General features: G+C 46.1%; 1 protein-coding gene across 2 annotated transcripts; it reads right to left on the bottom strand.

The window, feature by feature from the left end:
* Window positions 1-18,731: 18,731 nt before the first annotated feature.
* On the bottom strand, window positions 18,732-57,922 carry DRG2 (developmentally regulated GTP binding protein 2). Of its 2 annotated transcripts, none has more exons than XM_068127260.2 (14): window positions 57,863-57,922; window positions 57,400-57,497; window positions 54,216-54,376; window positions 54,009-54,098; window positions 50,801-50,861; window positions 50,512-50,602; window positions 48,862-48,934; window positions 48,685-48,775; window positions 44,637-44,734; window positions 43,827-43,903; window positions 23,953-24,041; window positions 23,587-23,645; window positions 23,016-23,069; window positions 18,732-20,002 (listed from the first exon to the last, which is right to left on the bottom strand). In XM_068127260.2, exons 2-14 carry the CDS (start codon window positions 57,461-57,463, stop codon window positions 19,916-19,918), a joined length of 1,095 nt encoding a protein of 364 aa, XP_067983361.2. In that variant the 5' UTR covers window positions 57,464-57,497; window positions 57,863-57,922; the 3' UTR covers window positions 18,732-19,915. The 2 variants fall into 2 exon arrangements, with proteins under 2 accessions (XP_067983361.2, XP_078641561.1); XM_078785435.1 differs by having other exon boundaries at window positions 57,606-57,869.
* Window positions 57,923-72,089: the final 14,167 nt, after the last annotated feature.

The following is a 72,089-nucleotide window of genomic DNA, read 5'->3' as shown; positions in this document are numbered from 1 at the left end:
GGGCCAGAATGCTGAGAGAAGAGAGGGGCCGAGATGCTGGGAGGGAAGCGGGATGCTGGGAGGGAAGTGTTGGGCCAGAATGCTGAGAGAAGAGAGGGGCCGGGATGCTGGGAGGGAAGCGGGATGCTGGGAGGGAAGTGTTGGGCCAGAATGCTGAGAGAATAGAGGGGCCGGGATGCTGGGAGGGAAGCGGGATGCTGGGAGGGAAGTGTTGGGCCAGAATGCTGAGAGAAGAGAGGAGCCGGGATGCTGGGAGGGAAGCGGGATGCTGGGAGGGAAGCGTTGGGTCAGAATGCTGAGAGAAGAGAGGGGCCGGGATGCTGGGAGGGAAGCGTTGGGCCAGAATGCTGAGAGAAGAGAGGGGCCGAGATGCTGGGAGGGAAGCGGGATGCTGGGAGGGAAGTGTTGGGCCAGAATGCTGAGAGAAGAGAGGAGCCGGGATGCTGGGAGGGAAGCGGGATACTGGGAGGGAAGCGTTGGGTCAGAATGCTGAGAGAAGAGAGGAGCCGGGATGCTGGGAGGGAAGCGTTGGGCCAGAATGCTGAGAGAAGAGAGGGGCCGAGATGCTGGGAGGGAAGCGGGATGCTGGGAGGGAAGTGTTGGGCCAGAATGCTGAGAGAAGAGAGGGGCCGGGATGCTGGGAGGGAAGCGGGATGCTGGGAGGGAAGCGTTGGGTCAGAATGCTGAGAGAAGAGAGGGGCAGGGATGCTGGGAGGGAAGCGAGATGCTGGGAGGGAAGTGTTGGCCAGAATGCTGAGAGAAGAGAGGGAAGCGGGATACTGGGAGGGAAGCGGGATGCTGGGAGGGAAGCATTGGGTCAGAATGCTGAGAGAAGAGAGGGGCCGGGATGCTGGGAGGGAAGCGTTGGGTCAGAATGCTGAGAGAAGAGAGGGGCCGGGATGCTGGGAGGGAAGCGGGATGCTGGGAGGGAAGCATTGGGTCAGAATGCTGAGAGAAGAGGGGGGCCGGGATGCTGGGAGGGAAGCGTTGGGTCAGATGCTGAGAGAAGAGAGGGGCCGGGATGCTGGGAGGGAAGCGGGATGCTGGGAGGGAAGTGTTGGGCCAGAATGCTGAGAGAAGAGAGGGGCCGGGATGCTGGGAGGGAAGCGTTGGGCCAGAATGCTGAGAGAAGAGAGGGGCCGGGATGCTGGGAGGGAAGCGGGATGCTGGGAGGGAAGCATTGGGCCAGAATGCTGAGAAGAGAGGGGCCGAGATGCTGGGAGGGAAGCGGGATGCTGGGAGGGAAGCGTTGGGCCAGAATGCTGAGAGAAGAGAGGGGCCGGGATGCTGGGAGGGAAGCGTTGGGCCGGGATGCTGAGAGAAGAGAGGGGTCGGGATGCTGGGAGGGAGGCGTTGGGCCAGAATGCTGAGAGAAGAGAGGGGCCGGGATGCTGGGAGGGAAGCGGGATGCTGGGAGGGAAGCGTTGGGCCAGAATGCTGAGAGAAGAGAGGGGCCGGGATGTTGGGAGGGAAGCGGGATGCTGGGAGGGAAGCGTTGGGCCGGGATGCTGAGAGAAGAGAGGGGCCGGGATGCTGGGAGGGAAGCGTTGGGCCGGGATGCTGAGAGAAGAGTAGGGTTCTGATGCATGGGGGAAGAGAGGGAAGAAAAATAAAAATCATTTTGTCTTGTAAAAAAAAAAAAAACTAGAAGGCATAAAAAAGGAATTAAACGAGGTTGGTGGATAGTCTGTGGGCTAATGTAAAAAAAGCAAAATTTTGGGTAGATTCTTGCCATTCATGTTTAAACACAGCTAGAAACCACTGATTAAGAAAAAAATGGGTGCCAGTTTTCCCATTAACATTTCGGGCCTCCATTTTGAATTTCAAAATGGCCGCCCTTTTTTAGCCGATCTGTATGATTTTTTGGTATTCAACATTATTTTAAACATGTATTTGAAATGTGTGCGGCATTTTATTCGTTTTACTAATTTGCTCTTTCATTAAGCAAACTTGTTTTTTCATTTGGTGAATGGGATTGAGATTTATGGCAACTTGTCATTCTAACTTATGCTTTTTATTCCAGGTTAACCATGGCGTCCAGTGAAGATCCACCACGGAATAAGTGTGAAACTGAATCTTCCATCAACTTTCGACTCTGCTTGTTATGTCAAGGAGACAAGTTGACGGAGATTAAAGGTGTTCATCAGTTGGAGCATCCGCGACAACCAGAATTGGAATCGTACCAACCATTGGTGAACTGTATAAACAATAGAGCTCAATACCAAAACCCCGAGTATGTTCGTTTGCATCAACAACTGATTGGCATATCTGGAGAAGAACTGAACAACCAACATGCAGTGTGGCACAAATCATGTCACGGAAAAGCAACACACAAACAACACATTGAGAGAGACAAAGCCAGATATGACAAAGCGATTTCATCCCAAGAGTCAAGTGTATTGTCATACAGAAAAGTTGGTGGTCGTCCTCACGGTCCCAAACATCTAACACCCCAAACCTGGGAAGCTCTGCATCTAGCAGCACACTAACAAGATCTCGTTATCCTCCGATCGAAAACAAACACTGTTTCTACTGTCAAATCGAGAAGATTCGTGGTGGTAAGACAGAACGCCTTGTTACTTGTCGAAGTTGCAATGTTGGAGTGTCAATGCAAGACATAGTTGATGTTAGCGGGACTGAACAGTGGACAGTGAACCTAGCGAACCTCATAACTGGTGGCGACTTTATTTCAAGAGATGTTAAATATCACAAAAGTTGCCATGCCACTAACTGGCGCAAGTACAAACAAGACAAAGAAAGAGTCAGCAACCGAGAACCGTCAGCTGAGGCAGAAAATACAGTGGAATTTATTTCTGCAGAGATCGAGTTCAGTGCCGAATTGCAGGACTCTCTAGATCAAGGAAGCATCCTTACCTTGAGTGAGGTAGCAACACGATGCAACCGTATGATGCGCGATCATGGCATTCCATAAGTCATGACGGATTGTGAATGTGAAACAATGACTGGTGTCTGCACACAGGAAGAGGCGGACACTCTTCTGATTTATCATGCGGTAGAAGTTGCGAGAAACGGGATGAATGTCCACATACATTCACAAGACACAGATGAGCTACTTTTGGCTCTACGAAGAACACCACCACTTGGCAACCATTCTGCGCTAATCATGGGCACAAGAGAAAGACGACGCAAAGTCTTCCTGCAGCCTATATATGACGAGCTTGGCCCGGAGAAATCAGCAGCTTTGATCAACTGGCATGCTCTCACAGGCTGTGATACGACAGGACATATCCATGGAAAGGGAAAGAAGGGATGCTTTGCAACTTTCCTGACGGCAAGCCCCGCAATTCTGATAGCACTAGCTGGTCTTGGCGAAGGAGATGAACCGTCCGCAGAAGTTCTGTGTGCCTGTGAAGAGTTTCTTTGCTCTCTTTTCTGTCCACGTGGAGTCCACATTGGGCAAGAAAAGATGCTCAGATGGTTTTTTTGTTCAAGCAACTCAAAGATGAAGAAGCAGTTGACAAACTGCCACCGACTCAGGGAGCATGGATTGAACATATACGCCGTTCCCATGTGCAGGCTAATATCTGGCGCCAGGATATGCTATTGAACCCAACTTGTCTTGACCCTCTGACCTTGGGGTGGCGAAACCGAGACAAAAAGCTTCGGTTCTTTTTCGGGTTGCAACAGCTCCGGTCTCAGTGTTGCAGCTCGTCAGGTGTAACTGTGAGAAATCAAGGTGTTCGAGAAGATGCTCATGCAGAGGAAACAATGTGGTCTGTACCGAACTTTGCAAATGTGGTGGGGAAAGCGACATATGTACGAACATCACACCACCAATGATTGGCGAAGATCTAGAAGATGATTGAAACAATGACAATTAGGAACATTTAATCCGTAACGGTGACACTCCTGATTCATACATGTTGTGCCTTTTAAAAAAGATTCCATCTTCAAGTTCTATCACCGCCCAAGTAAATTTATATTGAATCACATGTTCTACGTTATTTCTATTAAATGTTTTGGAGGATTGGTGAAGAGTGTTCGAATCATAAATATGTTGTCATTATTGGAATCCTCATATGCCAAAACATATGGTTAGACACCAAAAACATCTTCCTATGTCCATTGGTTCAAAAGTTATGGCATTTTACGTTGAAAAAAAAGTCTGAAATTTGGTGGCCATCTTTGATTTTTGCTAATTTAGAGTATTTCTACTGCTCTCACTTTGTTTTCAATGAATTGTTGACCCCTATGTATGAGTTCAGATAAAATGGAAAAAATATTGTATTGTAGTGGTTACCTTATTCACGTGTCGCGGTTAACTTATCCGCATGTGACGGTTACCATTACGATGGGTTTGTTCTAACCCACGCACATGGGCGTTTGGTTGTGTCGTCGTGACGCGCGCGCGGCTGTTGGAGCCACGCCCTCCGAAGAGGGTGCTTGTTTTATATAAGCCGTTACGACTTCCGTTCGTTAGCAGTTGCTGGAGATTTCTGTACAATAAACTACCTTTTGTACCCAACGAAATGGCCTCTTCTTATCGTCTTCGGCAACCGCTAAACTAGTGACCCCGTTGCCCCCGAACGTATTCGGGGGCCACATGAACATGGCAGGATTGCGACCGCAATGTCTTCCACAAGACCTAAACTCGAACTGCCGGAGTTTTAGCACCGACGAGCGGCCATGTGGTTCGCGCATCGCGCTCGGTTCCTCCTCTACGACTGGAGGGGCGAACCAGCTCTGGGGCCCTCTGAAGGAACGTCGTTACGGGGCGTTGGTGGCACGGCTACTTCGTCGCCTTCGCGCACACAGGCCGAGTACTGCTAGTTCGTCGCCTCCGCGCACACAGGCTGGGCACGGCTACTTCGTCGCCTTTGCGCACACAGGCCGAGCACCGCTGCTCGTCGCCTCCGCGCACACAGGCCGAGTACTGCTGCCCGTCGCCTTCGCGCACACAGGCCGAGTACTGCTACTTCGTCGCCTCCGCGCACGCAGGCCGAGTACTGCTGCTCGCCACTCCTACTACTGCTCCTACGGCGGATCCCGAGGCTGATGCTCCTGCAACTACAGCTACTGCCGCTGCTCATCTCTTGCGCACGCACGGCTGCTTTGTTACCTTCGCGCGCACTGGAGCCTCGTTGTCTTCGCACGCACCGCTGCTCGCCACTCCCGCAATTCCTACTGCTGCAACTACAACTGCTACCGCTGCTCAGCACCCGCGGCCTGGCTCTGTTCCACCCGCGGCCCGGCTCTGTTCCACCCGCGGCCCGGCTCTGTTCCACCTGCGGCCCGGCTCTGTTCCACCTGCGGCCCGGCTCTGTTCCACCCGCGGCCCGGCTCTGTTCCACCCGCGGCCCGGCTCTGTTCACCCGCGGCCCGGCTCTGTTCCACCCGCGGCCCGGCTCTGTTCCACCCGCGGCCCGGCTCTGTTCCACCCGCGGCCCGGCTCTGTTCCACCCGCGGCCCGGCTCTGTTCCACCCGCGGCCCGGCTCTGTTCCACCTGCGGCCCGGCTCTGTTCCACCCGCGGCCTGGCTCTGTTCCACCCGCGGCCCGGCTCTGTTCCACCGGCGGCCCGGCTCTGTTCCACCCGCGGCCCGGCTCTGTTCCACCCGCGAACTATGTACACGCCCGTGGCGTGCCTTCTGGGGGGTCGCATGTAGTGGTTACCTTATTCACGTGTCGCGGTTAACTTATCCGCATGTGACGGTTACCATTACAATGGGTTTGTTCTAACCCACGCACACGGGCGTTTGGTTGTGTCGTCGTGACGCGCGCGCGGCTGTTGGAGCCATGCCCTCCGAAGAGGGTGCTTGTTTTATATAAGCCGTTACGACTTCCGTTCGTTAGCAGTTGCTGGAGATTTCTGTACAATAAACTACCTTTTGTACCCAACGAAATGGCCTCTTCTTATCGTCTTCGGCAACCGCTAAAGTATAACATTTGAATGAATAGTAGGCCTATAGTTAATTGGCAAATGTTTTTTAAGAAACTGAGTTTCGGTGGCGGCCATTTTGAAATTCAATGTTAATGGAAAAACTGACACCTTTTTTTCTTAATAAGTGAAGTTTCTAGATGTGTTTAGACATGAGTGCCAAGAATCTACCCCAAAAAAATGACAAACCTGGAAAATGTTACATATGGCTATAGACTAATAATGGGACAGAGATTATGATTATTGGACACGTCACGGGTATGGGAAACGGCTGGGGGAAGGGGGGGGGGAGGGGTGAGGAGGGGGAAATAGTAGCCCGAAAACCTATCTGAGCCTGTGAAGGAGGATCAAACAAAATAAGTCGAACGAGCATGAAAGAATACACAGGAATGAGCACTCAATACGAGGAACAATCGACACAAACGGAGAATACAAAAACGATGGCAGCACAGACGAATCCGGAACGATTACTCGGCTTTTTGGAACCAGATCTCTCAGAGGACCAAGAGAAGCGGCCACTAACAGAAAAACGTAAACTAGAGTATGTATCCACAACGAGAGTAATAGCAAACATCGAAAAACACAATCTTTAACTCAACTGGACTATATCCAGCTGAGTTTTTGTCGAAACCCAGTGTCCGTCGTCCGTCAGTCGTCTGTCTGTCGTCTGTTAACAATTCGACGTCTACGCTCTAAAAGTCACAAATATTGATGAAATTTGATGAAACTAGTTATGCAGCATCTTTAAGACATAAACTAGTTTGGGATTGCATTTGGGCGTTGCACACCCAAAAATGGGCGCGGCAGGGCGGCCATATTGAAAAGTCAATTTTTGTCAATCTGGTACTTCCTAATGTAGCTAGAAGGCTGAAACTTGGTGTGTAGACAGTATGTAACAAACCTCAACACATTTATTACGGGTTTTTACGATGTCCGAAAAATGACCTCGTCGTGACCTATGACATGAGTTGACCCATAAACATCAGTTTGGACGACGTCCAAGCTCTAAAGGTCACAAATACTGATCAAATTTGATGAAACATGTGCCTTTTGCCACTTAAAGATATTTGAAAACACATATATAAACCCACATATAAACGCACATATAAACTATATAGTTTGTGGTTCTATTATGCATATTCTAATCATATTGATATAGACCAGTTGAGTTCAGGTTCCCTGGAACCTTTAGTTTTATTATTGCCTGCATCTTTGTCTTGCCCTAGTGAGGAATTACACCGCCCAGGGAGGCCGCCGAGGAAAAGGGGAGGGAAACACTCAGCTGGGCGAAAATCGCTTGGACTAACCCCCTTGGAACAGTCAAGGGAAGAAGTCCTAAACGGCATATCTAACTTGAGTTGTCATCATGTTAAGTTAGTAAGAACTAACTTGAGGTGAGATCTAAGTTAGTCGTTGGCTCAGATAGATTGGAGATTAAGGAGGTCGTGCTCATGCACAACGGTGGCGCAGAGACCCCACAAGTAGGTAACGTGGCATTATAGGCCTGGGACCCTTCTCGGGATTTCTGATCCATTTGGCCAGCATGGTAGCGGCTTACGGGATGACGGTTTATAGCTAGCTGGGTAGGGATTTGAACCTAAGCTAGACTGCCTAGAGGTGAGTGTACATGTATGTATGTCTCAGCTATCCTGCCGCCATATATATATATATATATATATATATATATATATATATATATATATATATATATATATATATATATATATATATATATATATATGTATATATATATATATATATATATATATATATACACACACACACACACACACATACATACACACACAGTATCTACACATTAATGTCCAAGTGTGTCAATATCGTGCTCCATGTTATCTCATTTATTACTCACGTGATGCTGATGATCACGATCACGATAGGCAAAACCATCAGGGCGACAATGATGCATTGAGTTTTCTTGTCCATTTCCTGGATCTTCTTGATGAAATTTCGATCGTCTTGTATTAAATGTTCCATCGCTTCCTCCATGTTTTCCACCTCATCCATTAAGGAATTCTCTATCTCTCCTCCATCGTCTTCCTCTTGTGCTTCATCCGAGTCGGACATGGAAGCTGCAAGTTCACAGATTATAACAGCTTGCTTCTTCCCACTTACAGATACAGCAGATAATTTGTGGAACTTATTATGATAATAAAATAGAGAAGCTAATTAACACACAAAGTTATCACCTTAGTATGTGTTCACCTGTTAGTGCGACAGGTCGATCACCAGATCCGACATGTTGTTTTAAGTCGAGTTTTAAGCCATCGGGAAAGAAATTGTCAAGCAGCAAATGTTTTTCCGATTTAACTTTACCAGTACACCCACTCCCCAGGTAGGGTCGTGTTATTATCCTCCCTGGGGTATATAGATTACAGTAGATCTCGGCGTGGGTCTGTTAGTCTGTGGTGGATGCGATAAGCATATAATGCCTCAAGAACGTCGGGTTTCCTGCTTTTCAGTTTTGTGTTAAACAACAGTAGCGACTGTTTAAAAAGGTAATCATACGTGCTTGTACTTTATAATATTTTTTACTTCCGGTAGGGGGTATCCTCACGAAACACCACGACGAGCTATTTTATACACGTTAAGACGACGTCTGTCCAGGGAGGAAAAACCCCCTTGGGGATGGAGAATATTATTAGGATTAATATTGTTTTGTAATAATATTAATATTATGCTATTACTAAAGCGCGATGCTGCGCGCGCTAATGCTTACGCAAGGAGCAAGCGGACAATGCGGTTCATAAAAGTCTTTATTCAAAGTACTCAAACTGCAGCACTGAGCTGCTCAGGGCTGCGCGCCCCGTGTATCATGAGGCCACGCCTCTCTCCCTGGCGTGGCCCATCCCCACTTGGTGTGCGGGGTGATGTCACCACGTCAGTGCTTTCGTGTCCGCCACACGCGCCCCCCCAGAATCCCCGCACACCTGAAGGGTCAGTTTGCGGGGCAAACGGATGACCCGGCCGAAGCGCCCCCTGGCGACTGGCGGCGTCTGGGATGCAGGGATGCCATCTGGGATGCCTCCGGCTGCAGGACTGGTGAGGCGCCGAAGCTGAAATTGGGCTTCGGCTTGAACGAACCAGACTTCGGCCTGGGCCTCCCAAAATTCGGGAAGTTTAATCGCCATTGCCTTGTCGTTTGCCATTGCAATGGCGTCGTGTTCGGAAGGATCGCTACGGCAGATCCAACGTCGAGGTCACCATATAAAGCGCGATGCTGCGCGCGCTAATGCTTACGCAAAGAGCAAGCGGACAACGCGGTTCATAAAAGAGTCTTTATTCAAAGTACTCAAACTGCAGCACTAAGCTGCTCAGGGCTGCGCGCCCCGTGTATCATGAGGCCACGCCTCTCTCCCTGGCGTGGCCCATCCCCACTTGGTGTGCGGGGTGATGTCACCACGTCAGTGCTTTCGTGTCCGCCACATTACCATGAATGTTGTTATTACTTTTTTGTTTATTATTAGAAGCGGCTTTGTTAAAATGCCACGATAAGCTATCTATGTGGGTGGTTCTTAGCTACATCCTGCTATGTATCGTTTTTGGCCCAATCTCCCAATGGCGAAGAATCACTTCCAAAATTAAATAATTCTCATATCCGAATCCATATTCAGATCTTCACCAAAATTGAATCGATTCTTCCTTGTCACACAGTCGACTTCTCCACCAAGTTTCGTCCAAATCCGTCCATACCTTTTTTGAGATATCCTGCTATGTATCGTTTTTGGCTCCGTCTCTCAATGGTGAAGAATCGCTCAAAAATTCTAGTAGCCGAATCCGGATCTTCACCAAAATCTAATCATTTCGTCCTTGTCACATACGCTACATCTCTGCCAAATTTCGTCCGAATCCGTCTACAACTTTTTGAGTTATTTTGTTCACAAACGGACAAACGGACAGGGGTGAAAACATAACCTCCGTCCACCTTTTGTGGCGGAGGTAACGAGCAGTGGTTTTACAAACAACTGTAATTCCCTTAAAGTATAAAGAATCACGTGATATCACTGTGCCCTTGTCCTGCCGTTGGTCGTGCACTCACCTGTAAGCTGTCTCGTCTCGGTTCGATTCCCGAGCCGAATATAAATTGTCCGAGTGGTGCTTCCCAAGACAAAGCGTTTCAATCCTCGGATGGACGTTAAGCCGGTTGTCCCGAAGGAAGATTCAACAAGCGCTGTTTGAATCTCGTCCGCTGTTGTTATTAATATTAATTTCATAATTAACGCTTTAAAGGCAAAAGGTGGGAGTGCTGAGGTCAGGATATGGCACGGGCATGATGGGCCAAATTGCCTTCCATTTGATGTTTATCATCATCATCATCATCATCATCATCATACTAAGATACGCAATTTGGCGTCTGTCTGTCTGGACGCGATACATTTAGTCGTTACTTATCCAATGTCAACCAAACTTGACAAGAGGACTAAGGGTCACATGACGGAGGTTGTAAAGCGACTATGTGACTAGGAAGAAATGATTAGATATTGGTGAAGATCCGGATCCGGATCCGGCTACTAGAGTTTTTAAAACTGATTCTTCACCATTGGGAGATGGGGCCAAAAATCGATACATAGCAGGATATCTCAAAAAGTTGTGGACGGATTCGGACGAAACTTGGTGGACCGGTTGGGTGTCTGACGAGGACGATACGATTCAATTTTGGTGAAGATCTGAATATGGATTCGGATATGATAATTATTTAATTTTTTAAGTGATTCTTCACCATTGGGAGATGGGGCCAAAAACGATACATAGCAGGATATCAAAATATTGTGGACAGATTCGGACGAAACTTGGTGGACCGGTTGGGTGTCTGACAAGAACTAATATATTCGATTTTGGTTAAGATCCGGATCCGGATAGTATAATTTTTTAAAAACGATTATTCACCATTGAGTGTTATGGTCAACCAGGTGGAGGTATGCTCTCCTGAGTGCCGTTCTAATTTGATTATTTCTTTATAAAGTTACAGATTTCTCACTAAGTATACTACTGGTGTATCACGTCATCTTTAACCGGTCACTTGCCGGTTAATTAATTAATTCCCAAGGCCAAGGTGAGACTTGCTTCATCAGTTGACGAGGTAACACTTACAGCATGTCGGCAAGGAGGCTCCCAGGAGGAGCAAGAAGAGCGCGAAGAAGCGGTAAGTCTTCATCGCTCTTCATAAAAAACTCATCAATTCGACGATGAAGTTCGTTCCGGTTTAAACACACAGGACGGTGAGATCGAAATGAACGGTTTGAAAATTGGTCGTTGGCGCCTGTCGCGAGCGCGTTGCCATGGGGACCCAGGACGCTCACAACTCCGTGGCAATGGAATACTGTACACTGTACTGTACACCAGTACAGATCTTAATTTGGCACGATGAATCAGGACAGCAAGGTCTCATGGGGTTGTGCCCCCCCCCCCCCCCCCTGCAGTAGTTAGGGAAGGAATTGGTAATCTGTTCAGGGTGCCGGCGATGGCTCGCCTACTCTTTGCGAGGGGCACCGTGGGATCTTTAATGTCCACCAAATAATGCCGGAAGACCAGTAAAACGTCCATCGGGGGGACGGTACAAACATTGCTGAATCACTTACCTGTGAAACACCAGGATGGCAGTTTATACCTTTCGGCCATCTTGCCAGCCCGTTTAGGGTTATGCCGATAACTCACCTATTATTCGGCGAAAGCAGGATTTTAAACATCTATCAACTATTGCTAGCAGAAGGGATAACCGGCTTAACGTCCATCTGATGGGCAGTGCACTGTGATGTAACTCGCACTTGCGGTTCGGGGATTTTCCACGTGTTGGTCGAATCTGCAGGCACCACTTCCCCCTCGTGAAAACAAAGTTTTCCGAATCAGATCCGTGTGTTGTTCTGTTGTATCTTCTTCTTCATTCCATATGTTGCTGTTTGTCTTTCCATTCAATTTTCCGTGTTAAATCGTACCTTGTACTGTATTTGTCGGATTCATTTTGGTGTTTGGCAAGGCCTACTACTGTGATAGTCGCTGTGAAAATTGTCCCTTTTGTCGCCGTGTTCCTCGTTTTGCCTTTCTTCCCAAATATTGTACTTTCTTCCTCCTCAACATTATTTTCCCCTCCTCACTTCCAAAAAAAAAAAAATCCCAATATATTCTTCTTCTTCACACACATTATTTTCCAAAACTGTCAGCACCACCACCTTTCTCTTTGCCTTAAACAAAAATTATTTCCACCCATCCCATGATCTTTATCTCCGTTTATCCAATTTGGGAATTGGGGATCAGCATCCCTCCACTTCATGTCCCCTCTTTCCACATCTCACCCCCCACTTCTCCCTCAAAGCTGCATGTCCCACCTTTCTGCATCCCTTCTCACCCCATCCTCTCAAAGCATCCCCAACTGCACACTACCTACACCTCCTCCCCTTATCCCTAACTGTGTGGACCTCAAACATCCGAGGTCTATGGTTCAACTTGGGAGGGAGAGGGGACGGGGAAGGGTAAGAGGGGGAGAGGGCGGAACTGGGAGGGGTGGGGAGGACAGGAAGCGCATATCTTGCCCCCCACCCTTCTCAGTTACCCAATCCCTCCCCTCATTCCAAGCAATGCCGGGTAACCCTGCTAGTTACCAATACGATTGCACAGCGCTCACCAAGTAGCTCAAACACGCAAGCACGCACTCCAACAAAACGGTTGATAAGGAGCGGTTGGCTTGACGAGCGATTAACGATTCGTACTTATGAAGATCAGGTATTCGATAATCGTTGTAATCCTCCCAATTATTTTGCCTTCATAACTCGGAGATTTCCCCACGGAGTACCCAGTCTCGGCTGCGGGCGCCTTCACGTCGATCCTGCTGGTTAATTTATTGCGGTAATATATACATACATGAATAAAATACATCAAAACTACAATCCCAAAGGTTTACCTTTAAACAGAAGCCTTTCAAAGAGGAATTCAATTGGGAATTGTCGTAATGAAATTTTTAAAATGTCAGTTGATCCTCTTCAAAGCTCAAACCAACATAACATGGCGAATCTCCAACACAAGGTCGATGAACGTTTATTTTTTGCTCATCTGGTACATAATTCCGGGAAGCTTATGGGATGGCGCATCGTCCATCAGTCAGTCCGTAAACACTTGCAACTTCTCTGAAACTGCTTATGGGATTGTGACCAAACTTGGCACTAATGATATTTGGCATGTTGCAACTCAAGTTTGTTCACAGCATTAAAAAAAAAAAGGGGGGGGGGGGATCAAACTGGATCCAGGTTTGCCCTCCCCACCCCCCAAAAAATAGGAATTTGTTTTTTCCTCCAAAACTACACTATTTTGATGAAACTTGACAACAACCTTCATCACCCGTGATGTACCGAAGTTTGTTCACAGCATTAAGGAAATCGGGGTGCAGGGGGGTTTTAGGGGGAGGGGAGTTTTCCACCCCCCCAAAATAGGTATTTGCTTTCCTCTCAGGAAATGCACATACAATTCCGATGAAACATGACAACAACGTTCCGCTCATCACCAGTGATGTACCAATGTTTGATCAGACATTGAGGGGAGGTGAAGGAGGGGGGGGGGGGGATTTTCCCCCTAAAATAGGTATAATTATAATAACCCCCTAAAGTAGGTAAAAAGACCAATTTATCATAAGGAGATTGTTTCTCCGTAATGTCTTCCGAGTTTGAATAGGTTTTTGAGAGTTTGAAGAAGATCTGGGTAGTGTTTGTTGCCAAAAACGTAGGAAATAATAAAAAGTGTTGTTTTTTGATTTTCCTGTTTTGGCAATCTCATGACTGAGTTTCTCCATCATTCTTCATGCGTTGAAGAAGAAGAACGGCTAATGATTTGTTCACGCTGTTTCTCTGAAAGAAGAATTATTATAGCTGAATTTCTCTGTAATGCTTTTCGAGTTTGAAGAATTATCAGAAGCAGGTAAAATGTCTACTTGGTGCTTCACAGACTTCGTGTCGCATCACCAGGTGGCCATCCCTCAGACGTTAAACTACAGGAACTATTGCATCAGTATCACTCCCAACTATGACGTAACCGGCAACTACGTGCTCCATATGAATGAATGAAGAAATGAAGGTTCAACTCCCACAAGATCGAGACTAAACCCAACGTATAGCAATTCAATCTTTAGAAAGAACATTTTGTGGAAGCCATTTCTTTTTTAACACAACCGCCATCTTGGATTTAGCAAACACGTCCAGCGAATGTACATTTGGTAGAGATTTCATGATGAAGGCATTGGTTGCATCATTAACAAAGTGTACGTGTAATACAATACACTCTTGTTGAATGTTCCTTGGGTGGCAGCACACGATGGCCTTCCCTTTTCAATGATAACATGGCATTTCAAGAACCACAAGCAAATGTAACATATTCCTCCCCCCAAGCCCTCTCCCTCCCACAGATCTCCTGATGTCCCTGCTCTCAAATGTTATACTTGTGTGCTTCACCCTCTATCCCCAACTTGTCTCCTGCTCCCTTTATCTTATGTTTTATGTGACCGTTTGTTTTTTTGTGATTAATGTTAGCTCTTACACGAGCCTCGATCTTGTATATTAAAAAAAAAAAGCAGGTATGGCAGCTGGATCCTCACCATTTCTGAAAAACAAGTTGTATTCATTGATGCCGATACCACAATGCTATTTATAGGTGGGCCAGGAATCTAACCTCGACCCGACCGACACCTTAAACTTCCGACAACTTCGATATCCTATCATTATTAAAGAACAAATCTATCTATGGGATCCCAAACTCCAATATGGCCGAGAAACAGGCCTGCACTATTATCGTAACTGGGCGTGCCTCCTGTCGCTTCTCTGATTGGTTTAATCAAAATAGAGCAGGTTGGACGACACAAAAATTTTTGCACGTCTGTCATTGGGGGTGTAAAATGATGTAAAAACACGTGAAAAAGGATCTTTTGTAACACGTAAAAGTTGTCGCATATGTGTTCCTTCCGTGTCCTTTCATATATTTGTCTGTCACTTCCAGAAGTATTACATTTCCTTGTGTGCTCGTCGTGTGTCCTTGTAAAGGATACTGCTGTCCGAGGACAACAAATCTTACCGTTTGAGCCGTGGCATGAAAGCTCGAGATCGTGCTTCTTCTTCCTCAAATTATGAAACAGGCTTAAATTAAACGAATGAATTTTTGTTCCAAGTAAACTCGTTCGTTTTGCAACCAAGTAAATGGATCATTGTCTTTCCAACGGTCCAATTTGTATTACTGAATGACAGCAGAAACTTTATTTTTTAATGGAAATTGCCCCAAACAAGGCATAAAGCCACTATAGGTAAGGGGCTAAGGGAAGGTTAGAAAAAGATAAGCATAAAGCAAAACAAAATAAAAATAAAGAAAAACTAACAGACATCCACAATCTAATTGGCCTATTTTTCTTACCTAACTATTACCTTCCGACAATAGTCGGAAGGTAATATATACCTATTGATCTATATACCAACATAATATATACCGACAATAGGTCTTACCTATTGATCAATACACTTTTTTGAAATTCCAACTTCTTTCCTGGAAGTCCTTGCAGTGTCCATATGTTTTATACCTCTCCCACCTCCCCACAAGCCCTCTCCCTCCCACAGTTTTCTCGATGTCCCTGCTCTCAAATGTTGTTTGTGTCCTTCGTTCCCCCTCTCTCCCCATCTTGTCTACTGCTCCCCTTATTGTGTTTCGGTTTGACTTTTCATGTGATTAATGTTAGCTCGTTCACGAGCCTCGATCTTGTATACAAAAAAAAAAAAACGAATAAAAAAAAATAACCAACTCTCCCACCTAGTTTTGTCAAAATCCCTCCACAACTTTTTGAAATATGTTACATATCGTTTTTGGCCTTAACACTCGATGGTAAAGAATCACGAAAAACTATCGCATCCGGATCTTCACCAAAATCTAATCAATTTGTCGTCCTTGGCCATTGGCTCAGGGTGCGGCTGTGCCACTGATGCAATGCCCTCTGCCGGTTTGGGCAGGAATTTGTAATTTGGTCATGCCGGTGCCAGCTCGCCTACTCTTTGCGAAGGACACCATGGGATCTTTAATGTCCACCAACGAGTGCTGACAGACGGGACTCCCGTTTAATGTCCAGGCACTCATAAATCACCTTGCCTGCGAAACACGGATGAGTTTATAGCTAATTCAGGATTCAAACCCAAGGCAGACAGCTTAGAGGTGAGTGTGTGGACCTCAAAGCAATCCTATCAGCCCGGCAGAGGTAACAAGAAGACATTATTTGAAATATTTAAAAAATAAATGAATAAAAAGAACAGCAGTGGGATAAAATTATCTTTTAGATCACTCGGACTTTGTTCTAATGGTTCCATGTCTTTGTATTGATAGCAGTAGATGGAAAAGATCATGTTCAGGATTGACCCTCATCACAAAATAGAAGAGCACTTGGTAGGGAGCATAAGCAAAGCCAGGCTGAACAGTTTTTGTTTTGTACCCCACTGATGGGTCGGATCTGCATCCAGACCTCGAAAATCTAATCAGCTTGTTCTTATTGCCCAACTTGTCTACCTCGTTTTGTCATGTCATCCACAACTTATTGGAATATCGTGCTATATGTTGTTTTTGGCCCTAGCTCTCAATGGTGAAGAATCGCTTTAAAAATTCTCCGATCCAGATCCAGATCTTCACCAAGATGTAATAATTTCGTTCTTGTCACATATCCAACCGCTCTACCAAATTTCGTCCAAAGTTGTCCGCAGCTTTGAGATATCCTGTTTTACAAACAGGCAGACAGAGATGAAAACATACCCTCCATCCACCTCCAGTGGCGGAGGTAATGATTGCCTTGGCTCTTTTCATACAGACCATCCACCGAAGGAAGGTCCACTCTAATAATCACCGATGCAGTTTTAACACCACAATGCAATTTTTTCCGAGCAGATTAGGTGCTGCCACCAAACCAGACAGTGATGGAGAGCGTCAACACACTCTCAACCACTGTTCAATAAAAATTCACAAGAAATGTAATGCTGACATGAAAAGTCTCAATCTCTCCTTAGGAAGTACAACCGCTGCTGGGCCTTCTTCACATAATGATCGATATTCACCTCAAAGCTGAAATCATCCGAAATATGGATGCAGATGAAGTTCAAGGAATCTACAATTTCAACCTCGGCACAGCCATTAAAAAAGGGGATTTCTGACTTGTTTTTCTGAAAATCACCAATAATTTATTTTGTTTTAGCGACACTGAGCTCCAAGTTGTTGTCTGAGCACCAACACACTGGAATTTCAACCTGCTGGCGATAATTACCTTCTTCGCCATTGTGAATCGGTCCCACAATCGTTGCATCATCCACGAACTTTACAATCAGGCAATTTTCATGGGATGGCACACAATCATGGGTAAAAGAGAATACAATAAAGGGCTCAGTACACATACTTGAGGAGTGCAAGTATTCAATGTGATCAAATTTGAAAAGCGACATCCTATTCTAATGACTTGTAGCCGATCAGACAAAGGTTAACTGGAGAGTTCGTAGAGGGCATTACCTCAGGTAGTCTTGTTAGTTACTCTACCCTCAGGGCATGAATATTTATTCCAAGTACTGATAAACGGAAAGTTTTTCAAAGTATCAAGTGATTTGTTCTCCGACGTTCAAGTATATAATTCAATCGGAATAAAATAGATTTTAACGTTTGTTGAAAAGATCTTTTGGGAAGTTTTCCACAGTTGATGCAGTCTTTTACACCACCTTATTTAACACGTTACATTAGTTCTTCATGCCTGTTGTTTGTGTCCTTTGCTTTGACATCCTCAAATAAAGAAAATTTAAAAAAGTAAGATTCCTGTTTGGAATGAATTCCCAACAGGCAGACAGAGTAAAACAAGAAAGAGCAATCATAGATTGGAGACCCTCACCAGGACGTGTTTGTACTTTGTGTGGTGTGTCTTAGCTGCTGTGTTTGTGTGGTTTATTGTCAACTTAGATTTATGTTCAATCCAATATGGCTGCCGAACCACGTGACCGATGATATCGTCAATTTAATTCTCCCATACTATTTGTGTAAATCACGCTCAAAAATTTTCAAACTGATCGGATCAAGCGTTCTACTTGTCTAATTATGACGTCATAATGAAGGCACCGATGACATCATGAACATGTGATGTTCCCCATGGGGAGTACTTAACCATGAGCAATGTCAAAAAAAATTCCATGGAGCGGTTTCTGAGATATAGAGGTGCAAAGTTTTTCAGTTTTTCCAAGATAGTGCCCATACCACGTGACCTATGTCATAATCATCATGAAAAATTATACAGGGGGTGGCGCACTTATGGTAAAAAGTTTGTGTCAATCGGACCAACGGTTGCAGAGAAAAGTATACTCGTTCTGAGCAGCCAAACAAACAAACAAGAAATATTTCATGCATCGCACGATACTTGTGAAATCCCTAAAATAAGTTGTTGGCCTACGATGACCTCAAAAATAATTGGTGGTTGAATTCAGCGACCTGGTATGCAAATTGAGGATTTTAGAAATTAGACAAAGTTTGTGACCTTTGGCCTTTTGACCACAAAAACAATAAGCATCTTGCTTATGACCAACTCTACCATTTGGTGAAGTTTCGTGAATATCAGTTGAAAATTGTGACCTGTACGCGACTGATGTACAGACAGACAAGCAAACAGACAGACAGAATAATGCACAACACCAACCAATATACTTGAAAAATCTTCGATTTTTGCAAGTAAACAGATCCAATTGCAATACCCTCTCCGCTGGCGAGGGTAACAATTATCTCACTCCTCTCTGCACATATGTGATCAAGACAAATTCCTAATCAAAGTACTGCAAAACTACAGGTTCATTTTCCGATTTATGTCCCAATTCGTGCTCAAAATACAACATCCAATTGAAATAAAGTTGTTCCTCGATCATAAGCTGACACTTGTAGACAGACAGACAGGAGTGAACCAATTGCTTAACCCTGCTTTTTGCTTCGCATGCGTGGGGTAAAAACCCATTTGCACAAAGAACCATCAAAAGTGGAAGGAATTTTATATGCAATTTTAACCGTAAAATGATATAAAAAAACAAAACTAGAATCTATAACAAGAAGCCTCGCATAAGTGGAACAAGGATTTATCAAGGTGATGGAAAACATAATGGGGAGCGAGTGCAACCGCATCATCGAAGGAATGACTTACACGATACGCAAACTGAAGAAGATCCAACGATGCTGGAAGAACAGATTTTAAATTACTGGGCACAAGACGTTCAAATGTCTTCATAATAATGGACGAGAGCCACTGGCTAATAATCATTCCGGCAACTAATCGGGAATCAATTTGGAAATGATCGATTTGTTTAAAATATGGGGCGCTTCACAGACGTGAATTGACCAATTAAATAAGAAAGTTAAAATACCAGACAGTTCGTCAGCACAGATTGAGCAATCGCAGGATTATGCCGTCAGATCAATTAGCAATTTATTTAGGGTGCTGGCGATAACTCGCGTAAACTACGTGAAAGACACCGTGATTGTTAACGTCCCACAACCATAAGAGCAAGCAGATGGCTCCTCCGGCTGACGTCCTTCCGATGTACTGCGTTGCATGTGAAACACCAGAATGTCAGCTTGTAGCTAGGCGAAGACTCAAAGCCACGATCGGTCGTTTCGAGGCAAGTGTGTAAACCTATAGGCTATCCTGCCAGGCCTCAGCATTATACGCCTGATAGAAATACGACAAATTAAAAATTGAGCTTTCGAGTTCTACTTCCCACGTATCTTTATACCTCAACTGTAAAGTAAAGCAACTGAGTAAAGCAAATACTGTACTTCCAGAATTGGTTGAAACTTGCATGTAAGCATTGGAAATTGCAAACGGTAAAACCTCAGAAAATTGGCAGAATCATCGTTACAGATGGACAAGATAAATGAAGTTGTAATATGTGAGATGCAACTTTTTATTAAATAAGGCGATTGTACAAAAGTGTGTGTGAGCAATGACAAACTCATGCCAGAAGTGTGCGTGCACAGGCCGCGCTCATTTCTTTACCACCTGGATGACATCGTCGTGCTCCATTCGGTGGTTCAACCCGACGCGCTGAGGACTGTACTTGGTGCTTGTGCCCTGCATCACGACCGAGGAAGGAAAAAGTTAAACGGGGGAAATAAGCTTTTGTATTTAGCGGCGGACCCCAATCACGAACTCGCAAATTATAGGGTTCGTCACAAAATGTACCGAATTTAATTGTTTATTAAATCTGATATTTTTAATACAAGACCATGCAATTCATGTGATTCATAAAGGAACTCAGTTTTGTTTAACTATAACGAATGTTTGAACTGTCCTCCAAGTTTTGCACATTTACGGATACGTATGGAACCGTTTGTGACTGCACATCAGAGCAAGCAGGCTGAAGTGTTTGAAATAATCCATGTCACAGCATCTTTTACTTCAAGAATGTTAATTGGGTTCTCTTTGAAAACATTTTCCTTAAGTCCCCACAGAAAAAAATAAATCTAAAGGTGAGAGGTCAAGGAAATCGCAGAGGCCAAGGAAATCCACATCGGTAGGAAATTAATCTGCCAGGAAAGTGATTGTTGAGCCACTGCACGGACAAGCGAGCTGCACACGTGCAGTTTCTCCATCCTGTTGAAACCGAGCACCAGGAACGTTTCTCACACGACTCCAAAAAAAAAAAAAGTTTAACATACGCATGTAATATTTCACAGTCACCGCCATTCCTTCCTCCATATCCTAATGTTTAGAAAAGTAGGGATCGTAAATCTGACTTCTGAGACCACAACATACAGTGCATTCAGAAAGTATTCAGACCCCTTCACTTTTTTCACATTTTGTTAAGTTGCAGCCTTATGCTGAAATCGTTTAAATTCATTTTTCCCCTCATCAATCTACACTCAATACCCCATAATGACAAAGAGAAAACAGGATTTTAGAAAGTTTTGCAAATTTATTAAAAAGAAAAAACTGAAATATCACATTTACATAAGTATTCATACCCTTTGTAATGACACTTGAAATTTAGCTCAGGTGCCTCCCATTTCTCTTGATCATCTTTGAGATGTTTCGACACCTTGATTGGAGTCCACCTGTGGTAAATTCAATTGATTGGACATGATTTGGAAAGGCACACACCTGTCTATATGAGGTCTCACAGCTGATAATGCATATCAGAGCAAAAACCAAGCCATGAGGTCGAAGGAACTGCCTGCAGAGCTCAGAGACACGATTGTGTCGAGGCACAGATCTGGGGAAGCCTACAAAAAATTTCTGCTGCATTGAAGGTTCTCAAAAACACAGTGGCCTCCACAATTCTTAAATGGAAGAAGTTTGTAACAACCAGGACTCTTCCAAAGTACTGAGATATCCTTAATGAAAACCTGAAACAGAGCGCTCAGGACCTCAGACTGGGCCGAAGGTTCACCTTCCAACAGGACAATGACCCTAAGCACACAGCCAAGACAATGCAGAAGTGGCTTGGGGACAACTCTGTGAAGGTCCTTGAGTGGCCCAGCCAGAGCCCTGACTTGAACCCAATCGAACATCTCTGGAGAGACCTGAAAATGGCTGTCCACCGACGGTCCCCATCCAACCTGATAGAGCTTGAGAGGATCTGCAGAGAAGAATGGCAGAAAATCCCCAAATCCAGGTGTGCAATGCTTGTCGCGTCATACCCAAGAAGACTCGAGGCTGTAATCGCTGCCAAAGGTGCTTCAACTAAGTACTGAGTTAAGGGTCTGAATACTTATGTCAATGTGATATTTAAGTTTTTTCTTTTTAATAAATTTGCAAAACTTTCTAAAATCCTGTTTTCTCTTTGTCATTATGGGGTATTGAGTGTAGATTGATGAGGGAAAAAATGAATTTAAACTATTTCAGCAAAAGGCTGCAACATAACAAAATGTGAAAAAAGTGAAGGGGTCTGAATACTTTCTGAATGCACTGTATCGTTATGTTGGGGGGGGGGGGGGGAGCGGTAACTGAACCAGGTGGGCTGGTTTCTCCATGCCACAAAAAACCGACAATTGTTTGTTTACCAAACCATTCATCGCTGAAAATCATAAAGTCAGGTTAATTCCTGCTTAATCAATGATGCTACTGAATCACACAAAATCACAGGACAAAATCAATGACGTTCACACTCGTTATCTGAGATTAATTGCGACAACAATTGAACTTTGCAAGGGAAAGCCTTCTACGATCCGAACACTAATGACACTGCTTTGAGACACTCCAATTTCATGTGAAATGTGCCTTGTGCGTTATTACCTGACCTCCGCCACCGAAGGTGGATGGAGGTTATGTTTTCACCACTGTTTGGCTGTTTGTCTGTCTATCAACAAAATATCTCAAAATGTTGTGGCCGGATTCGGATGAAACTTGGTGGAAAGGTTGGGTGTCTGACGAGGAAGAATTGATTCGATTTTGGTGAAGATCCGAATCCGGATCCAGCTAGGATCTTATTAAGTGATTCTTCACCATTGGGTGAGAGGGCCAAAAACTATATATAGCAGGATATCTCAAAAAGTTATGGATGGATTTGGACGAAACCTGGTGGACAGGTTGTGTGTGTGACAAGGAAGAATCGATTCAATTTTGGTGATGATCTGAATATGGATTTGGATATGAGGATTATTTAATTATAAAGTTATTCTTCTCCATTGAGAGATCGGGTAAAAAGCGATGTACAACATATTAAAAAAAGTTATGGACAAGTTATGACTAAACTTGGTGGACGAGTTGGTTAGGTGACAAGAACAAGACGATTAGATTTTGGTTCAGGTCCGAATCCAGATCCGGTTTATCATAACCTCTGCTAGTTGTCATGGGTTACCTGCAATAAATAAATAATAGTCAAAATACATTTTCTATAAACAATTTGAATGCTTGCGCCAGATACTAAGATTTTTTTAAAATATATACTTTTTTCAAAAATCGGGCACATTTTTGTGACTAACCCTGTAGAAACGGCATACAATGTGCACTTTCCAAAGCACCATTCTCCTGCATTCATTTTTAGGCCCAAAATCACCCAAGTCTTGTCATAAGAATTGTAACGTGCAATACACCAAAGTCCAATAACAGAAGGAGCAACAAAAAGCCTTGGGGCCTCACTTACCCAGACCAGGCAGTACTTGAACTGGCTCACCAAGGTTCGGTGTATGGTGTGGCACTGCCGGGGAAAAAAAAATTGAATTTGATGTGAATGCGACGATGGTTATATGTGTACACCCCCGTCCATGTTCTATGTCAACCAACTGTTACATTTGACCTCAATTCAAGGTCACATGAGAGAGAGAGAAAGGGAGAATAAGAAGAAGAGGAAGAAGAGGAAGAAGAAGAAGAAAAAGTAGAAGAAGTATGAGACCACGTCAGATGCTTTCAACTGAAGTTATGGTCTGCAAAATAATTTTCAATTCGAGGTCACTTGACTTTTGACCTCTGATCTGTTCAACCAAAAATTTAAACGGTAATATAATACCATCAGCCTTCAGCTGCAGAGGAATCAACAAATTATTCCACCATTAGGGCTTTCACGAGGCAACAAAGGCAATGCAGTGTTCACTTGTCAAGCTGCCCTATTTCTCAGAATGTACAGTTCCTTCCTGTCCTTGTGCTTTTGAAACACCCATAACAAACACCATGAAATGCAATCATAAAAACAATGAATTATTGCAGCAAATCCTCACCACGTGTTCAACCGTGGCTGCTCTTCGGAGAATGAGGCCTCCCTCAAAGTCTGGCCTCTCTGCACATTGCATGAAAAAGGAGGAAATGGAGAGAATGAGCAATGTCTGTACTTTCATTTATTTTAATTGTTTTTACAAGCTCATCTGCTAATTTGCCGACGTGCATTTATCAGGCCAACTGAACAGGCTCTTTTGTAACATGCATAATCATTCCGGACGTCATTGACGAGCTACAATTAATCTTGTGATGAAGGTAAAAGACTCGTCACTCATTGGGTGGTGACCTTCAAATTCTACAAAAGATAAAAATGATCACCCACATGCAGTTTCACAAAGAGCAGAGTTATGTATTTTTCATGGACTCACCTCCACGTTTCTTTGTGTACACTCTAATTAGAGCCAAGTAGTCCCAAATGACTTCCAGTAAGAAGTCCAAGTTCAATTTCATTTCACAGCTTCACAACACAACCAGAAGGGAGGGGAGGGAAATAGAATTACAGATTGGGAAGAATCATGCACAATAAGAGTTTGGTTGGGCCAAAGGTGCTCATAAACGAGGTCGACACTTGCACACTCGCCAAATGCAATACTTTGAGTAGTGCTGCTTTAATTGGAATTGGTCCTTCATCGTTAGTTGAATTGGAACGTGACCCCTTGAGATTTGCGGAAGTACTGGACAGCTGTTAATTTTTACTTCTTTTTTTTATTTTAACACCAACTCCACTGATGGACATTATACTTCCAAGAAAACTAATTATAGGAGCGATCGTAGTAAATCACAGGACAATATGATAAGGGGAGAAAAGTATCCCCACCGGCCCAAAATTGATTAAGCAAAATCTATTTACTGCTCATCCACAACTTCTTCATTGAATTTAAAAAAAATTCACTTGCAATTAAACTTCAAATGATATTATCTCCCCATTGACCATCAGGAATAAAAGTGTGTGCGTATGTATACACACACACACACACACACACACACACACACACACACACACACACACACACACACACACACACACACACAGCTAGCTTTTTCATTTTTGCCCCAAGGTCACGAAATTTAGAAAAGTCGATTTTTGATGGTTTTATTATTGTTCACTTCCTGATAGGGTGAAATGTCGTACATGTTTTTATATTATCACATACATCATGAAATACAAGTTTTCCAACAAATTTCAGAATCTTCGACCTTTGACGGTCACAAAGGTCAAATTTTCAAAGTTGTCGGAATCGAACAGAATTTTCGGTATTGTGTAGCGACACAACAACATGCATTTTAGGGCCATTTTCCCTGCTAGAGCGGGGGTTTGCCTTGGGCCCCCATGACAATCTTCTCCATCTTGCCCTATTTTCTGCATCTCTCCTTGTTAACCCCCTTGCCCACATTTCTTCTTCCACCATCTTCAGCTAAGTCTTTCTCGGTCTTCCCCGTCCTCCACTTCCTTCTACATTCATTTCCATCACTCTTCTCAACCAGTCACTTTCATCCTTCCTCAACACATGACCAAACCATCTCAACCTGTTCCTCTTCACAGCATCAATCACAGGCTCTATTCCCATCATCTTTCGCAATTCATCATTTGTCTTCCTCTCTCTCAACGATACTCCGCACATCCATCGAACCATTCACATTTCCACCCTTTCCAACCTTCGTTGATGCTCTTCGTTCATTACCCAAGTCTCGCTCCCATAAATCATAACACTTCTCACACATGCAGCATACACCTTTCCCTTCAGCTTCAACGACACTCCCCTCCTCATCAGCACGCCACTCCGTTCCCAAAACTTCTTCCATGCACATCTCACTCGAGCAACCGTTGCAGAGTCTGATCCACCTTCTCCATTCAGCATGTCTCCGAGGTAGCAAAATGTTTTCACACCTTCCAGCTTCACACCGTCTCCAAGATCCAATTCAACATTTCCTCCATCTGCAGCTCCCTCTGTGCACACCTTACATTTGAATGTAGCTGCCACACTGGTCAATGACCCTCTCAGACCACTTCATTTTTGATGAACCCACTCAGCGCACATTGTACATTGAATGGAGTTCACTCCGACATCCTTCCTGCACACAGCACAGGGCCACTTCCCAGTTCTTTCCACCTCACCACATGCTTTACCACTTGCCATCACCTTCGTCTTTACGATATTCACCTTCAGACCTTTTGTCTCCATACATTCCTTCCACTTGTTCATCTTTTCCTTCAGTCCATCCATACTTTCCACAATCAACACCAGATCATCTGCATACACCAACTCCCACGGTAAACCCTCCTTTATGTTATGAGCCAGCACCTCCATCACAGCTACAAATAGTAGTGGACTTAGTACCGACCCCTGATGCACTCCCACCTTCACCTCAAACTCACCACTGTTCCCGTCCTTCGTCCTTACAGCTGTGCGCGCTCTTTTGTACATTGCCATCACTACTCTGATCAACCATTCCTCCACTCAACTTCCTCCACTGGTATGCGGCCTTCTTTCACCACCAGATTACAGATCTCTGTCATTCTCTTCACACCCCAACTTCCTGCTGCCTTCAACATATCTCCCACAACTCCCGTCGGCCCTCCCGCTTTTCTACTCTTCATTGCTTTTATCGCTTCCTCAACTTCCTTCTCTGTTATCTTCTCTGCCGGTCCTAAAACTGGGTTACTCTATGTTGCCATCCCATTCATTCTCTGCATTCAACAGTATTTCCATATATCTCTTCCATCTTCCTTTAATTCCATCTGGGTCCACAACGATTTGTCCCACTTCATCCTTCAAGCAACTCACCCACATCACATCACACCTCTTTCGCTATCTGCTTGGCAATCCTGAATACCGCTCTCTGACCCTCACCCAAATCCAAGTGTTCTCTGAACATTTTCCTACATTCCTCCTGCGCCTTTGCTACCTCTTTCTTTGCAGCCTTCTAACTTTCATGCTCTGCCTTTTCTGCCCCCATACCCTTCGCCTTCTGTCACTCCTTGAACTTCTTCCTCTTCTCGTCAATCTTCTTTCCAACTTCATCATCCCACCACCATGTTTCCGAGTGCCTCGGTGGTCCTTTTGTCCATCCACATACCTCACCAACGGCTCCCAACAGACTATCTTTCATTGACATCCAACCACTTTCAAGCTCAACCACATCATCCTCTACCATACTCAGCCTCTCTTTTAATGCCTCCCTCACTGTCACCTCTTTCAACCTCCACACCTTCATTCTCGGTTGGTACTTCACCTGCCGAGCTCTCCTCGCACCTTTCACCCTTACGTCGCAGACAACCAAGTGGTGCTGTGAAACAGCCTCCTCCCCCGGGATCACCTTTGTGTCCGGGAGGTGCCCCCTATCTCGCCTACGCACCAGCAGGTAGTCAACGGTTGTCGTCGACCCACCTGACGCGTATGTAACAAGCTTATTATCCACTTTCTGGAACTGAGTATTACAAATCAACAAACCAGCTCCATCAGCAAACTCCAAAATCCTTTCACCTTCTTCATTTCTCACACCATATCCGTAACCCCCATGAACTCCCTCAAAACCGTCTGTACTCCTTCCCACATGTCCATTTAGGTCTCCTCCTACCACAACAACTTCCTCATCTTTCACGTTTTCCATCAGCTTCTCTATCGCACACCAGAACTTGTCCTTCTCTTCATCGCTCCGACCAACCTGCGGAGCATATCCCGAGATGACGTTCACCAAGAGCTTTCCAATCATCATTTTCACCATCATCAACCTTTCACTGACTCTCGTCACACTCGCCACACTGTCTACAAACACCTCAGAAAACAGGACACAAACACCATTCACGCCTTCTGGGCACCCTTGCCACACAACCTTGTATTTCTGTCCCTGCCTACCCTTTACCATTCTCACACCACTTCCCTTCCATCTCGTCTCCGGCACACAACATATGTCCACTTCTTCTGACCAATACTTCCACCACTTCTCCTGATCTCCCTGTCATCGTCGCTACATTCCATGTCCCAAACCTCAGAAACCAATCTCCACGTCAGGCATCAGACGTTTCGTCGTCATAAATGGAGTGATTTCCACCCTTGCTTCGACCGGGTTCCCCAACTTGAGTTTTGACGAGAGGGAGTGGGGTCCCCCACGGGGTACTTTTGGCTGTACCCTGCCCATCGGTAGTTGTAATCGTCATGGTTCTCTTTTTGAGGCAATGTTTTTATGGCCGGATGCCCTTCCTGACGCCAACCCTTTTAGTCGCCTCTTATGACACGCAGGGATACGGTGTACCTATTCTAAACCGGGGTACACACCGGTACGCTTAAGAAAGATAATGAGATTAACCATAAAACCGATGAACCCCCGAACAAAAGCAGAAGAAACAGAATTTAAGCAGCTAAATAGCATCTGTCATATATATATATATAAAAAAATAACCACCTTTAGAGGCCATTTTCCCCCGCAAAGCGGGGGTTGGCCTTTTTCGGGAACCATGGTTGTTGTTTTTTGGTCCCCTTTTTGAAGCAATGTTTTACGGCCGGATGCCCTTCCTGACGCCAACCCTTTTTGCCGCCTTTAACGACAAACAGGGAATTACCAGTGAACTGGTACTCAATTAGCCGACCTCGGAAGGATGACAGGCTGAGTCAACCCCCCTGGCGTTAATTCAGCGATCGACCGGGATTCGAACCCAGGATCCTAAGCCGGCACCCTAGCCGCTAGCCCAACACCAGGGTTTCCTGTATGGGATATATGTGGGAAGTGTGTCATATATGTCATATACGTGTCATATATGTGGGAAGAAAATTGATGGGAGGGAAAATACTGGGGGGGGGGGGGGGGGGGGGCAAAGGTTAGAGACCATTGTCACCTCACTGGACAATATAAGGGTCCGGCCCATTATGAATGCAATCTTAATTATAAAAACCCCCAATTTCATTCCGGTCTTTCTTCACAACAACGCCCATTATGATACACATCTCTTTATTAAGGAGCTTTCAAAAACATATGGAAACATTTCAGCAATTCCTACCACAGATCAGGATTACATTTTATTCACAAAAACAATACGTACAAAAATAGGATTTAACAAAGAAAAAGGCAAAGATATACATATGATATGACCCACATCAGGTTTCTTGACTCATTTAAATTTATGGCAAGTCAATTATCTACCCTAGCATCAAATATTAAAAACTTTCCATGTCTTTCAGAGTATATATCAGATAAAAAAAGAAATTGAACTCATCACAAAAGGGAATACACCCGTATGATTACATTGATTCATTTGGGAGATTTAAAGAAACACAACTTCCCCCTGAAGAATATTTATATAACAAGTTAAATAAATGTCACATAACTGATAAAGAATATACTCAAGCACAAACTATTTGGAAAACGTTTAACATAAAGAACCTTGGCGAGTATCATGATTTGTATCTTAAAACCGATGTCTTACTACTAGCCAACATCTTTGAAACCTTTAGAATAGTTTGTCATAATAAACAATCATATGGGCTAGATCCCGTCCACTACTACACAGCCCCCGGATTAGCTTGGAGTGCCATGCTAAAAATGACGAAACAGAATCTGGATTTAATCAGTGATGTCGACATGCTTTTGGTGATAGAAGAGGCTAAAAGAGGGGGAATATCACAAGTATGTTCTAAGAGATATGCTAAGGCTAACAATAAGTATCTTCCTAATTATGATGATACGAAAGATAGTTCTTACCTGATGTATTACGATGCTAATAATTTGTATGGATGGGCTATGTCTCAAGCTCTAATGGGTTGAAGAGAAAGATTATGAAAAGGTTTTACAAAACATCGTTACATCCTCACAAAAATAATTGGACGAGTCGGAAGTTGGATATTATTTTGAGGTTGATTTGAAATATCCTGAAGAACTCCATAATAAACACGACGACCTCCCAACTCCCATATGCCCCTACCAAAGAATGTCCGAAAGAAGAATGGCTAAGTGATTATCAACGGACATTTAATATAGAAGGTAAACCAACAGCAAAATTACTTAATACATTATATGATAAAGAAAATTATGTTTTACACCAAAGGAACTTGAAGCAATATGTATTGGCAGGATTGATAGTAAAGAAAGTCCATAGAGTTATACAGTTTAACCAAAGTCATTGGATGAAGGAGTATATTGATTTTAATACTCAAAGGAGAACCAAAGCAAAAACTGATTTTGAGAAAGACCTTTATAAATTGATGAATAATTCTGTATTTGGAAAGACGATGGAAAAATCTTAGGAACAGAGAAAACATAAGACTTACTACATCTTTCGAGCAAGGAGCAAAATAAACCGTTTTCAAAGAGAAGTGGTGTTTTCAGAGAACTTTGTTGCTATTCATTTGCAAAAAGAGAATATTTAAATGGATAAACCTATTTATATCGGAACGACGGTTCTTGATTTATCAAAATTACGAATTTATGATTACCTTTACAATAACTTGAAGAAGAAATATCAAGATAATGTTTCTCTACTTTATACGGATAGTTTGATTTTAGAAATCAAGACGGAAGATGTTTATTCAGATATGATTGAGGATATCGACTCATATGATACGAGCAATTATAAGTCAACCGATAAGTGGTTTTCCACAACGAATAAAAAGGTTATTGGAAAGTTTAAGGATGAATTAGGAGGAAAAGTAATGACTGAATATGTTGGATTGAGAGCTAAAGCTTATGCTTATAAATATATTGATAATAATATGGAAAGATGTGATAAGAAGTTGAAAGGAATAAAAAAAAATGTTATCAAAGAAGAAATAGGCTTTGAACATTATTTAAATTGTTTAATTTTAAAGAAAGAGGAGGTTAGAAAAATGAATACGATAAGAAGTTATGCACATCTCTATATATAAAGGAGGAGTGTCTGTGTGTCTGTCTGGATGTCCGCTTATAACTCAAGAACTACACATCGGAGAAAAGTTTTAGACACAGATTCGGAATCAGCATAAAATTCCGGTGGTTAAAGGCTACTTTTTATTTTAATATCAATGGTTTAAAAAACCGGGCCAGCTGCAACTCCATGGTGTAGTTTGTGGCGGCGCTATTGCCCCTTTCCGATCCCATGACGCATTGCGGTTCCGATTCGCGATAAGGTCTATGCGCTATCACCGACACTTTTCCACCTTTTCCATACCTTTTAATCAGATTTACCTTATCGTCGATCGTAACCACATTACGCGTGGAAACACTAGCATTATCCTTCTTCGGACCCATGGCTAACACAGACACAGTAAAGGAATACTGTACGTCGCCTCTGTTTTGAATGAGAATCAGCGGTTGTGCGTACGTACAGTATACTGTATGTACATATTTATATATTTTTAATGTGCTTTTTATTGTATTTTAAATTGTTTTTTTAGCTTCTTTTATTGGTAATTTATGTACTATTTTATTTATTTTAAATATATTTTTAAGGAAAACAAATGTTTTCACGTCCGTAGGAGTGATGTAAAGTCGCACATAATGACGTTCGCTGCCCGGTCATGAAAGAAATTATGATTCTCTTGACAAAGTGACATGAAGATCAGGCAGTAAACCTCCCAACTGAGTTTCTCAACAGTCGTCAGCCTCAATTCTAAAATCCTTAATTTTCATCCTATTGACTTGAACTTTGAATAGGATTTACATATCGGCTTACTGAATTAAACCACCAACTATTTTTGAGATCGGCGTAGGCCAAAAGGTCAACGTAGGCCAAAGGTCAACCACTCTTTTTTTTAGTTTCTATAATCCTCAATTTTCATCCGATTCACTTGAAATTTGAATGGGATTTACATATCAGCAAACTGAATTCAACCAACTATTTTTGAGATCACCATAGGCCAAAAGTCAACAACAATTTCAAATTTCTAAAATCCTCAACTTTCATCTGATCGACTTGAAATGTGAAGAGGATTTGCATATCAGGTCACTGAAATTGAACCACCAATTCTTTTTGAGGTCAGCATAGGCCAAAAAGTAAACATAGGCCAAAGGTCAACAACTTAAGGTGAAGTTTTTAAAATCCTACATTTTCATCCAATTGACTTGAAATTTGGATAGGATTTGCATATCGGGTCACCTAACTCAACCACCAATTATTTTTGAGGTCTAAAGGTGAAAATATCAATATGGGCCAAATTTCTAAAATCGTCAATTTTCATCTCATTGACTTGAAATTTGAAGAGGATTTGCATATCAGATCACTGAATTAAACCACCAATTATTTTTGAGGTTAACATAGGCGAAAAGGTCAACAACTTATTTCAGGAATATTTCAAGACATATTTCTGGCGCAGGGGCAATCAATGAAGGTTGTAGGCCTGAACTTCACAGAACAAGTGTTTGCCCATGGCCAGCTGTATGTGGGCTGCTCGAGGGTTGGAAAACCAAGCAATCTTTATGTCTTGGCACCACGTAAGAAAACCAGAAATGTTGTATACCCAGAGGTTTTGAGAAACTGAAAATTGAAAAAACGTCATGTAGGAAATGTACTGTGATATTGCTCGAAAATATACATGTTCTTTTCATCATATATTTGTATTATTCTTATTCAACCCGGGCGAAGCCGGGTACCTCAGCTAGTCAATTATATACGGAGGAGGTGAACAAGAAAGCTCTTGAGGCTTATGATGACAAAAGGTTTATTTTAAACAATGGAATTTATTGTCCCTCTAATGGGAACATGTACATAATAAAAAAAAAATTAATCTAATAATAAAATGAGTTATTGTATCAAGTGCAAAAACAAAACTAAATCTAAAAATATCTCCTACGATATAAATAAAAAGAATAGAGTTGATGAAAGGGGAGAATGTGTAATATGCGGGACTAAAAAGTGTCAATTCATCTCACCGAAAAGCGGAGGTGATATACAAAAGTATTTGTCAGGTAGTAGGTTTACAACAATGAGGATTCTAGGGGAACTACATCTACCGAGGTATTCATTCTGTGGCCCAGGAACAAACTTAGATAAAAGACTAGATGAGGATCGCAACCCTAAACCTTGGTCTCAACCTAAAAACAGGGTTGATGAGGTGTGTATGAAGCATGACATTGATTATGGTCTTGCCACTACGTTGGACGAAAAACATGAAGCTGACAGAGAAATGCTGTATAATTCATCTTTGATCCAAAATCCAACGCTGAGAGAGAAAGTTGATAGGTTTATCGTGAAGAAGATGATAGGCGCTAAACGGAGATTAGGGCTTGGAATTGCCCCTTCAAGGTGTTCCACCCAGGGCAAACCCCTTAAAAAACTACTAACCTCCAAGGATTTTTTTTTTTTTTTTTGTATACAAGATCGAGGCTCGTGAAAGAGCTAACATTAATCACACAAAAAGACAAACCGACACACAAAACACAAAATAAGGGGAGCGGTAGACAAGATGGGGGAGAGAGGGAGAAGGACACAAACACAACATTTGAGAGCAGGGACATCGAGAGAACTGTGGGAGGGAGAGGGCTTGGGGGGAGGTGGAAGAGGTATAAAACATATGGACACTGAGAGAGCACAGAGAGAGCTGGGGGAGCAAGGCCGGAGAGGAGTCGGTAGAAGACAGAAAGACCACCAACCTGCCTGCGGTGAGTGAGTGAAAGGCCCTCGGAGTTGACTACATCGCAGGAGATTCCAATGATTCTGAAAGCTTTGGCCTCAACAGCGTGAAGCCGAGCAAGGTGTGAGGCAGGAGCACCAGCCCAGAGGGGGGAACAGTATTCCATTGAGCTGTGGATGAAAGCCTTGTATGTGGTGAGAAGCTCAGGTGTGCCAAGGAAGGACTTCGCACGACGGAGGATGCCCAGTCGGCGACTGGCTTTGGAGGCCAGCTTGGAAATGTGGCTTTCCCAAGAAAGATCATGGCAGATAGTGAGACCCAAAAGCTTGAGTGACAGAACTTCTTGGAGAGGATTGTTGAAGATGGGAGGGTTGTCCAGTCGGTCCTTTCGGAGAGACATTGTAAGAGTGTGAGATTTGTCAGGATTGAAAGACATGTTCCACTTGTTTGACCAGTCTGATTTTGTCCAGGTCTGCAGAGAGTGAGGAGGCTGCAGACTGCCGATCTGAGGGGATGAGGAATGGAGCGGCAGATAGTGGAGTCATCAGTAAAGAGATAGAGAGGATTTTCCAGAGAGTCGGAGAGATCATTGATGAAGACCAGAAATAGCACAGGGCCCAGAACACTACCTTGGGGAACTCCAGCCAGAACAGGAAGGGAAGATGAGAGAAATCCATTCAGGGCCACACGTTGCCTACGACCAGAGAGGAAATCCGCAAGCCATGAGTGGAGATTTCCCTGAATACCATAGGAGGTGAGTTTGGTGAGCAGAGCTGGGTGCCAGACCGTATCGAAGGCACGTGATATGTCAAGTGAGACAGCTCTGATTTCCTGTTTGGCATTGAGGACCTCCATCCATTGTTGAGACAGCAGAAGCAACATGTCCAGAGTAGAATGACCTGGTCTGAATCCAAATTGATGATCAGAGATCAAGCCATTGGAGAAGAGGAAGGATTTGATATCTGAAGCAATGATGGATTCCATGACTTTGCTGATAATTGGGAGCAGGCTGATTGGTCTGTAGTTGCAAGGATCTGTTTTTGCACCTTTTTTGTGTGAAGCGGTAATGTTTGCTGATTTCCAAGATGCTGGCAGATGACCTTGAGCAAAAGAGAGGGTGAAAAGAACAGAGAGGGTGAGATAGAGCGGCAGAGCAGGATTTTAGGACCCGAGGGCTGATGCCATCTGGTCCAGTTGCAGAATCAGAGTCGAGGTTTGATAAAAACCTCTCCACCTTGTCAGGAGAGAAGGACACAGAGTCCAGGAGCAGTTGGGTTCGACTGGGAAAGGTGGGAACAGAGAGAGATGGGTTTGGGACACAAGATTTTGAGGCAAACACAGAGTTGAGGCATTCGGCTTTGTCACGTGCGGTGTCAACTGTGTAGCCATTTGAGGTAAGGGAGGGGATGGAGGGGGAACAAACACCAGAAACGGATTTGACCAGATGCCACCAGGATTTGCAGGAAGGAGACAGGTTTGAGAGTTCAATCTTGAGTGTGGAGAGATAGTGCTTCCTGGCACTCCTGAGGGTAGAAACACACTTGTTTCGAGCTTGGTGGAAGGAACTGAGATTGCCTTCAGTTGGATTTGCCTTCCAAGACGCAAAGGCAAGTTGTTTCAGGGCAACTGCCTCAGGATGATATTAAACCTGAGGAAGGAGTCATTTTAGCGAATGAGTTACACAAACCCATGATCACAAAGTTTAAACGAAGGAAGGTTTATTCCAAAGGTGTAGATTACATCTGGTCTGCTGATTTAATTGAACTAAATAATGATAAAGGGTACAAATATGCTTCAACCATTATTTATTGATTTGAGAAGTAGATTTGCCTGGGTTGTTCCCCTGAAAAACAAGACAGGTAATACTCTGATGTTAGCCTTCCAACAGATATTTAATAAAAGTAAAAGGAAACCAAAGAAGCTGTGGACCGTTGAGGGGACAGGGTCCTACAACAGCATATTTATGAGATTTCTTAAAGAGAATGGCATTACATTATACAGTACATTTATTGAAGGAAAAGCAGTTGTTATTGAACGTTTTAATCGTACTTTGAAAGAGAGGCTGTATAAAAAAATTCACAAAAGTCGGCTCTCAACAATGGGTATCGGAAATTCAGGATATTGTTGATAATTATAACAATGCGGTACATTCATCTACTAAAGGAAAACCAGCACAAACAGTTACAAAATTAGAATATGAAAAGAATGTTAATTTGAAAAAACCAAAGTTCAATGTTGGTGGTGATGTAAGAATATACAGGTGGAAAAGTCATTTTGAGAAGGGTTATACAAAGAGATGGACTAATAAACTTTTTAAAATCGTTGAGGTAACTGATACAGTACCTTGGACTTATAAGTTATATGATTTACATGAAGAAGAAATCTTAGGGTCATTTTATTCACAAGAGTTACAAAAGACAAAACTTAGCAAATAAATTATTTTAAAAATTGATCTTTAATATAAAGAAACATTGCGTTATTAAAATAAGTAATGCTTTTTTACGCCCGATCAAAACATTCAAACAAGTTTAAAGCCCTGCTTGAATCGTTATATAATAACATGAATAGCGTTTGTTTCACGATAACTACCGAAGGTTTACATCTTGAAACGTATACGACGCAAAACATACTGATCAAAGTTATATTACCCCGCGATTGCTTCGAGGAATATTATTACAACCATACGGATATGCTTCACATTGGACTTGGATTACACATCAAAGTTTTTCAAATGTATCAAACGTAAAGCAGAGCTCGTTTTTAAAATGGAAACACCCCTTGAATTTATCGTTGATGTAAAGTCGTTGGTCGATAATTCTAGTACGTGGCCGGGAATTAATATAGAATCTGTCCAAAATATAATTCCCGTAAATATTCAAACGTATCAAACGGCTCCAACCCCCATTTCGCCATCAGGTTTTAATTCGCTTTGTCAATCATTTAAAACGCCAACCATCAAAATAAAATGTAGAAATAATACTCTTTCTTTTATTTTTGAGATGGCACATATGGTAAAAAAGATTGTTTCTTTCACTATTTCAGAAACAGAAATAGAGGGGGATGAGGAGTGGCTAACTAATAAATTAGATTATCACGGTTATTTTAAATCAGAACAATTTACGTGTATTGGGGAACTTGGCTCTATTTCGAATAATCCTATTGCAATACACACAGAAATGAATGAGAATAATATCCCCAAACCATTATTTTTATGTTGTAATAGCATTATAGGCACTGTAAAAATGTTTATTGACCCGATTGAAGATAAATAATATTTTTTTATATTAAAATGGCAAGAAAACTACTTCAGGAGAATTTAAATTTTGTATTCAAGGATACTTGCAAGAAAAGGGAGTAAAATTTTTAATTCCTTATGAATTGGAACATAAACAGGGAAAGTTTGTAATCAAGGCTTGGCCATATACAGATATTGTAAAACCTACAACGAGAGATCTGCTTAAAATATTAAATAAAAATGAACTTCTCAAAGTTATGAAATATAAAAGTCTTTTCGAAGATGTGAACAAATCCTATTGGTACCCTATTGCGAGAAAAATAATTATAAATACAAGATTAGCTCAAAATCCAGATGAATATATGTATAATGTACTCTGGGGAGATGCCCTAAGGGTAAAAAGGGAGGAGGAAGAGGGAGAAGGAGGAAAAGGAGAAAAAGGAGAAGGAAGAGAGGGATAAGGAGGAGCAGGAAGAAAAGGACAGGGAGGAATGGAAGACGATGAAGGAGGACTTGGAGAAAATGAAGGAGGACTTGGAGAAGATAAAGGAGGAAACAAGAGTAGCAGGGGTAACAGAGGAAGAGGAGGAAGTAGAGGCAACAAAGGAAGGGGTAGCAAAAGTATGGGCTGAGGCAGTTAAAGCAAGAGCAGGAGCAGAGGCAGCAAAGGAAAAATGGGAAGCAATAAGAGCAAGGAGAGCAAGGGAAATAAGGGAAGCAAAAGCAAGGGAAGAGGAGAAGAGGGAAGCAGAAGCAAGGGAAGAGGAGAAGAGGGTAGCAGAAGCAAGGGAAGAGGAGAAGAGGGTAGCACGGCAAACAAAGGAAGAGGAGGAAGTAGAGACAACAATAGAAGAGGTGGTAAGGGTAGCAAGGGATGAGGAGTGAATACATAGAATTGGTAAAAACTAATTTGAAATTATTTAATTTCAAATTAAACAACCATTTATGTTTTTGAAATATACATGAGATTAATACTATGACAGGTAATACCATTCCATCTCCCCACCACCAAATCTGATTGTATTCCCTGACTTTGTATAGTTATACGATTGTCTTGACTCTTTGTCATACAAACCATCGCTATGCTACCATATGATTTTTTACTTCCTAACTCATGCATTAGTTGGCTACTAATTGTGTTTCCACATACCGCATTATGGTCACCAAGGGGGTAATAGTCTTCTTTACGGGACCAAATAAAATCTTGTAGGTCTTCCAAGTTTATTGAAAAGAACCAATTATACCCTAACTCAGGCATATCATACCCCCATTTATCAATTACCATATTAATAATATCCCCCTCTTTATAAAGTTTGATTGTAAGTGGTACGTTAAATTTAATATGAAAAGGGGTATTAGCAAAAAAAAAAACTTAGCAAAAACGGGAAAATAATGTAAATTGCACAGTTATATTGTAAAAAAAGGCCTTCTTCAAGGAACAAGTAATGGGTTAACAACTTACAGCTGTTCTGCAGCAATGTAAGTAAATTAAGCCTTGAAAGTTGATGCAAACAATTCCTACAGGTATCCCAACCTCTGCTGATTACTTGATTACAAAACTCCCTGTCTGTATAAAAGCAGTATTGGAACAGACTGTTACTACACCCTCTGAAGCATTACTTGGACAATATTGCACTGCAGGAAGTGGTATATTGGAAACTGGAGGAAACTCTGAAAGGAAGAGGTCTGGCAGACCCAAAGCCACAACAGAATCAGAAGACAAGTTTCTGAGAGTCAACAGCTTGCGTGATAGGTGGCTCACAGGACAACAGCTTCAAGCACAGCTTAACACTGGTCGAAGTAAGCAAGTCTCAGTTTAAACTGTGAAGAGAAGACTTCGAGCTGCAGATTTGACAGGTCGAGTGGCAGTAAGAAAGCCATTGCTAAGATGGCAAAATAAGAAAAAGAGGCTTGCCTGGGCCATGAAGCACCGCCAGTGGACTTCTGAAGACTGGAAGAAGGTCTTATGGACCAATGGATTAAAATTTGAAATCTTTGGTTCATCACGCAGGGTTTTTGTACACCGTCGAGTAGGCGAAAGGATGGTTCCTCAGTGTGTGACACCAATTGTCAAACATGGAGGAGGAAACCGTGATGGTCTGGGGCTCTTTTGCTGAATCCAGTCGGCGACTTGCACAGAGTGACTGGCACCCTGAACCAAAAGGGCTACCACAGCATTTTGCAGCGCCATGCAATACCTTCTGGTATACGCCTAATTGGTCAGGGGTTCATCCTACAGCAAGATAATGACCCTAAACACACCTCCAGGCTATGTCAAAACCACCTTCAAAGAAAAGAACAAGACGATAGGCTTCAAATCATGGAATGGCCAGCACAGTCTCCAGACTTAAACCCCATCGAGCTGGTTTGGGATGAACTGGACAGAAGGGTGAAAGCAAAGCAACCTACAAGTGCAACACATTTGTGGGAACTGCTGCAGCAGTGTTGGGAAGAGCTTCCCGAACAATATTTGATTTTCATTGTCGAAAGAATGCCACGAGTGTGTTTGGCAGTTATATCTGCAAAAGGTGGCTACTTTACCAAGTCAAAAATTAATTAAATTTTGTTAAACAAAATGATTCTATGATTTCTTTTTTTTATCTCCAATTGTTTATTTGTTCTATGCTTAATTTCAGAGTACATTGAGACATTAAACTGCGTAAATATCAATAAAAACTGGAAAAATTGAGGTGTTGTAAAACTTTTGACTGGTAGTGTGTGTGTGTGTATATACATATATATACATATATATACATATACATATATATATATACATATATACATATACATATATATACATACATATATATATATATATATATACATATACATATATATACATACATATATATATATATATATATATACATATACATATATATACATACATATATATATATATACATATACATATATATACATACATATATATACATATATACATATACATATATACACATACATATATATACATATACATATACATATACAGTGGTACCTCGGCTTACGAGTGCCCCAACGTACGAGTTTTTCGGGATACGAGCCGTCGCTCGGGCGGTTTGTTGCTTTGGGATACGAGCCGAGATCCGATGTACGAGCTCAAAAAATTTATTTTTTTGAATTTTCCGGTTGTGGCTTCCGGTTCCGGTCACGTGGTTATCTTGCCGTGAAAGCATCTCTGCTTGGATATAAAACACGCAATCGTCGAAATACATTAGCGAGGAATCTCCTTGCTCCAGCCGGTGACGTCATCGGCGGGGATCCCCGCCTCCAGAGTGGCTGGTCACGTGACCGCCAAAGCGTGTCGCGCGTGCGGGTATAATGAGCTACACCTGTGGATCACGTGACCACGGAAGCACGCCTCGCTTGAGAGGCATGGCTTTCGGTTTGCGTTTTGCTTTATAAGGCGCGATAAATGGGCTTTTGAGTGTTAGCGGTTCATGGCGTTGACGGTTCATGGCGTTGACGGTCAAAAACCCATTACATCAATTTTACCAGGCACTGTACAGTAAGTACAGTGGACACCAAATGCACGGTGGAAGGCTAGAAGTAGAAGATCGTCCAAGACAAGTGAGAATAAGCCATACTTTGGAGATGACGTCATTCGCTGGTCCGATAACCAAAGATGTGGTATAAAAAACCAGGTGAGCTAACAATGCAGCAATGAAGGAATTCGGCCAAGGCACCGGCACACAACGACCTACCTACATCGAAAGACTCAATGCCAATGGTGACAGAAGCCAAGACGGCCGGCTTAAACACCGCCGAAAGACCACGGTGTACCAACTTACGATGCAGAACATCTTGCACTTAATATGATGACAACAGGTGCCATCCTCTGACGTACCATTACAGGTACAGGTACAGTACACGTGAGCACAGAGCAAAAGTTCACTGAAACCGAGATTAAGAAAAAAGAAAAAACACCTCGTGGTCCGTGCTCGATATCCGAGTTTCAATCTTTTCAAACACATGATGCTCTCGGTCACGGTATCTCCTGCGAGCTGCTTCTCCTTCAACCACACAAACAACAACTTCTCCATATCTTCATGGATAGAGGTCCAGTTTATTTCTTTACATTCTCTTGTATTATGTACAGTATATACGAGGTCGTGCTTGTTTATACATTATTTGTTATTTATAAAGTACATTTTTGTTATTTAAAAGCACCTAACAAAAAAAATTGGTGTTTTTTTTTTGAGGCTGGAACGGATTAATAGCATTTCAATGCATTTGAATGGGAAAATTTGCTTTGACTTACGAGCGATTTGGCTTACGAGCTCCGTCACGGAACGGATTAAACTCGTAAGCCGAGGTACCACTGTATACACATACATATATATATACATATATACATATACATATATACATATATATACATATACATATATATACATATACATATATATACATATACATATATATATATATATATATTGTTGCGGATATGGGATTTGGCCTCCATCCATATCCGCTTGTAAATATTCCCCTATTTCCCCAATACTTCCCAACTATCCCCAATCCCCCATTCCCTAGTCCCATTTTCTGTAAACAACACTCTGTAGAACCGACCTTCCCCTATTTCCCCCATTAAATGTCGCACCCAGGTTCACCGCATCTCACGTAGACAACTATAGGACATCTTGCTAGTTATTCTTAGTCTATGTCAGTTAAGGACTCGTTTCCATTAATTCTGACTCTTCGTTGCACCAGAATGTGATTGTATGGCACCGTTAGAAAGTTTAGGACCTCCCAATACCTCCCCGCAGCTCTTCCTCATGGTACAACAACAACAACAACAACAGCGGCGGCGGCGCGGGGAGTGTGCGTCCTCACTCCGGCTTGGTTAGCCGCCATTGAACATGTGCTCCGACGGGGTTACCACGCAGGGGCTCGCTGTCAGCTCCTCGTCAAGGGCGGAGCCCGGTAACCCCCCGCACCCAATGGAGGCGGCGGACCGATTCCATCTGGGGCGGAGCTAACGAGCCGAGGGCGTGTCACTCCCCGCTGGACATGCGCAGGAAGAGGGAGGTGACGTGAGATGCGCCCCCAGCTTGGAGAGAGAAGTCGCCACCTCCGAGCGCTGAAATACCTCCCCGCATCTCTGGACCGGACCGTGCTGTATCCTGTCCCTGAGCCAAGGTGCACCTTGAGCTATCGACTGCCTGTCCTTCCCCGCCATCAATCCCTGTGTAAGTCAGTCTTGTCCCGTTTGTCTGTGGTCTGTCGGGGATAGATAAGACTGTGTCTAAGTGCCCATCTTGCTGTGCTTTACCTCTTACCGTGTAATCTACCCGTTTCTGCATCACCAATTATATCCTCCTCCGGAGGTCTTGAGAACTGTACCTTTGTGTCGTTGCATTAATCCCAGCCGTTGTGTCCTTTCCTTCATTGATTTAGCATAGCGCGATTTGGCCAACGTTCGAGTGGAATCGGGCGGGATAGGGTTCTAATCGGGGAGTACCTGTGCGGACGCGGTAATACCAAACCGCTCGGTAAACTAACATCTAAAACCGCGTCTGTAACAATATATATACACATATTGTCACGTCGTTGGCGATCAAGATCACCATTGACATAGCCGAGTCTTAGTCCCGAGGCGGCAGCCGTAAACGGCGGTGATTGTGAGTGCGAGATGGAAGGATGCGAGGCGTTTACCTGAACGGAATACAGGGTTTATTCCGAAACCACAAAACACGCAAACACGAATGGAAATGCAACAAATATGAGTTTAATGAAAATAACCCAAAGAATAAAATTAATGCTGAGGTGAACTAATTCCTAACTGAGGTACCTCCACATACAGACTCAAAAACAGACAAGGTGAATGATGAAATAAAATAAAATCCTTTTAATGGGGCACTTAGCTTTGGTGTCAAGTGGCCCTTTTTGAGGAGTGGTGGTGACGAGGATCAGAGCCTCCCGCTTGATGAGTACACAAGATGGCGCCGAAGGCGCCAAGGGTCGTGAGGCAAGTCGTCGAGACAGCCCTCATTCGTGTCCGTCTGCCGTCCGGGGGAAGCATGTGGGGTGAAGCACAACGTGGACCCCAGCCCACCACGAGCCCATCAGTCGCGAAAACCTCCCTTGACTGGCACCGACGATGCCAAGAGCTCCTTGCTCTGCAAGAACGCGCCCAACTGGTCAGCAAACGAACGTTCCCGATCAGCACAAAAATGGCGCCCTTCTTCACAGTGCACAAAAACCGGCAGAGAGGCGCACTCTTCTTCTTCACATCACTCATGTCCGCCAATCAGGGCATTCAGGACATGGCTTGACGGCTCTCCACCCCTCCACCCACGCCCAATCACACCACTCCGTAGGTGTGGCCTTTTTCCTTATTAGGTCCATTGGGCAGGGCTTAGTCCGATCGGCTCTGCTTCGGTTCTGTCGGCGGTGGTTGTTGTTGTTTAAAAGAGGTTTTCATGGCCGGCCTCGTCAGCAAAACGTAAAAGCAAAATTATAGGAGAAATCACGTACTGGGGAAATTAGTCAATCCCTACACTAATTAACACTGCTTCTCTCCTCGTGTGAAGACACAAACAATCTTAAGCTACAGTTTCCCTACTTAAGTACATTGACATTTCTCCTCCATATCCACAGTCAGCTCCATCCTATACAGTTCTACCTTTACTATGGGATCCTTTTACCTACCCCCCACAAACATATATCTCACACACACACACACACACACACACACACACACACACACACACACACACACACACACACACACACACACACACACACACACACACACACACACACACACACACACACACACACACACACACACACACACACACACACACACGCATACACACACACACACACACACACACACACACACACACACACACACACACACAATGAGTTGATTGACTAATAAGAAATATTCCAAGAGGCTGGGAATGACCTACAATGCCCACGATGGCAATTTATCCAAAGTGCTTAACGATCTCCGAGAGCTCACAGAATGGTTTGAGTTGTATGCTTTTGCAGCAAGCCATTGCAAACCAGTAAATGGACAGCCTTGAAGGCCTACACGATGTAGGCCAGGCATACCGCAGCTCAATCGTCACGTTTGTGCAACAGCTTCATCATGTTGCTTTAACCCAGACTACACCAATCTCTTTCCATAATGGAGCATTGCCTAATGCCCTTTTCAAAGCCATAGCAATAAACCAATAGGAATGCAGAACGTAGTTCCGGCTTTGTTCGCTTATGCCCAATGTGCCGAGTCGCAGCAGGACTTGCAGACATAAGGAACACCACACGATTGACCCAGAGCTACAAATGCATCAATTTTCATCTTTAAACAAAGCTGGACCAGCATGTTCGCAACATTTGCAATCAGCGAGATATGGAAAATTAGTTTTGAAATTACAACATTAAGGTACATTTCGAGGTTGTCAATTCCTCTATAAATTAAATTAACATTACAAGGCCAGATGAGGGAGTTACCAACCTAATAACGACACTACAGGGTTCACGAGCAAGTTTCTGCACCTCCTCCATATTGATCTGGTCTATCTTGTTGTAAACCTGTCGAGACAAATCAAATTCCAAAGAACATCAGACGTGCATAACACAAGTACACAGTAATCTAAATGGACATACACAGTATACAAGTGAAATGAATGATTCAATTAAATAAATCTTGGCTCAAGTCTATTCACCGTACTTGCCGATACACCTATGCCAACGTACTTTGTGGAACAAAAAAAAAATCAAGATTGCTTTTATCTGATTGCCAAATACAGCATGCAAGAAAGATGGGCGCCATCTTGTGTACTCATCAAGCAGGGGGGGGGGGGGGGCGGGAAGGTGAACAAGTATAAATAATAGAAACAAAAATAAATAAACAAAAGTCTAAAATGGCAAAGTATATATTATGTGAGTGAATGCATGTGTAAAATGAAAACATTTCACATACAAATGCAAAGATATTCAACGTCGCTATTTAACAATAATGGGCACTCAAACAGCTTTGTATTTCTAATAAAGATGTCAGAATAAAAATCTTTATAAAAAAATTTAAAAAAAGCTCAAACGTATTCGACCTTTACAAAAGAAGGAAATCTGTACCTGTGCAAAAATCTGGCATATTTGAAAATAAATAAATGTGAAAATTGATGCACAAAAAAGCAAGGAGCTTACAAGTAAAATACAATTTCAGAGAAACTTTGCCATATTCCATCCACTTTCCTAAACACCAGCAACTTGCAAGAAAAGGCTCCTGCGATTGACCTTGTGGCTGCAAGCAGCTTGCCCTTACGTAAATGCAGGGAAGGTAAACACGGTTCCCAACAATGACGTCTATGAAGTCATCAGTTGTACAGTCTTCACGCAATAATACCTCCGCATTGAAGATTTCTGAAGTGTCAGGTTAAGGAAGTCATGGGTGTCCAGTTACCGCTGTACCGAAAAGCAATGGTCCACGATCGCGCGGATAGATATAAAAAGCGAGCGAAAAGCCCTTTCACAGACTTTGATGGGAGAGCGCTGGTTGTACGAGACTTGTTGGAGGCGCGCGCGTTGTAAGAGGACTCTTTGGGAAATGCGCATTGAACAGGACTGAGAAGAAGAAGGGCGCGCTTGTTAAGAGGATTCATTTGTAATTCGTTTGCATCACACATTATGAGCACAATTACAGACAACACACGCTAAATGGGAAACACGTGGTTTGTGCCAATTATTTATAACCTTAATGCCCACAATAATTTCGGGGCAAAGGACGACAACGCACACAAATATATTAGGTCATTTAAACCGACATTCAAACCGTATTATGATACGACATTCAAACCTGTGCCAATTCTGTGTGACCGGGTTTGAGTGAGGGATGTTTACCTTTTGTCCAGGATATTTGTCCTTTTGTCCAGTATTCACCTTTTGGTCTGGCAACGTAAACGGGTGCATGCTTGCCCGAGTCCAGGATTATTGATACACTGGTAAGACGATCTCTCTTGAGGCTCAGGTCAGAGTATCCTGTATATTTTACATTTTTTCCATTGCAGTGACGTCAGATCATGCAAGGCCAGATGTATAATATACTTTTTCAAAAAATATTTTCCTTAAACAAATTTCCTTGTCAATCTAAAAATTGCCTCTCAATACGTCTAGTCGTGGCCAAAAATATTGGCTCCCTTGCACTTATTTTTTCAAATAACTCACAATTTTCTCAAAAAGAAGTTGAAATTGACAAAAGTATTTTGTCTCCACAATTCTTTATTTCACTGTTAATATTACAGAACCTTTGTTTTTGATTCAGAACTTAATATATCCTTTTAAATCAGAAAATAAAAAGAAATGGCGTGTGACAAAATTGACACCCAAGACTTAATATTTGGTAGCACAGCCTTTGGACAAAATAACTGCAGTCAAGCGCTTCCTATAGCCATGAATGAGATTCCTCCACCTCTTTACTGGAAGTTTGGCGCACTCTTCTTGTGCAAACTGCTCCAGTTCTCCCAGATTTGAAGGGTGTCTTCTCCAAACTGCTGTTTTCAGATCTCCCCACAGGTGTTCAATGGGATTTAGATCTGGACTCATTGCTGGCCACTTCAGAACAGTCCAGCGTTTTGTCTTGAACCATTGCTGGGTGCTTTTTGAAGTTTCTTTTGGGTCATTGTCTTGCTGCAAGACCCATGACCTTCGACGGAGAAACAGCTTTCTGACACTGGGTTGAACATTGCGCTCCAAAATGCCTTGGTAATCTCCTGATTTTATGATGCCATGCACACATTCAAGGTACCCAGTGCCAGAGGCAGCACAGCAACCCCAAAACATCACCGAACCTCCTCCATGTTTGACTGTAGGGAAGGTGTTATTTTCTTTGAAGGCTTCATTTTGTTTTCTGTAAACATAGACATGATGTGCTTTGCCAAAAAGCTCTAATTTGGTTTCAGCTGTCCTCAGAATATTCTCCCAGGAGTTTGGCTTGTTCAGGTGTGTTTTGGAAAACTCCAGTCGGACTTTCTTATGTCTCTCTCTCATCAGTGGGTTCCTCCTGGGTCTCTTTCCATAGAACCCCCTTTCATTGAGTTGGCGACAGATGGTAAGTTGAAACTGTCGTACCTTGTTTCTGAAGGTGAGCTTGAATCTGTTTGGCAGTGATTGAGGTGCTTTCTCTACCATTTGAACAATCCTTCGATGCAATCTTCAATCAAGTTTACTCTTGCGGCCACGTCCAGGAATGTTGGCTGCAGTGCAATGGCCTTAAACTTCCTGATAATATTGCGTACGGTTGACACAGTAACATCAAGGTCTCTGGAGATGGACTTGTAGCCTTGAGATTGTCCATGCTTGGCTACAATCTTGTGTCTGACCTCCTCAGACAATTCTCTGGTTTTCTCTTTTTTCTCCATGCTCATTGCGGTACACACAGTGACATAAAACAGCAGAATGACTCCTTTTCTCCATTCAAACTGGTTGAATGAGTGATTTTTATATTGCAGGCACCTGCAACTCACCACAGGTGAGTTCAATTCCAAAGTAAAGGAGAATCACCTGTTTGAAATCTAATTATTTCTAACAACCTCCAAAAGGTGCCAATAATATTGTCCGGGCCATTTTAGGATTTCTGTGTGGAATAAGCTAAGATTTAGTACTTTTTTCAGCTCTTTTTGTTTTGTTCTACTGCAAACCAAATAAATAAATATGTGGATACCAAAATATTTTTTAATTTCAACAATTTTCTGGAAGAAATGGTGCATTATTTGAAAAATGTGCAAGGGTGCCAATATTTTTGACCACGACTATAAACTGTCATGGCCAAAAATATTGGTACCCTTGCATTTTTTCAAATAACTCACAATTTCCTCCAAAAATAAGTTGAAATTTGACAAAACTATTTGGCCTCCACAATTCTTTAATTCACTGTTAATATTACAGAACCTTTGTTTATGATTCAGAACTTATCAAAATATTTTTTTCAACAAAGTTTTAATTTCAACCGTTTTCTGGAATAAATGGTGCATTATTTGAAAAAAGTGCAACGGTGCCAATATTTTTGGCCACGACTGTAGGGAGATCTGAAAACAGCAGTTGGGAGAAGGCACCCTTCAAATCTGGGAGAAGTGGAGCAGTTTGCACAAGAAGAGTGGGCCAAACTGCCAGTAGAGAGGTGTAGGAAGCTCATTCATGGCTATAGGAAGTGCTTGACTGCAGTTATTTTGTCCAAAGGCAAAAGGCTACCAACCAAAGGCTACCAACTATTAAGTCTCAGGTGTCAATAATTTTGTCAATGCCATTTATTTTTATTTTCTGATTTTAAAGGATATATTAAGTTCTGAATCATAAACAAAGGTTCTGTAATATTAACAGTGAGTTAAAGAATTGTGGAGACCAAATAATTTTGTCAAATATTTTTGGCCACGACACACTCCATTTTTTCATATATATATTTTATTTTATATATATATATACATATATATATATATATATATATATATATATATATATATATATATATATATATATATATATATATATATATATATATATAAATAAATAAAATGGAGAGTGTGTATGCTTCATCTACTCCGAGAAGAGGATTTAACCTTGGAAGCTGAAACTTTCAGGGATTAATGAGGGCACCCTGAAGTTATGCACAAGCAAGTTTCATTTGATTCCATCAAGTTTGAGGAAAATCTTGTTTTGCCCATTTTGGCATTTTCTTCCATTTGGAAGGATGCGGGTGCAATTGGAATTATCCGAGCTATATAACCATAATGTATTATATATGCACATGAGCAGTACGCATGTTTTTTCTTCATATATGTAATCCCGGGTTATTTTTTATTTTCTGGAATGAGGCATCGGTCCGTTGCCAATACACCGCCCAAATAAAGGGATGTGTGAGAAGAGTGTTGCACGCTTGGAACAAAATCTCCCATAGAGTGGGTATTGTGCTATGGTACTAATAATCATAAGGACATTAGCACGACCTCCCCCGGTGGCTCCAGTAGGAAGCGGGTGCTTCTGATATTTACAAAGTAGCAAAAACACAAAACGTAGTGGAACCATGGATGCTAATTTCTCAGCTACAACTGCCGTAACGAGCAAAACCCTGTGCATTGCCAGTACAAACATGAAGGTGCAACGGTCGCTTTGGGGAATTGGGCAATGGGCATAGAATAGTGCGCTCATTTAGAGTATTTAAAAACGATGTTCCCTAGCCAATTGAATGCCAGGGCATATTTTTAAAATACTGCTTTAAATGCAATGCAGACATTCTACATGTTCAGCACGTCTAAAGAACATGCCTAAGAGATGCTCATGTTGAGCATGATTAAATCATGCTCTTGTTCCATCAAGGATACTGTACTCATGCAGGATGAGCTGGCAGAGCTTTTCTGACAACATGGTGAGAGGCACCGTTGAGTTGAAGGCAATGCCACCTCCCTTTTTTTGCTGCAAAAAAGCAAAATGAAGATTACATACCAGAAATACTCAACTGTGCGATAAATAATTTCAATGTCAAGACAACATGCCGTTACCTTAAAGTAGATGTGTGGTTTGGGTTTGTTTAGCCGGATGCCAACAGATTCGAGCTCCTTCTCCAACAAGCCCCTGTGAATAACAGAACCCCCGGATGACGTTCAGTCATTTCATGATCACGCTGCACAACAACCACATACCTGCACATTTCCACACTTTTAGGCCCAACGTTGTCCCATAATTAAATTGTCGACTTTTGTGTGCCCAGTATAACTGACATGCACAAATATAGCTATTCTGGCATTAAATATACATTCCCTACATTTAAAAATAGCTTGTGGCAAAATATATGACAAATTAGTGTATGGTTGTGTGACAAAGTCAGGACACAGCCAAAAATTCCGTGTCTCAAACCTGGGTAACCAAAATCAATCGACCTTGGTTTTTATTATTATTATTGTTTTAATTATTTTTTCAAGCACTGAAGTGGGAAATGTTCACATTTTCCTGTTACTAACACATATTACTGTATTTACCAATAAAAACAATAATTAAAGGTGTTGGGTTACATCTCCAAGCACTCACAGCAGTGGCATGTGTGTCCTCAAAAGTTTTGTCACCGACATGACGAGGCGTGGATCACATTCTACAACATTAGTGTTTTCTTGGTTGTAGTTGTAACTAACTGCATGCAGCCTACGAGCTGTAGTGTGGTCTTTGCTGGGTGCAACAACAGCTCTGAGATTTTTTTTTTTTTTAAAGGTGAGAGAATACCCCTAAATTTATGTTTAATCACCACTGCATGTTTTAATTAGTTGTCAATTAAATGAAAAGTATCACTCGGCAACCTTCTGTGAGATGATTTTCGTATATTTGGCCCCAGAAGCGTGTCAATCACAGTTATTCTGTGGCAAATGCTGAGCGATGATAGGTCATTCTGACTGTGTAGTTCATTCATATTTCTGTTACATGGTCACCTGCATGACAGTCAACTGCACAACATGCCTGAAATTAATTACCTCCACCACCAAAGGTGGATGGAGGTTATGTTTTCACCCGTCTGTCTGTTTGTGGAAAACTATGGAATAACTGCCTAATATGTTGTGATTGTTCATAAGATATTCCAAAATTTAACTGCAACTTCCTCCCCTCCCTCACACACCCGCCACCCTCCCCACCTATGAATGCGTATATAGGATGTGCGACATGCCCTATGAATGCGTATATAGGACCCTGAATGCTTACAAAGGACGTGTCACCCTGAATGCATATATAGGACATGTCTCCTGGAACGCTTATATAGGACGTGTCACCCTGCATGCTTATATAGGACGCGTCACCCTAAATGCTTTTATTGGACGTGTCACCCCGAATGCTTATACAAGACGTGTCGCCTTGAATGCTTATATAGGACGTGTCACCCCGAATGCTTATATAGGATGTGTCACCTTGAATGCTTGTATAGGACGTGTCACCCCGAATGCTTGTATAGGACGTGTCACCCGGACAATCTATCTGGACAATCGATTGCTTTTCAGTTCTTTGCTGCGAGAAATTTTCTGGATACATCCAGAAAACTAAGCCAGTGTCTTTTAATTAGGACAAATAAAACGTTTGACCCAAAGTGCAGTCTGGTTGTTTTTTGGGGGTTTTTTTACACCCCAGCATTTTTCCACCAAATAAGCTGCATGCTGATCCACCACATCCACCTTTGTATACCGCCCTTGGTAGCATCCAGCATCATGATGACAACATCGGATGTCCGTGCCACAGCAATCACCTGTCTCCCCCGGCCCTTTCCTACGTGCAAAGCAAACAAAACACATGATAACCTGCCAGCACAGTCAGGTCAGCACTGCAGCAAAGAGCCTTCCAGGATCTTACCACTTACCAGTGCCAGAATATTTATACAGCAGAATAATTAAAGTATTTTAGCTGGGTCCATAATTCATCGATATGGTTAGGTCTCCCTTCTTGATTTATTTTTGCCCTCTGTACCTTGTGATGCCCCTTCTATTATTCCAGGTAGATCCAAGAGCTGGATATTTGCACCATTGTACTGCAGAACAGAAAAGCACACATTCCACAATTAAACTCCTATTAGCAGCCAGAAGTAATCAACCAATCACTAAGAAGATCAAGAGGACAGGGGGTAGAAATTGCTACATTTATATCGCGCGCATGCACACACACATAATCGAGGTAATCCAAGATACAGAAATTCGTGCAGAATGGCTCAATCTGTGCTAACTTGCAGCAGTTTTGTTTTGCAATCCTAAATATATTGTTGTGGAAACGGCCGTCGGGAGCAATGGGAGTAGTTATTTCATGAATAAACGTCTAGCATAAGTGTGTAGTTTCTGTGTAGACTGCAGAATATGATAGGACATGTGTCAAAGCGTTTTCAGAAGCTAAATAAACATTGTCCCTTCCCTTTCACAGTGTGTCAAATTCCCACCCACATTAATCCTTCAAGTTGTTTCCCTTTGTAATCTGTCTGTGTTTCTTTTAATAAATCGTTTATAGTTCCGCAAGCCAGCAAATCCAGCCCCCCCCCCCCCCCCCCACCTAATCATCCTCATCATCCTCGCTCCCCTTGAGGAATGGAAGGCAGGGCCTTGCATAAAGGAAAGCGCTATGCTGGGAATAGCAATCTTGTGGACCTGCTGTAAACCACAGGAGCTGTGAGGCATGCCAATGAGTGCACAGCTACGCACCGTCACGAGGTGATACAAGGCTGAGGGACGGGGAGGAAACGGACAGTCGGTCGGAGTCTGAATGAATTGAGAGTGGGCAGAACCACGAAGAGAGCTTCATGCGAGTGAGTAGTGGAAAGGGATCAGGTAAAAAGGGTGGCAGAGAAGTAAAGCACCGACAGCGAACTTTTGAGTCCGACAGTCCAAGAGTCAGATAGTAAAAAGCACGTGTGCCTTGGGCTGAAGCCACGAGCCCAGACGCAACCTTGCGAGCCATCTCCCAACCGCTGAGAGCACCGCCACAAACCCATTTATTCACCACGCAAGCATTGCGTGTGAAAAGGTTTCTGCCTCATGATCTTTAATCCTGTCTTAGTATGTGTGAGTGACTGGGCCCCAAGTTATACCATGCAAGCCATCAAAGTCTTGTGGGAATTATTTATAGTAAAGGAATAACGGATCAGCGCATTTGATTCTTGTTCATTCAACTCCTTTCCTTAATAAATCCTGTCTTCCCCACTGGCGTGTCAGCATGAAATGGAAAGGGTAATTAACGGCGTGGGTAAGACCATGGTGGTTATAAAATTGGCATGAAAGCCCTCGTTCGGATGACCAAAACGCAGCGGTTCGTCCCTGGTAATCGCTCAGCCCATCCCATAAGACAATCGAACTGGCTGTAGGCGGCGGGACCCGGAGTTTCTGTCTGCCGGAACTCAAAATAAAGATCTGTTCAGCTTTTCCGGCGGGCGACCACCAAGGAATATCCATCGGCAAATTGGTGACCAAGCGAGTAGAAGATGTGGCCTCGAGTCCACCCATGGTCGACTGTTACAGTACAGGCAGTCCCCGGGTTACGAACGAGTTCCGTTTTTAAGTCTGTCTGCAAGTCGAATTTATATGTAGGTCGGAACAGTTACGTACGGTTCACATCGAATGTCAATTAGTCAAATGTTTGTGTTCGTATATGGTATATATTTTATCGAAAACATCTATAGGTATAAAAAAAACATGAAAGAAACATTTCTTAAACTGTTTAGATAGAAAAGAAAAGATAATGATTAAAGGTTAACACTTACTCTCGTTCCAATTGATGTCTTGCAAACCTTGAACCGATCATACCTTGATATATCTCTCCGAGATGATGGGCCTGGTGTTGGAGAGGATGGACCTGGTGCTTGTCAATTTTCTTAAAGTAAACATCAAGGGTGGCTTGAACAGAGCTTTTCTCATATTTCTCTTCTCTACCGCTCCCCTTATTATATACTTTGTGTGTCTGTTTGATTTTTTTTCTGTGTGATAAATGTTAGCTCTTTCACGAGCCTCGATTCTGTATACAACAACAACAACAACAACAACAAAAAATTCAAATAATAGGCTTAACAGAGGTCGGTACGTAAGTACGGGCGTTCGTAAGTCGGGCGTTCGTAAGTCGGGCGTTCGTAAGTCGGGCGTTCGTAACCCGGGGACTGTCTGTATAATAACAGAACAATCATTTTGGTCGATTATTATTTCGGCAAAATGTTTGAAACTCAGCTGTCACTAAAATCTGTAAAAGTTCAACTGTTAAAATATGAACGATGTCATAAAATGTAAACATCCTCCGACATCAAAAATTGACCTTCAACTAAAAAACAGAGGGCTTGCAGGTTAGCTTAGAGGTATGAACGTACACTCACCTTTTAGTTGTCTAACCTGAGTTGGCATCTCGACTTGGCTATGAACTGTCTCCATTGATATCTACCCACACTAGTTGTTGGTGGACGTTAAATATCCCGTGGTGTCTTTCACACAGAGAAGGCAAGTTATCGCCGGCATCCTGAACAGATAAGAAATACCTGCCCTGACTAACGACTGGGCAGACAACGGCAAACCACCCTTGCCAAGAAACCGATTCAGCAGCAGAGTGATGAAACCTCAACTACAATAAAAGCCCAATATCCTCTAAAGTGACACCGGCACTTGACGCACAAAATGTCACTCGTCGGTAACCCTGTAATTCAGAGAGGGAGTTTACATCGGATTTGTTCTAATGGTCTCAATGGTGGTGAAATGGATCACCAGGTCATTCACCATGACGAGTTTTCGTTTTCACAAACGTGGTAAGCAGAGAGGTGAAAGCCCACCTGGAAGGCATCACCAATGTCAACTCGTAGTTTCACCAGTCACACCCGTCTTCCTGTGCTATGGCCTCCAGAACTACCTTGGCTTTTCACTCCTATTTATCATTGCCCGAAACGAGTTACAAGATGCGAACGATGACTGCCCCAGTTATCCCCGAAATGCACATGGGTTGCTAATCCTAGTAGGAAGGTAATCTCGGCCATTTTTAAAAGAACAATCTGCACCAATCACAAGTCCCGACAGCAAACTTTTATTCTTTTTTTTTATCAGGAAAGAAACACCACCGACCATCACTTATTGCGTAGCGTACCACGAGAATCACTGTACAGTATCCTCAACTGGCTGATTATCAAAGCTTTATGGTTCAAAGATTGTCCAACCCCACTTACCTCAATAACACCAGGTATGCAGGTGAGGGTCGTGAACTCATAAGAGGCACATTCACTCTCGGTTGATGTCATCAGACTGAGGAAAGTGGACTGCAGGCAAAGGATAGGTTGTGTTATGTACAAGTAGAAAGCTAGATGTAGTAATGAAAGATACTCATCGATGTTATAGTAATACATAACACAAGTGTGGACGAGGTAGAGGCCGACCTTTCCCACAGAAGGAAATCCTATAAGAGCCACTCTTGCATCGCCGGACTTCATGACATCAAAGCCCTCGCCCTTGGCACTGGCAGACTTGGGTGGCTCAATGAGCTGTGACCGATATTTCGCCAATTTTGCTTTCAACAGACCCAGGTGGTACTCCGTCGCTGCCAAAGGGATGAGAGACAGAAGCGAAAAAGAAAAAGACAAGTCAGGAGACGACGATGGTTCACGAGCGAGCGGTATTCAATGACAAAAGACGGATTATAACCGAAACAGGCCGGGACAGGCCAGGCCCAGAAATGTCAAAACGAAGGTTACTGACCTTGAAATGAGATAGAAAATAATGTATAATCAGTTATGAGGTTAGTTAGCTACACAATACCGAAAATTCGGTGAAAAATGAAATGAAAAAAAAAAAAAAAATGAAAAATCGAGCTCCATGGGGCTAGACACATGACATTGGTCTAACCAAATATCGAAACCCCTGTCAGATTCCACCGGCTAGACACGACATTGGTGTAACCAAATATCGAAACCTGTCAGATTCCACCAAACCCCTCGGAGAAGATGTAGCTTGAACTCGATTACCCCCTAAAAAGACATCTTTTTCAGGCATGGCTCCGCCCACAATGGGCGCAATACGCCCACTCTAAGCAGGACACAACGAGATCATGATATCAACCTCCCACCCAAGTTTCATCAAGATCGGATGATATCATCGGGTAGTTATGCTGCGGACAGACAGACACACAGACACACACACAGACACACACACACACAGACGCACACACATGACGAATATAGTGGTCACTTGATAACTCGTGAACCAAGTAAACATCAAACTAGAGAGTTCAGAGAACACCTTACCCCACGCAGTCTTGAGAAACAAGGGCATGGGTGCGGTTTATGAGCGGCAAACTTGATTGGTCATGACGTAAAATGCCATAATATTTTATCCAAGTACTGCGAAACGGAAGGGTTGTGAAAGTGCCAAAAAGGCGATTTGTGTTATACAGTATTGAAGTACGTAATTAAATCGAAATAAAATAAAGATTTTAAAGATTGTAGAAAGAAAAAAATTCAGACGTTTACCGCCGTTGATGCACCGTCTTTTACACCACCTTATTAACACGTCACATTAGTTATTAGTGCCAAAGTACTGCTAAACTACAGGTTAGTTTTCTAATTAGTATTCTAAATATAACATGCAATTGAAATCAAGTTGTTCCTTGATCATAAACCGACGGTTGCAGGCACGGACAAATTCAACCAATCGCTTAACCCTGCTTTTGGCTTCACGTGCACGGGGCACGTGCACTGCCTATTACACATTTTGCCCATCTTGTCTTTCTGCATATTTCAAGCAAGTTATGTCAGGGAGAGCTGAAACAAGCAACACTTTTAAATCAGTAATAAAGCCGTTTCCACTCTTCGACTTGACACCAAAACAGGGAAGACGAAGTAGAGCAGACCAGCTCTCAACTACAACATGTTGAAGAATACAGCCCTGGAGACAGAGGAACTGAATTGCACACAGTAATGCTTGATCGAGAAGACTGGAAGCTGAAGATCAATGTCATCCGAGTTTGGTCTGAGAGCAGACTTAGGAAGAAGAAGAAGAATCAAGCAGGCCATGCACTGCACCTTGCGTCACCTCCATCAATCATTCCCAACTCAACCCCCTTGGTTGCAGGTTACTGTGTTTCTTCCTGTTTTCCTGTTCATCTCCATGCTTTTGTACCCAGGGGATACCCCCACAAGTTCAAAAATCACAACGCTGTTTTTACTCAAAACTGACATCCCCATCCCCTGTAGCACTCGGATAGACACCCCCTCTTCCAACAGATATGATGTACCAATTGAATACCACACCCTTCCCCATGGGAGGTGGCACAGTATCCCATCAATCAGACCAATCAGCAGTCTGAAACCATGCAATCACGTCATTGAACAAATCGCTCGGAGTGATGTAATCTTTACCAAATATAATAAATTGCCTTCTTTTGTAAATGAGATTAAATATCTGTGGAAAAAGCAATGATGGAATAGTCATCAAAACTTCAAAGAGAATGGCACTCGGTAGAGCGCATATCTCCGCCTGGCTTAAAGGTTTACGTTTTGTATCCATCCCACTGATAGGTAAAGTCTGAATTCGGACCTGAACCAAAATGCAAATGGCTTGTTCTTGCCACCTAACCAACTCATCCACCAAGTTTTGTCATAATCCATCCACAACTTTTTGAAATATCATGCTATGTATCGTTTTTGTCTTATCTCTCAATGGTGAAGAATCACTTAAAAATTTAACAAACCCTCAGATCTGGATCTTCACCAAAATCAAATTAATTTGTCTTTATCACACACCCAAACTGTCCACCAAAATTCGTCCAAATCCGTCCATAACTTTTTGAGATACCCTGCTCACAAACAGACACACACACACAAACATGCATTTTAAAGGCCATTTTCCCTGCTAGAGCGGGGGTTAGCCTTCCCAGCATCACAAACAGACAGAGCCAGATTAATAGACCAGACCAACAAACCAACAGACAGGTGTTTTCAGTGGCCAGGGGAACAATATTAATTTTGTACTTTAGCAATTTCGATTTCATTTTATAACAATTAGTCATACAGATATTTTGTATATAAAAACAAAATCCTACAATTTAAAGGATCCCAGCATCATGACCCACGGAGATCCCAGCATCATGAGCCACGGAGATCCCGGCATCATGAGCCACGGAGATCCCAGCATCATGAGCCACGGAGATCCCAGCATCATGAGCCACGGAGATCCCAGCATCATGAGCCACGGAGATCCCAGCATCATGAGCCACGGAGATCCCAGCATCATGAGCCACGGAGATCCCTGCATCATGAGCCACGGAGATCCCAGCATCATGAGCCACGGAGATCCCAGCATCATGAGCCACGGAGATCCCAGCATCATGAGCCACGGAGATCCCAGCATCATGAGCCACGGAGATCCCAGCATCATGAGCCACGGAGATCCCAGCATCATGAGCCACGGAGATCCCAGCATCATGAGCCAGGTGCAACAATCTAAATGAACATCTTCTACGAACGAATACACCGCCCAGAGTGAGCTCCTGATGGTAAACCTGGGTTCTTACATTTTAAAGTGAAAATGAAATCCCTAACAACCCAAACCCTGTAGAGTGGTCACCTTTGTTTTTCTGAGTCCGTGCTATTTCCTTCTCCACCTCCGAGATTTTCTCCAGGATCCCCATGTCCTCGAGATTTCTTCACACCGGCTCCACTTGACTGACCAAGCAACAGGACAAATGGTCAACTACACACCTTACCGACCATTAAAACACACCAAACCGAATGTCGCCTTAACTCATCGTGACCATTATTAAAGAACTCAACAAAAAGGCCGCCAAACTCAAACAGGGACGGAGAGTCGGTTAACACCGGGTTAACACCGGGTTAACACCGGTCTAACACGACACGAGGTTAACAACACCGCTTCGGAACCTTCTCTCCACCACAGTTTATATGTGCTGAGCTATTTATCAAATTCAAATTAGATATCAAATTTAATATTCTTAGAAATAGAATGAAGACAATAAATAAATAAATAAATAAGAAACCGCGACCCTGCCGCCCGGTAATCGCACGCTCACCACATGTGATATGATGGCTGAATGGCTGATGCCGACAAGGAAATGCGTCAAATCACGTGTGCTATACTTATTTTTGTATTTACTTTAGCGCCAAATATTTTTTAAATCTCAGGTAATATTTTCCTAATCTAAGGTTAAGTATTATCTATAACATGGCATTAAAGCATTGTATATATTATACGGTAAAAAAGAAGGTTGTTGAACATACACCGCCCAAAACTTGAGACTCATTAATTATTGGCTTAGAAGAATGAACTTAGCATGCATGCGCTATACCAACGGCAGATACCATCACCCATCCACAAACAGCTATACCAACAGCAGATACCATCACCCATCCACAAACAGCTATACCAACAGCAGATACCATCACCCATCCACAAACAGCTATACCAACAGCAGATACCATCACCCATCCACAAACAGCTATACCAACAGCAGATACCATCACCCATCGACACACAGCTATACCAACACCAGATACCATCACCCATCCACAAGCAGCTATACCAACAGCAGATACCATCACCCATCCACAAACAGCTATACCAACAGCAGATACCATCACCCATCCACCCACAGCTATACCAACACCAGATACCATCACCCATCCATACACAGCTATACCAACACCAGATACCATCACCCATCCACACACAGCTATACCAACAGCAGATACCATCACCCATCCACACACAGCTATACCAACAGCAGATACCATCACCCATCCATACACAGCTATACCAACACCAGATACCATCACCCATCCACACACAGCTATACCAACACCAGATACCATCACCCATCCACACACAGCTATACCAACAGCAGATACCATTACCCATCCACAAACAGCTATACCAACAGCAGATACCATCACCCATCCACAAACAGCTATACCAACACCAGATACCATCACCCATCCATACACAGCTATACCAACACCAGATACCATCACCCATCCATACACAGCTATACCAACACCAGATACCATCACCGATCCACAAACAGCTATACCCACAGCAGATACCATCACCAATCCATACACAGCTATACCAACAGCAGATACCATCACCCATCCACACACAGCTACAACAACAGCAGATACCATCACCCATCCACAAACAGCTATACCCACAGCAGATACCATCACCCATCCATACACAGCTATACCAACAGCAGATACCATCACCCATCCATACACAGCTATACCAACACCAGATAACATCACCCATCCACACACAGCTATACCAACACCAGATACCATTGTGATGCTGTGCACACACAACTCGTTTGCCAAGAAGGTAGGCCACCACTCGTTGTACAAACCAAAACACTTTATTCTAGGCTCGCACGTAAGCACTGGGCGAGCTCGACTTTCGAGCCCGCATATATGTCCCGAGGCCACGCCTTGCCCTCGGGCGTGGCTGGTCGGCCGAAAGGCGAGGCAAGTGTTTCAGTTCCACCCTGCGCCTCGTGACGCCTTTGCTCCGGGCGTGGCCCGAGCCGCGCTTCCACGCCCGGTCGCTCGCGCCACCCACTGGTGCGCGGAATTATTACCCGCCGGCATTGTGTCCGCCAAACGCGCCCCCCCAGAATTCCCGCGCACCTGAAGGGTGAGCTTGCGGGGAAGCCGGATGACCCGGCCGAAACGTCCTCTGGCGATGCGTGCAGGGCTGGGGGGTGGCGGGACGACGGGGGTGGGGGGGTGCCGGGGGTCTGCCCGCCGGGGGGCGGCCTCGACGCGGAGGCAGAGCTGCTTGCGGGGGGTGGTCCAGGTCGAGGTGGGCCGGCTTGAGGCGGTCCACGGAGATACGATCTGGAGTACCGCCGATGTCCACGGTGAAGTGCTTGTCCCCGGTCTCCAGCACGCGGAAGGGCCCGTCGTACGGGGGCCACAGCGGTGCCCGGTGGGCGTCGTGCCGGACAAAAACGTACTCCGCCGTGCGAAGCTCTGGGGCGACGTGGACGTGGGAGGACGGTCAACCGTGGTGTGCCATCAGCACCGGGGCGAACCTCCTGGCGGTCTCCTGAAAGGTGGAGCGCTGTTGCGCCGCGGACCAAGGTGCCCTGGAGTCAGGGATAAATTCGCCCGGTACCCGCAGTGGTTGTCCGAAGACCAGCTCCGCCGAGGACGCACGCAGGTCGTCCTTGGGCGCCGTCCTGAGGCCCAGCAGGACCCAGGGGAGCCTGTCGGCCCAGCTGCCGTCGCGGAGGCTGGCCCGGAGCGTGGCCTTCATTGAGCGATGGAAGCGATCGCACAGGCCGTTGGCCTGGGGGTGGTAGGCCGTGGTGTGGTGCAGCTTGACGCCGAGCCCTTGCACCACCGCTTCCCAGAGCTCCAAGGTGAACTGGGGGCCGTGGTTGGACGAGATGTCCGAGGGGGTGCCGAACCGGGCAACCCAAGTGGCGATGAAAGCTTGCGCGACATCAGCCGCAGCCCTCGCCGCCAATGGCACGGCCTCCGGCCACCAGGTGGTGCGGTCCACCATGGTGAGGAGGTGGGTGAAACCCCGCGAGGGGGGCAGAGGTCCCACCAAGTCGACGTGCACGTGGTCGAACCTACGTTCGGGCACCGTAAACGGGGCCAACGGGGCCTGGGTGTGGCGGTGGACTTTCGCGTGCTGGCACGCGAGGCACGTCCTGGCCCAGTCGCGGACGTTCTTCCGGAGGCCATGCCAGACGAACGTCACCGCAACAAGCTTCTGGGAGCTCTTTGTGCCCGGGTAAGCACTGGGCGAGCTCGACTTTCGAGCCCGCATATATGTCCCGAGGCCACGCCTTGCCCTCGGGCGTGGCCGGTCGGTCGAAAGGCGAGGCAAGTATTTCAGTTCCACCCTGCGCCTCATGACGCCTTTGCTCCGGGCGTGGCCCGAGCCGCGCTTCCACGCACGGTCGCTCGCGCCACCCACTGGTGCGCGGAATTATTACCTGCCGGCATTGTGTCCGCCACACGCGCCCCCCCAGAATTCCCATGCACCTGAAGGGTGAGCTTGCGGGGAAGCCGGATGACCCGGCCGAAACGTCCTCTGGCGATGCGTGCAGGGCTGGGGTTGGCGGGACGACGGGGGTGGGGGGTGCCGGGGGGCGGCCTCGACGCGGAGGCAGAGCTGCTTGCGGGGGGTGGTCCAGGTCGAGGTGGGCCGGCTTGAGGCGGTCCACGGAGATACGATCTGGAGTACCGCCGATGGCCACGGTGAAGTGCTTGTCCCCGGTCTCCAGCACGCGGAAGGGCCCGTCGTACGGGGGCCACAGCGGTGCCCGGTGGGCGTCGAGCCGGACAAAAACGTACTCTGCTGTGCGAAGCTCCGGGGCGACGTGGGAGGACGGGCAACCGTGGTGTGCCGTCGGCACCGGGGCGAACCTCCTGGCGGTCTCCTGAAGGGTGGAGCGCTGTTGCGCCGCGGACCAAGGTGCCCTGGAGTCGGGGATAAATTCGCCCGGTACCCGCAGTGGTTGTCCGACGACCAGTTCCGCCGAGGATGTGTGCAGGTCGTCCTTGGGCGCCGTCCTGAGGCCCAGCAGGACCCAGGGGAGCCTGTCGGCCCAGCTGCCGTCGCGGAGGCTGGCCCGGAGTGCGGCCTTCATTGAGCGATGGAAGCGCTCGCACAGGCCTTCGGCCTGGGGGTGGTAGGCCGTGGTGCGGTGCAGCTTGATGCCGAGCCCTTGCGCCACCGCTTCCCAGAGCTCCGAGGTGAACTGGGGGCCGCGGTCGGACGAGATGTCCGAGGGGGCGCCGAACCGGGCAACCCAAGTAGCGATGAAAACTTGCGCGACGTCAGCCGCAGCCCTCGCCGCCAATGGCACGGCCTCCGGCCACCAGGTGGTGCGGTCCACCATGGTGAGGAGGTGGGTGAAACCCCGCGAGGGGGGCAGAGGTCCCACCAAGTCTGCGTGCACATGGTCGAACCTACGTTCGGGCACCGTAAACGGGACCAACGGGGCCTGGGTGTGGCGGTGGATTTTCGCGCGCTGGCACACGAGGCACGTCCTGGCCCAGTCGCGAACGTTCTTCCGGAGGCCATGCCAGACGAACTTCGCCGCGACAAGCTTCTGGGAGGCCTTCGTGCCCGGGTGGGACAGGCCGTGGATGGCGTCAAAAACCGGGCGCTGCCAGCCAGCGGGTACAATGGGGCGAGGCCGGCCGAGGGAGACGTCGCACAAGAGGGCAGTGCCCGCGACGTCGAACGGCACCTCGGTGACGCGGAGGCCCGTGATGGGGTCCGCAACGCCTGGACATCGGGGTCGGCGGTCTGGTCCGCCGCCATCCGGGCATAGTCGATCCCGAGGTGGACCGCGTGTGCGACGGACCGGGAAAGGCAATCCGAAACCGGGTTGACCTTACGCGCGACGTGTCGGATGTCCGTCATGTACTCGGACACGGCAGAAAGGTGACGTTGCTGCCTGGCCGACCACGGCTCGGCGACCTTGGCCATCGCGAAACCAAGGGGCTTGTGATCGACGAAGGCCGTGAACGGGCGGCCCTAGAGAAGACGGCGGAAGTGTCGGACCGCCAGGTGGAGCCCGAGCAGCTCGCGGTCGAAGGTGCTGTACCGGCGTTCGTGTGGGCGGAGCTGCCGGCTAAAAAACGCCAGCGGCTGCCAAGCACCACTCACCCACTGCTCGTGCACCGCGCCCACCGCGTAGTCCGACGCGTCGGTGGTGAGGGCGATTGGTGCATCGGGCGCCGGGTGCGCCAGCATGGTGGCGTTGGCCAAGGCCAGCTTTGCGCCCGAAAATGCCACGTCCATCTGCTCCGTCCAGGCGATATCACCTTTGCCCGGCTTCCCCCGGAGGGCCTCGTGCAGGGGGCGCAGGAGCTGGGCGACGTGGGGCACGAAGCGGTGATAAAAATTCACCATGCCCAGGAATTCCTGGAGCCCCTTGATCGTGCGGGGGTGCGGGAAACTCCTGACCGCCTTCACCTTGGCCGGTAAAGGGATGGCCCCGTGCCTGGTGATGTGGTGCCCCAAGAAGTCGATGGCGGTGACACCGAAATGGCACTTCGCGGGGTTGATTATCAGGCCATGCTGGCCCAGGCGTTCGAAGAGCATGCGGAGATGGAGCAGGTGTTCCTCCCGAGACGCGCTCGCGACTAGGATGTCGTCCAGGTAGACGTAGATGAAGGACAAGTCGCGCAAGACGCTGTCCATGAGCCGCTGGAACGCCTGGGCCGTATTTTTCAACCCAAAAGGCATCCGCAAGAACTCGAAGAGGCCGAAAGGTGTTAGGACGGCCGTCTTCGGTACATCGTCCGGTTTTACGGGGACCTGGTGGTAGCCCCGGATGAGGTCCACCTTGGAGAAAATGGTCGTGTTCGCCAAACGGGCGGAAAAGTCCTGAATATGCGGGACCGGGTAGCGGTCGGGGGTGGTGGCGTCGTTGAGCCGGCGGTAGTCACCGCACGGCCGCCATCCGCCGCCGGGCTTGGGCACAATGTGCAGAGGAGAGGCCCATGCGCTGTTGGAGCGCCGTACGATGCCCAGCCGCTCCAGCGTGGCGAACTCCGCTTTCGCAATGGCGAGCTTCGTGGGGTCGAGGCGGCGCACCCGAGCGTAGACCGGTGGTCCAACGGTGGGAATATGGTGTTCCACCCCGTGTTTGACGGCCACCGCTGAAAAGGTGGGCCGTGTGAGTGCCGGGAAACTGGCGAGGAGGCGGGTAAACTCGTCCGCTGCCGGAAGCGTACAGACTAACCTCGCCGGGACGGAACCGCTCAGCAAGCCGCTTGGTAAGCCGCTCGGTGAGCCACTCAGCGAGCTGCTCAACGAGCCGCTCAGCGAACAAGCGAGCGAGCTGAAGGTTTCGGCCTGGACGAGGCATCGACGCTTAACGTCCACCAACAGCCCATGCGCACAAAGGAAGTCCGCACCGAGCAGGGCCATTGGCGCGGCTTGCTTGTCGGACGTGGAGGCAGGGAGGACGCTTACCTGCGCTCCAGTGTCGCACAGAAAACGGCGACCAGACGAGGCATCTGTGATGAACAGGAGGCTGCCGGAATGGCCGACGCTCATGGCCGCAAGTGAGCGCCGGCCCGATCGTTTCCCGACCCGTCGAAAGAGCACGGCGGGCGGCACGCCCTAGCCTTGCGGCCGAATCTGGCATGATAATAACACCAGGTTTGCCCCGGTGGTGGCTGCCGCGGCGGTCGTGACGGCAGTGGTGGATGGGGTGTAGCGGCGGCCACGAGGGGGCGCGGCGCTGAAGCCTCCGCACCGGGATCCAGTACGGCAGCGCTATGCATCGGCCGCGTGTGCGGCGCTGAAACCTCCGCACCGGGATCCACTACAGCAGCGCCATACGTCGGCCGCGTGTCGCAGGCCGCGAAAAATTTGTCCGCCTCTCTGGCCAGGGCGCGGGGCTCCATTATGGCCGAACCGGCCAGCGCGAGACGCACCTGCGCAGGTAGCTGGCGGAGGAAAAGCGCTCGGAAAAGGAAATCCGGGCGTTTGTCGCCAAGAAGGGACAACATGTAATCCATCCGAATAGACGGTCGTGTGTCGCCGATGGCGGGAAGGTCAAGGAGGCGATCGGCGCGGTCGGCCTCCATGAGCCCAAACGTGGTGAGGAGCAGTCGTTTGAGCGACGCGTACTTGTGGGCGCCCGTCGGGCGCCGAAGGATGGACACGACGCGGGCGGCAGTGCCGGGCCCGAGGGCTGCGACCAAGTGGAAGTACAGGGTGTCGTCCGCCGTGATGCCCCGGAGCTGGAATTGGGCTTCGGCCTGCACAAACCAAACGTCGGCCTGTGCTTCCCAGAACTCCGGGAGTTTAACGGCGACAGCGTTGGTAGCCATGGCGCGTTCAGGGGTCAGCTACCGCTGAACCAGTCGGGGTCACCAGTGTGGTGCTGTGCACACACAACTCGTTTGCCAAGAGGGTAGGCCACCACTCGTTGTACAAACCAAAACACTTTATTCTAGGCTTGCACGTAAGCACTGGGCGGGCTCGACTTTCGAGCCCGCATATATGTCCCGAGGCCACGCCTTGCCCTCGGGCGTGGCCGGTCGGCCGAAAGGCGGGGCAAGTATTTCAGTTCCACCCTGCGCCTCGTGACGCCTTTGCTCCGGGCGTGGCCCGAGCCGCGCTTCCACGCCCGGTCGCTCGCGCCACCCACTGGTGCACGGAATGATTACCCGCCGGCATTGTGTCCGCCACACCATCACCCATCCACACACAGCTATACCAACAGCAGATACCATCACCCATCCACACACAGCTATACCAACACCAGATACCATCACCGCCATTTTACCTAGTGTCTATTACACCACCCTATCTAACCCCGCCATTTTTACCCAGTGTCTATTACACCACCCTATCTAACACGCTACATTAGTTTTTCGTGCCTGTTTGTGTCCTTAAAAACATCGTTAAAAACGGTAAATTTCCTGTTTGGAATGATTTTCTATTTTGTTTAACTGCCAGGTAGGCAGACAGTACAAAATGTTTTCTCACTTTTCTCTACGAATGTGTGGTCGGGACGAATTCAGAGCCAAAGTATGGTAAAACGGCAAACTTGTCTTCCTCTTCATGTTCTGATTAACGTTCAAAATATAACATTCAATGTTAATAAACCGTTCCTCGATCATAAACTGACGTTCTTAAGACAGACGGACGGACAGACATGACACAATTGCTTAACCCCACTTTTCACTTCGCTTGCACGTAGTAAAAAGTGTATTAGCATAGCTCCTTACCTCCCCTTACCCCTACTCTTTTTCCAGAATACAAACATTGAATATTAGATCTCCAATCTAGGCCAAATATCCTGTTATTTTTATGCCTCCGCCCCCGAAGGTGGCCGGAGGTATTATATTTTCGGGTTGTCCGTCCGTCCGTCCGTCGGGAGTAAACTTCGTTTTTCTCAGCAACCACATGTCCAATTAATACGAAACTTTCAGGGTAGGAGTGACACCCATGCAGAATGTTTTTTATAATTGTGATGTCATAGGTCACATGGTATGGCAACCATCTTGGATTAAACGCAAATAATTAAAAAAATATTTCTCGGAAACCGCTGAATGGAATTTTTTTGAAACTTGGCGCATTGTCGAGTACTCCCAATGGGGAACAAAAGCACGATAATGATGACATCATAGGCGAAGTGGCATACCAGCCAAAAATGTTATAATCAAATTCCTTATCCTAAAAATTTGAAATTACATGCACATGATCTATTACCCATTTGTATTGAAATATTAAATTTATGACATCATAGGTCACATAGTTTGGCAGCCATATTGGATTTAATCTAAAACCTTTTTTAAAAAACATCTTCTCCCAAACCACCAGATCGATTGACTCGAAACTTTACGTGTGTCATTGACCAGGCATGGCGATTAAAATATGATAAACTAAAACATCATTGGTCACATGGTGTGGCAGCCATATTGGATTGAAGGAAAATATTAAATAATTATATATCTGAAACCGCTCACCCTATCGATGCGAAATTTGACAAATATCATCTGACAGCACTATTACATGTGGTTTGAAAATGATGATGTCATAGGTCACGTGGTTTGGCAGCCATCTTGGATAGAAAAACGAACCTTATCCGATCAACACGAAACTTCACAAACGTATTCCCCTACCCATTCATATGCAGAGTGTAAAATTTTTAAGGTCATATGTAATTTGGTGTGGCAGCCATGTTAGCTTGAAAGCCGATATTGAAAAATATCCCTTCTCTAAAACCACTTCACCGATCGATGTGAAACCTGTCACGGCTGGTGAAAATGTGATACTTGAAAACAGCTGAAGGGATTTAAATAAAACTTATTTATTTTTAGGACAGTGAATGAGGGCATCTACCCGTTGTGGGACTTTGCGGAGGCATATTGGCGACACAGTCACATTGTTCTAGTTTAATTCAGAAATGAGGATGTGGACTACCCTATACTGTACCTTTTTTTAGTGCTCATTCACCTCGACTTGAGGGCATTAAGAGCCATCCACAAAACAATTCCTGCAACTTATATGGAAGGAAACTCTTCAACGAAGTTATATATGATGTCACCTTTGCACCTCTAGTGTTTATTGATATGGTGTCTTACTGTTCCACTACTTATCTCGAAATTGGGCAGCTTGTCCCTCATAAAATCTCAAAGAGGCTTTCAAATGATTTTCATGCAAATTCTTTTAGGGAAACTGGAAATAGCTTTTATTCATAATTCGTGTACGTAAATTCCAAAAACCCAATGTTCTCGCTTATTGGGTTGCACATTAATTTTCTTTGACGTCATAAAATTTGCATATGGCCATTCATTATATGGAATCAATATTGCGTGTTTAAGGCCGAATATTGACACGGGAGGCATCAACTACACATAATTAAGGTATGAGGAACACAATAATTCAATGCTCCAATTGATTGCGATGCACATTAATTAGTTATGACGTAAGCAAATTTGAATATAAAAATATTATCTGCCAAAGTCAATCTTAAACATTTTGGACTGAGGTGAACTAAGGGAATGCAAAAGTGTATATAATTCGACAATGCAGAATACAAAAGTGGGAAGGTTTTCAGTAATTACGATGCATGTTAATTATTAATGATATATATATACACATATATATCGAGATAAGTGATTCGAGCCCCGCATTGAGTCACAATTTTTTCACACTTAGCCCCTCGCAGGAATTTGATTCCTGTTTATAAAATTATATATATATATATATAGATGTAGATATACATACATGAAATCGAACAGTTAGGGTGGCAAATGGTAGTGTAACATGGTGTAAAAAAATGGTGGTGTAACAAATGGTGGTGTAATATGTGTAACATGGTGTAACAAATGGTGGTATAGCATGTGTAATATGGTGTAACAAATGGTGGTGTAACATGTGTAACATGGTGTAACAAATGGTGGTGTAACATGGTGTAACAAATGGTGGTATAACATGTGTAACATGGTGTAACAAATGGTGGTGTACATGTGTAACATGGTGCAAGAAATGGTGGTGTAACAAATGGTGGTGTAACATGGTGTAACAAATGGTGGTGTAACATGTGTAACTTGGTGTTGTGGCGGACACGAAAGCCCACTGGCGTGGTGACATCATTCCGCGCACCAAGTGGGCAGCGGCCACGCCCGAGGGGTAGGCGTGGCCTGAGGATATACACGGGGCGCGCAGCCCGGAGCGCGCTAGTGTTACAGTGAGCTCCTGAAATAAAGACGCTTATAAGTTACCGCTTGTCCGCTTCCTCCTTGCTCGCAAGCAGCGCGCGTAACGCCGCGCTTTACTGGTGACCCTCGACGTTGGATCTGCCGGAGCGATCCTTCCACACACGACGCCATTGCCAACAAAGCAATGTCGATTAAACTTCCCGAATTTTGGGAGGCCCAGGCCGAAGTCTGGTTCGTCCAAGCCAAAGCCCAATTTCAGCTTCGGCGCCTCACCGGCGACGACACGCGCTACTGCCACGTCGTCGCCTCCCTTGGGCCCGGCACGGCCGCTCGAGTTGTGTCCGTCCTTCGCCACCCACCGGACGGCCACAAGTACGAGGCACTCAAGCGGCTACTCCTAGCCATGTTCGGCCTCCGACCGCCTCCTGGATCTCCCCGAGCTCGGCGACACGCGCCCGTCGGTCCGAATGGACCATATGCTGTCACTGTTGGGCGACGAAGCCCCCGGTTCTCTATTCCGGGCGCTTTTCCGTCGCCAACTTCCAGCGCAGGTTCGCCTCGCGTTGGCCGGGACCGTGCTAACGGAACCCCGAGCATTGGCAGCCGAGGCGGACAGGTACTTCGCGGCTTCGGACACACGGGCGAGAGTCGGTGCGGCCGTCACGGGCCTCGAGGCTGATGCTGCTGATGATGCTGATCCACAGCATCAGCTTACACAGCATACGCAGCATGCTGATACGCACCTCGTGACCGCCGCCACGCCCCGCCCACCGCCGCGGCGAAAACCGCCACCACGGGGAAAACCGCCAACTCCACCGGCCTGGCGGAGCCAGCCGCACTCCTCCAGCTCCACCACCTGGTGCTGGTTCCACGCCAAGTTCGGCCACGAGGCTCGGCAGTGTCATCCGCCATGCTCCTTCAACAGGTCGGGAAACGCCCGGGCCGGCGCTCAATAGTGGCGATGAGCGCCGGCCGTTCAAGCAGCCTGCTGTTCATAACGGACACCTTATCCGGGCGCCGTTACCTGTGCGACACGGGAGCGCAGGTGAGTGTCGTTCCTGCCGGTACGTCAGACAAGCACGCCGCGGGCGGGGGCCCTGCGCTGCTTGCCGCGAACGGGACACCCATCCATACGTACGGAAAACGCTGCCTCTCTCTGCGGTTCGGAGGGCAGGTTTTCCGATGGACGTTCGTCACCGCCGACGTGCCCATGGCACTGCTTCGCGCGGACTTCCTGTGCGCTAATGGGCTCCTGGTCGATGTAAAGCGCAGACGTCTTGTCCAGGCCGAGACGTTCAGCTCGCTCGCTTGTGCGCTGCCCAGCTCGTCGAGCAGCTCAACGAGCGGCTCGCCGAGCGGCTTGCCAAGTGGCTTGCCGAACGGTTCGGTTCCGGCCACGTTGATCTGTACGCTTCCGGCAGCGGACGAATTCACCCGCCTCCTCGCCGGCTTCCCAGCCCTCACGCGGCCCACCTTCTCGGCGGGGGCCGTCAAGCACGGGGTGGCCCATCACATCCCCACCGTCGGGCCACCAGTCTACGCCCGGGCACGCCGCCTCGAGCCGACGAAGCTGGCGGTGGCAAAAGCGGCGTTCGCTACCCTGGAGCGACTCGGCATCGTTCGGCGCTCGGAGAGTGCTTGGGCGTCGCCGCTGCACATCGTGCCGAAGCCCGGCGGGGGATGGCGACCGTGCGGGGACTATCGCCGTCTCAATGACGCCACCACTCCCGACCGCTACCCCGTCCCCCACATTCAGGACTTTTCCGCCCGTTTGGCAGGCATGTCCTTCTTCTCGAAGGTGGACCTCATACGCGGCTACCATCAGGTCCCCGTCAGGCTGGAGGACGTCCCGAAGACGGCGGTCATCACGCCATTCGGACTCTTCGAGTTCCTGCAGATGCCCTTCGGTCTGAAGAATGCGGCTCAGGCGTTGCAGCGACTGATGGACAGCGTCCTGCGCGACTTGGATTTTGTCTACGTCTACCTGGACGATATCCTCATCGCCAGCGCGTCCCGCGAAGAGCACCTACGCCACCTCCGCACGCTCTTCGAACGCCTGGGCCAGCATGGCCTGATTGTGAGCCCCGCAAAGTGCCAGTTCGGCATCGCCGTAATCGATTTTCTGGGGCACCGTGTCACCAGGCACGGAGCCGTCCCCCTGCCGGCCAAGGTGGAGGCGGTGAAGGGGTTTCCGCGCCCCCGCACGATCACAGGCCTGCAGGAGTTCCTGGGCATGGTGAACTTTTACCATCGGTTCCTGCCCCGTATCGCCCAGCTCCTGCGCCCCCTGCACGAAGCTCTCCGAGGTAAGCCGGGCAAAGGCGACGTTACCTGGACCGAGCAGATGGACACGGCGTTCACGGGCGCGAAGCTCGCCTTGGCTAACGCCACCATGCTCGCGCATTCGGCGCCCGATGCACCGATCGCCCTCACCACCGACGCCTCGGTCTACGCGGTGGGCGCGGTGCACAAGCAATGGGTGCGTGGAGCTTGGCAACCGCTGGCGTTCTTTAGCCGGCAGCTTCACCCGCCCGAACGCCGTTACAGTACCTTCGACCGCGAGTTGCTCGGGCTTCACTTGGCGGTCAGGCACTTCCGCCATCTGCTCGAGGGCCGTGCGTTCACGGCCTTCGTCGACCACAAGCCGCTGATCTTCGCGATGGGCAAGGTCACTGAGCCGTGGTCGGCCCGGCAGCAGCATCACCTCTCGGCCGTGTCCGAGTACACGACGGACATCCGGCACATCGCGGGGAAGGATAACCCGGTGGCGGATTGCCTTTCCCGGGCCGTTGCCCACGCAGTCCACCTCGGCATCGACTATGCCCGGATGGCAGCGGATCAGGCTGCTGACCCCAACGTCCAGGCCTTGCGGACCGCCGTCACGGGCCTCCGCGTCACCGAGGTGCCGTTCGACGGCGTGGGCGCGGCCCTCTTGTGCGACGTCTCCCTCGGGCGGCCTCGCCCCATCGTGCCCGCGGGCTGGCAGCGCCAGGTGTTTGACGCCATCCATGGCCTGTCCCACCCGGGCGTGAGGGCCTCCCAAAGGTTGATCGCTGACAAGTTCGTCTGGCATGGCCTCCGGAAGGCCGTCCGCGGCTGGGCCAGGACGTGCCTCACGTGCCAGAGCGCCAAGGTGCACCGGCACACCCAGGCCCCGTTGGCCCCGTTCACGGTGCCGGAACGTCGGTTTGACCACGTCCACGTGGACCTGGTGGGACCTCTGCCCCCCTCGCGGGGTTTCACCCACGTCCTCACCATGGTGGACCGCACCACCCGGTGGCCGGAGGCCGTGTCCTTGGCGTCGACGATGGCAGCGGACATCGCGCAGGCTTTCATCGCCACCTGGGTCGCCCGGTTCGGCGCCCCCTCAGACATCTCGTCCGACCGCGGCCCCCAGTTCACCTCGGAGCTCTGGGGGGCGGTCGCGCAGGGGCTCGGGGTCCGGCTGCACCGAACCACGGCCTACCACCCCCAGACTAACGGCCTGTGTGAGCGATTTCACCGCTCATTGAAGGCCGCGCTCCGGGCCACCCTCCGCGACGGCGGCTGGGTCGACAGGCTCCCCTGGGTCCTGCTGGGCCTCCGGACGGCGCCCAAGGAGGACCTGCGCGCATCCGCGGCGGAGTTGGTCTTCCGGCAACCGCTGCGGGTGCCGGGCGAGTTCCTCCCCGACTCCACGGTCGGCGACTCCATGGCACAGCAGCGCTCCGCTCTGCAAGAGACCGCCCAGAGGTTCGCCCCGGTGCCAACGGCATGCCACGGGCACCCACCGACGCACGTCGCCCCGGAGCTTCGCACGGCGGAGTACGTCTTCGTCCGCCACGATGACCACCGGACACCACTGCGGCCCCCGTACAACGGGCCTTTCCGCGTGCTGGAGACCGGGGCGAAGCACTTCACCCTGGACATCGGCGGTACTCCTGACCGCGTTTCTGTAGACCGCCTCAAGCCGGCCCACCTCGACGTGGACCATCCACCGCCAGCGGCCCGACCCCCGCGTCGGGGCCGCCCCCCTGCGGGCGTACCCCCGGCACTGCCCAGCCCCGCCGCCACGCCGCCCCCCGGTCCTGCACCCATCCCAGGGGCAGC

Source organism: Myxine glutinosa, chromosome 10 (genome assembly GCF_964187855.1).
Source record: "Myxine glutinosa chromosome 10, kmMyxGlut1.1, whole genome shotgun sequence".
Classification (NCBI taxonomy): Eukaryota; Metazoa; Chordata; class Myxini; order Myxiniformes; family Myxinidae; genus Myxine; species Myxine glutinosa.
Note: the sequence above shows the minus strand (reverse complement) of the source record. Positions and strands in the feature narration are given on the sequence as shown.

Bases quoted from the DNA above. Each gene is read 5' to 3' on its own strand.
- DRG2 (XM_068127260.2), bottom strand. From the start codon at position 57,463: ATGGGGATCCTGGAGAAAATCTCGGAGGTGGAGAAGGAAATAGCACGG. The intron at 50,862-54,008 runs GTAAGTGGGGTT...TCTGTTCTGCAG, and splicing joins GCATACCTGGTGTTATTGAG to TACAATGGTGCAAATATCCA. The intron at 24,042-43,826 runs GTTGGTAACTCC...TGTGTTGTGAAG, and splicing joins CCCTGTAGTGTCGTTATTAG to CTGTGAAATGAAATTGAACT.